Source organism: Etheostoma cragini, chromosome 21 (genome assembly GCF_013103735.1).
Source record: "Etheostoma cragini isolate CJK2018 chromosome 21, CSU_Ecrag_1.0, whole genome shotgun sequence".
Classification (NCBI taxonomy): domain Eukaryota; kingdom Metazoa; phylum Chordata; class Actinopteri; order Perciformes; family Percidae; genus Etheostoma; species Etheostoma cragini.
In genome coordinates this window covers 7,198,574-7,270,662 of record NC_048427.1, presented here as the reverse complement: position 1 = coordinate 7,270,662, position 72,089 = coordinate 7,198,574, and the positions used below count along the sequence as shown (strand labels likewise).

Sequence of the window (72,089 nt, the reverse complement as noted above, 5' to 3'; positions counted from 1 at the left end):
GTGTAATGTAAAAGGGGATGCTCGTAATGATGAACCTACAGAAAGATATCACCCAGCTCTGCAGTCTCCCCCAGCTAAACACGCTTGTGGCAACTTAGAAGATTTAAAAATACCAATGTGGTGACATGAATGTAAAACCACAATCTTTCCCCAACCATAACAACAATGTGTTTGTATCTGAAACTGATCATACTCAGGATGCCGGATTTGAACGTCATTTTTAGGAGACAGGGTTGATCGATAACTTACGATAACCTGATAATTCCCCGCTTGTTATTCTCAAAGCATGCTGGATAATAGCATTACACTAAAACTTCCTTTCCATCGGGGTCCATGGTTTGTTCATTTCAGTGTAGCACCCCTTAAAAGCCCATATTGTCTAGTAGCCTAGGTCGTGGAGCAGATGGCTGTCATGAAGATGAATGGACTGTACAGAACAGCATCAGATTTGTAGGTTTGGACGCAGAAAAAACAATGCTGCCTGATTTTGTGAGTTATATCTGAATGAGTTAGATGAAGTTTTTGTTTAAGACCCAAGTTTCAACTAAGTAAATAGTCTTGCATGTCTTCACTTGTTCTTTTCTTCACTTGAGATTGCATTTGCAACGTGTAAACAAACCCTTTTTCAAAGAATTACAAAACACATTGTTAATGCTGGACTTGCATCCCGCACGTCCTGCTGCCCCCTTACAGAAAAGCAGCACAATGTGATCTTTGAAAGTGTAGTCAGGGAGATGTATGCGATTTCATTTACAGTTTCCACCTGGTGTATGAATGAACAACCGACAGGCTCCGGAGACCAGCCCACATCCTCCTCAACCAACCAACCGCTGGCTTTGTTCCAGTCCAAATGTGTTCACAGAACACACTTTACTCTGCCGTGGACAGAGAGCTCATGCTGCTCGGTGGTATGTCCCAAAATATGGAGAGAGATAGTGTTGGAGTCATGCATTCCCAGGGGTCTATTTACTGCGATGTCCAGGAGCTGTGCTGGCATATTTTGCTCTACTTTGTTTCGCTGAAACACGAAAATGTGACTTAAATTATAGCTGCAAATGACAGCTTTTGGGCTTTCAGTTTTACCCCTCCCCAAAGAACTGTGTTATATTGATATGAAGGGGCGGGGGGGGGGGGGGGGGGGGGGGGGGGGGGGGGGTTGTTTGTGACCTGGTGACAGCATTGCAGACTGGACAGTGAAGTTTAGTCAACCAATAGGATTGCAAACGATGGAGGGAATCAGCAGGGCAATGAGGATGAGGACAGGGCTTTGCAAACAGGAGACAACTATTGCACTCCATTTGACAAAAAGACATGAGGGAATTGCGATCACCCCCATTGATTCTCATTACAGCGGGAGAGGCAGATAGAAAGAGAACAGACATACCTTGACAGGTTGTGGTGAAGCCTCCTGATGATTTCCTCCCCTTGTTTTTTCCTTTAGACTTTTTTTGAGCAGCACCAGCAGAAAGCTGGCTGCCGGCACCCCATGCTGCTCTGCTTTTAGGGGAGCGGAGAGCCAATCAATGTGTGCTCACAAAGGGGGAAGAGTGTTCAGAAAGCCAACTGTTCCCTCAGGCCATGGGCAATGAAGAAGTGGGAGAGACAGAGGGAGACAGTGCAGAGAGAGAAAGAGGCAAGGGGGTTGACAACATGTTTCCTTTGCTGCTATACACTGAGAGGAATAACATGATCACTGCAACACTGACATGCAGCAAATATAACACTGCCTCCAGTTAACCGAGGGGCACAAACATAATAATGCTTGTTTAAAAAACATCACATCACACAATAGAGATGCTGCTACAGTGATCATTCATTAACAACTAATCAGTATCATTACTATTGTTATTATTGTTTGATTAATCAATTAGTAGCCGGGCCTGCAGAATCCAAAAAAAGGATTTTTGAAAAATGCCAAGGTGGCATTGAAATATTACTATATTATATAAACTTTTGTTGATTAACAATAATATGAAATAGACAAAAAGAAGGCAAATCCTCACATTTCAGAAGCTGGAATCAATACAAAAAAATACATCAGAGAAAAGTAGCAGAATGGTTTCTGTTTAACATTTAATAAAACATTTGCTTGATTCTTCATTTAATCAATTAAAGCACATTTAGAAATGCACTTCCATAATGTTGGACTGCTGTGTGTGAAATCAGTTAAAATGTAAGTCTTCATCTATTGCACTGCACACTCCCAGTTTGTAGGGCTTATAAAAACCAGTTTGACTAAAAGAAAATCCGTTTCACGCTTTGACTAAAGTTGGGTTGGGATTAGTCATAAAACAATGTGGTTAGGGTTCGGTGAAGGTCATGGTTTTGGTATGGTAAGTACTTGTGAAAAATGGTTACTTAGTTAGACCTTCGTGGTCATGGTTAAAATAATAAAGATGTGGTTAGGGTTAAGGAAGGGTGATGGTTAAAAAGAAAAATAAGATCACTGTCGTATAGGAAACAGAAAACAATCAGGTCTCCCGTGTCAACGTCACATGTTTTGTTGATTTTTTATTATTTATTCATTAAAATTTAAACTCGCTGCACAATTCACCAAACGTTTTCGACTATCTCTCCTTGATCAGGATGTGGGCGGAGGCTGTTTCCAGTTTCCTTACATGCAGTCTATTGATCAGTTATGGTCTATAGATCACCAAGAAAACAAAAGAAACATCATCGTCCTTTTACAAAATATCATATTTACTCTTAGTACACAACATTGCAAGAGAAATATTTGGGACTGGCAGTAGCTCAGTCTGTAGGGAGTTGGGTTGGGAACCGGATTAGAACCGGTTGGTTCAAGTCCCCGTAAGGACCGAAGTACAGAGTCTGGACTGGCCCCGGACTGGTAAGGAGTGTGGACTGCCCCCCCCCCCAAGCACCTGTTCAGCAATTTCCGCCCACTCACTCAGCGATCTCTCCATCAGTGCATGTTAACGACCTGAGCATGTGTGTGTATATTTCAGGCCTGTGTGCAGTGTGTAATACCCACAGAGTGTGAATTGTAATTCGCCAACAGGATCAATAAAGAGTATAACAAATTATATATATATATGAAATATTTGAACCCATAAATGGTAAAAAAAGGTTGTTGTGTTTTTTTAACCCATACTCAAACACTTTCTTTAACTTTTCATGATTGATCAATGAATTGTTCACCTTGTACTAAACAATAACAATAAAGAAATAACGATTTAAAAAAAAAATTGTGTTCAGTTATTTGTTGTCTTTTCGACGCAGTGCTGAGCTGCTGAACCACCCTATCACTGGTGGTTATAGATGTTTTGTCGTGCACTGGGAATTATGTATAATTTGCGTCAAACAATCTCTGTGTGGCAGATTGAGCTCACAGTGGGCGTTCCACTTTATAAAATCACTTAGTGTAACAATTCCCACCTTGACATCCCTCTGTTCCCTCTCAGAGGAGATTGTGTAGAAATATTGCAGTGCTGCTTTTGTTTTCCTTTTATGTATTACCTGACAGGAGGTTAACTAGCTATTTCCAGCCCCATTATTCTCCTGTAACTCCAGGGCAGAGTGAAAAGTCAATTATAGTCAAAGCATACTGTGTTTGTCAGAATCCCAGGCTTGTGATCTCCTCTGCCAGTTCATTTTCCACTAAATGTGAGTGTTTAATTATTAGCAAGACATTATAGGGCTTAATGAGATAGCACAGTAAATTGCATTGCGGTTTTAATATGCGTTAATAAAAAAAGCATCTCACCAAGATGGCAGTTTAACAATATCAGAGCTAGTCCAACCAGCACTGTGACATTTAAGTAAGATGCTCTCCTCTTCTTTATCGTAGAGGATGGGTTACAGCTCAACTGGGAAATGTCATGTTTTTTAAGGTCATGTGAATCTCTTCAGTTATTTTCCATCAAAGCAGTTTAGCTTAGTGATTCCCTCTTGTGATAATTGACTTCCCCGACAGAAAGACACGATCTAAGTGTGTAATTCAAAAACACAACCTTGGATGCTCACGCTCATCAATCTATCATCTGTCTGTTTTCTCTCAAACATCCACCGTCAGTTAGTGATTCCTTGCTTTTCACAGAATAACTCACCAAACCCCCCCATGTGTGATCATGCTGCAGGTATATCTTGTAGAACTGAGCAATATTGATAGCAGGCCAAGAGCTGTGCCCCTTTATTGAAAATTCAACATGTTGCTTCATTGCATTCTGGTGTACTGAGATCTCTTCTATAATGGGTGTCTCTTGTTGGTGCAAATTGGTGAGTGCAGAAAAATGCTCTTGCTGTTTTTCCAAGGAACTGACACGCTGTTTTCCTCTGATGACACATTTCTCTGCAATCAATGTCTACTTTAGCTGCTTGTTGTCCACACCAGAGTTAGTCCAGTTATCCACAGGAACAAGAAACAGATACTAGTAAACGAGTAGGACTAGAACTAAACTGCGAGAGCTACGTTTGAGAAAGACTCCCACCTGCCTGACTCCTCCCCCACCCCCCTCACCCACCCCTGATTTCTCAGTACACTAATGATCTCATATTTACAAACATCAGTAATACATTTCACAGATATCTGTCTTGTGATGACACTAGCATTAATGTGACAATGTGAAGAACACAGGGAGAAAGCCCGAATACCTCTTCTATCAGTGTTGGGCCGTAATGTTGCAGTAATGTGATTACTGTTTTCAAAAACAGACACTAATCGACAAGGAGAATTTGGGGGTGGAGGTTAGAGGGTTAGTACGCGGAAGCACAGAAGGGAGGGGATGAGGAGGAGGGAGGGGTGAGCTAGTGTCGTTTTGTTTGAAAATACTTTGAACGTCTACAAAAAGTACTGTCACCCAACATTGCTTAGAGCACCTTTAAGTTAAGTGTTACATACATTACAGTAACACAAGTTACTTAAATTAGCTTGGATACGTGGTTTTTGTTATTTGCTCTTCTTCGTGTACTTATGTGTGTAAAACTGCAAGCCCGGATAGATAGAAAATGCTGTGTATATATTCTTTGTAAATCTTAACAATCAATCACTGAAAGATCATAACAGGCCTGCCTTATTGCACAAATCCAAACTGTCTTTGTAGTTATTTGTTTATTTTTGATTATTTTTTCGGGTCTTTTTCCCTTCTTTTTTTTAGAGTGACAGTGGATAGACAGGAAAGGAGGGAGAGATATGGGGGGGATGACATGCTGCAAAGGGCCGCCGGTCGGACTCAAACCCAGGCTGCTGCAAAGGCCTCAGCCTACATGTGGCTAGAGATCGCCCCCCCCCACCACCAATTTGCTTCTAAACATTTTTTGAACAAGAAAGTTCAAAATGAAGAAGGGATTTTGACACACAGAGTGGAAAGTGAGTGACATCAGACGCATGTACTGTAAATAAACTTAGAAAGGTGCAACAACGTGTTAAGCCCCACGGAGGGCAGCAGTAGTACCTGCTTGCAGAAACACACACACACACACACACACACACACACACACACACACACACACACACACACACACACGCACACACACACACGTCACCTCATGATAACTTCTACTTCTGCTGCTTTGCATCCCTCGTCCACCGGTCTGTTTGGCAGAGGTTGCTGGGCAACAGGCTGCGTAAACACAGCACCTGACATGTTGAAGGAGAGCAACCAGGCGCTCAGACACTTGTCTGCACAGCTCTGTTAACTCCACTGAAAACATGCACTTATCGTGCAGAATATAAAAGGACTCTTATGTGTACACACAACAGTTTAATGTGCACATTTCTGGGTTAACTCGATTTCTATGCATTTGTTTAGGTTTCATTAGAGATGCCATCTACTAATAAGCATTTAAGTCAGCAAAGTGGGGACAAAAGAACAGCTTCTCACAATAAATGCATGTTTTAGATACAGAGACTTTATCAGGAGAGCATCTAAATCATCATAATTTGATTACTCTTGCGGGGAACGTCAAAAATAAACAGGAAACGTTTTCACCACTGCAGAAGAATACTTAATAATCAGTAATTCTGTTTTAATATAATGTTTAATACCAATGCTTTCAGTGAGTGGTTCACTGCTGTATTTTCCTCCACTGTTTTTTTCAGGTCAAACGCTTTCAAAATCAAGTTCAAGGGCAGCTTTGTTACCATTTAAACAGTACAGGATGGAGCAGCAAAAGCAGTTGTAGCCCTTACATCGTTGCTACATACTGTGTTTTAGAGAGAGAGAAAAAGAACAAGAACAAAGGTAAGAATTATTTGCCAATAAAAGAGGCAGCCAAGAAAATACCATACAAATAATCACATAAAGAACACAGATAGAAACTGTGACGGCTGTGTTGTAGTGTCATGTTACAGTATCATGTAAATATTGTGGCGTTCCGCACTGAGTGAATATGAGCAGAAAAGAAGTTCCCCAACATCATACACACAGTATGCCAGTTAAAGACATGCTGCTGATGTTACTGCAAGCTGTTTTTGTTGTAGTTTTTTTTCCATGCATGTTTTTTCATGAGTTTGATGATCCCCTAACTTTTTATCTAGCACCCTACTTGAATTTTAAAGCAGACTTTTTACTTCTACTCCTTACAATTTAACGCAATTACATGTACTTTCTACTTCCTGCATTTTAAGACTAGCCTCGTTACTTCTATTTCAGTTGGGCTTTTTTTTCATTCCGGCTTGTCGTTGTTAAAAAAAACACACACACAAAAGAAATTATGCAGGTAAATTGCGCCATCCGGATAGAGTGAATTTGATTGTGGTTGGATGATGAGTAGAAACACATACCATTACGACACCCTGTTGGTTTCCATCACACCTGAACATGACACAAGGCAAGGCAAGGCAAGGCAGCTTTATTTGTATAGCACATTTCAGCAACAGGGCAATTCAAAGTGCTTTACACAAAATCATTAAAACAGATAAAACACAAGTACAAACAGTTAAAAGTCATAAGCATTAAAAATCAATAAGACACATGAATATACAGTTGAAAACAAAATAGAAACATTAGGACACATAAAACACCAGAATAAAAGTTACAGTGCAGCATAAGAAAGAAATGAGCATTAATTTAAAGAAAGGCAGCATCAAAAAGGAAGGTCTTCAGCCTTGATTTAAAAGAACTGAGAGTAGCAGCGGATCTAAAGAAAGGAGTGCACAAATCACGTCGCACTCCAGCAAGGAAGCAGCAGACGTATGTAGCCTTGTATGAAGATGCCCTTGGCAGAGACTCAAGAGAACTCGAGCAAACGTCCCAACCAAGCACCAGAAAGGAGGTTGGTTGCCAGGAAGACCAGCCAACCCTTCTACATCCCTGGCCGTACCTGGAAGAATTTTTCAAAATGATTTGATGCAAAAAAAACTCCTTTTGAATGCACTACAAGCTCTGCTCACCCAAGCACCACGGGCCAACTGTTTCCAAAACTACATTACATTACTTTTACTTTTATACATTAAGGAGTTTTGAAACCAGTACTTTTACACCTTAACTTGAGTAAAAAGCTTGAGTTGATAATTCAACTTCTCCAGACGTCTTTTTAAACTCTATCTCTACTGCTTGAGTAATACATGTTAATACTTTTGACACCTCTGTTCCTATCAGCCTCAGCTATTCCTTGTGTTTAGTGCTAATTAACAAATGTCAGCATGCTAACAAGCCAAACAAAAATTGTGAACATGGTAAACATTGCAGCCTACCTGCTGAATATCAACATGGTATTATTGTCATTGTGAGCATGTTTGCATGCTCAAATTAGCATTTAGCTCCGAGAGCTGAGCCAGTGACTAGTAGCTGTGTGTTTTGCCAGCAAGCGACAGCTAACAGCGTTACATCAGCTGCTCGGGGGAGAATAAACAGACTGTGGTCAAAGTTGCGTGAATATATAGCATGGCAAAACTCTTTGTTCTCTGCATTGACGTTTAACTGTACCTTACCACCAGGAGTGCCCAAAGTCACAATACATGTTTAAAGGTTGTCTATAGAGTTCACATCAGGTCTTTGGTAACATTAGGAGCTCTTCATAAGTTTCACCTTGGCTCCAGTGACGTTGCCGTGGTATGTGCCTTCAAGATGTTTCCTAAAGTTTTTACTGATTTCTGTACCAATGTGGGCAATTCAAGAAGAGACCTTCACATTGATCTGTTTCCTACAAAGGACATCAGTTCAGAAACAAGATGGATTTCATATATCTATTATTTGATGTAACTCCCCCCCTTTTAGATGATATAGATTTTCTGCCACTGATTTGAGGATTTAGATAGGACTGGAGATCCGCTGCCTCTAAAGGTTGCACCCAGTGGATTTTCTTTGCTCGGTAGGATCACAGACTAAAAGGTTGCACTGTAACATACTGTATAAACTTTAAGCTGACATTTATCTTTATGGAAGTCCTGAAATCCTGTTTTCCCAACACTAAAAAATAGCGCTAATGATTGGTTCCATCTTAGGTGAGTCAGTATTGCATAATAAAAACAATGTTCAGCAGGATTCGTCTTCTATGTTTTCCATTTCAGACCGATCAAATTGAATTGGTTAGCCCGCTTTCCCAATTCCACAACATATTCTACAGCCACAATGTGGATAGCATGCAGCGTTAGCACCATTAGTGTGCTAGACTGTCCAAAAATCATGCGTTTGGCAAGTGCTGATAAGGCCCCACCAAAATGACCAGGGGTCACAATTTCACCACTGAAGTTGAGGGCAGAGATAGGCGTTTGTGTCCATCAAAGTGTAACTTCAGGCTGTCTCTGCAGTGTTGTCAATTCCCAGGCAGGGGGATGCTTTATAATAATCTGAAAAACATGGGGTGAGAGATAGCTTTGGCAGTTTTGAAGGCTGAAACTCCTCTTTGCTTCTATTTGTGACACATTGTCAAAACATGCATGGGATCTGAATGCATTTCTATAATTTCACATCTCAATAGAGTGACAGCAGTAAATATTGTGTTATAACAGGGATTACCTGCAGATGAACTCATGTCATGAATATCTTCATTTAGAACAAGAATTTCCGATGCAGTGGTTGGTAGAGGCTGCATACTCGGAATCATCAGAGTATGGAAATACCGTGTGTATGAACGTTTCTAATATATTTTCTATTTAATTTTTAGTTTTTAATGTTATTTGAACACATTTTGAAGGAAGTAATTAAGTTCGTTAAAATTGTAGAACTAGTCCTTTAATGGAGTAATTTCACTGCCACTAAATGTACAGTAGTCCCAGAAATTTCTGCAGCGATTTGCCTTCCCAGGGTTAAGATGAGAGTGCTGCAGTAACTAATAGTTTTCTGTTTAAGAACTTAATCACTTCCTCGTAATGAGGGATTATACGTCCTCTGTAACAATTCCACCTCAAACATCATTCTCCACATCTCATGATTACTTTAACATTCAAAATTACATACAATGTACCAACGCTGCAAACAATTTCAACACTTCCGCAGACAAAGTTATTGATAACATGCACAATCCAAATAACATATCATCACATCGCTGCATGAAAGGATCACAGTGATTTTGCAGAAGTTGCACAAGTCATAAAGGATTAAATTGTATTAGAGCTCTGTGAGAGTGTGTGTGTTTTATAATTGAGTAGATCCTCTGTGTGTAGAATTGATTTGTAAATAACTTTTTGACAATTCCTTTCAAACTCAGTGGAATAAATCCCTTTCAGACCAACAAGCTGCTGGCACAGGCTTTTGTTTGTCCATGACTAAACAAACAGTGGCTGCAACATTGAATTAGCCTCTATTTGTGTGTGTGTGTGTGTGTGTGTGTGTGTGTGTGTGTGCGCAACAAAATGCAGAATGTCATGTGAAGAAGTTAGAATTCAGCTGGAAGGGATCTTTTTTTGTCACAGTGTCCTTTATCATGAAGTGAAGAAATACATCTCAATACTCTATGGAAATATTTGTGTTAAAGGGCCAGTTCACAAAAATGTAAACCTTATTTCCTTCCTTAACTGTAGTGGTCTAGCCACACAGATCATTTGGGTTTTATTTGTCCAAGCTCTAAAATGTCTTTCTACCTCAGCCCAAAAAAAATGAGCTAAATGGAACTCATTTCTACAGAGGAAATGATCCTGAAAAACTGGAATCTGCAGTGACTAAGATCTCAACACACTGCCAATGCACTGGACACGCAAATAAATTAAATATCTTTACAACTTTGACAAGTGCTGCATTATAAATAAAACACAGGTAAACTATAAGGTCACTCTGAGAGCTGAGACCTCCGCCAAGGCATGCCCTACGTCAAAATGTTAATGCAGTGTGAATTTTCCCTTTTGGGAGCAAATTTCTGTCATTATTCCGACACCACATGAATGCAACACAAACACCCTATCTAACAACCTTATCAAAAGTGGAAAATAATTAGTGTATTTGCCCAGTAAATCAGCTCCCAAATGTAATCGATTTTACCTTGGCCCAAGCAACACCCTTCCACCAAGTTTCATGAAAATCTGTCCCTTAGTTTTCCGTAATTCCATTAAAAACATACACACACACACACACACACACACACAGACACACACACACAAAACCTGGACAAACCAAATAAAAAACATACCCTCATTGGCGGAGCTAATATGGAAATTCATGTACTAATTAGATTAAAGACAGAAATATATTAAAACCTGTGCAAATGAACAAAACATATCCATATGGCTTGATATGACTATAAAATAGAAAATATTTTAGTTTTTTGTCATGCTTCAATGTATACACAAAATTTCATTTTTGTTTACATATTGCATAATCTATTTAATTTTCTGTTTGTTTCATGTCTTTTGTCTTTTGCAAGTGTTTCATGACAGAAAATAAAATAAAAACAGGAAGAATAAAACAAAACTTACTGAGAATAAAAAACGGAGACAACAGAACAGCAGTTAATTAAAGTGATATTAGCAGAAACATCATGATGAAGTGTCTAAATAATACGTGTCAACAGCAGAAAGCCAATCATGCTTGAGGTCCAGTAGGACACTTAACACTACACAAGGACATCCTAAGGGCACTGCGACAACCAAAGTGACGCACACATGCACGCACACACACACACACACACACACACACACAACAATGCTCTGAACCCTTAAGACCTTGTAGAAGCTAAACCATCCTCATTTCAGTGTTATGTCGGTGCCAACTGTCAGAGGTGCCTCTTGTTGTTCCATAATGATGATCAAGCGCTTCAATCCGTGAGGTTTTTCCCTTTTTTCCCTCTGCCGGGAGACCTGTCTGAGACCTGCCAAATGATAAAAGGGTTTTTATGATCCTACTTTTCTCTTCCTATATGTATTGTTTGACATATGTTGTCCCCTATATTTCACTGACCCCTCCTTGAACTCAGCACATCCATTTAATGCAGTGGATAAATGGCGGGGAGCGGGTCTCTGCTCTGGGACCTCTTGGCACTCGGCTCAGTGCTGAAAGAACACTTATCCCCACTCACCCACATCAAATTCATTTTCTGGCATTGACGCGGAGCAGCACCGTGGTCAGATCATTTTGAGTCAAGGTAAACTGCCAATAGTACACGCCATGAAACAAGGTGAAACATGAAATATGTTGGCACACAATGAGCAGTGTGTGTCTCCTTCGCAATCTACCACTCACTTCCTCTCATTTTCTCTCACTGTCACTTGAGCTTTAGTGGCGCCATAACCCCCCGAAAGGCAATTACCATGACAACAGCAGTCAGGATTTGCACCACAGTAATTAGTGTGGTTAAAAAAAGGAGGGAATTATGCATTTTTGTCTGAAAATTGATATGACACACATCAGAGTGTAAGGTACAGCCATGGGGATATAGGGATGAACCTGTGGGAGATATATGTACTGTATATATATATATATATATATATATATATATATATATATATATATATATATATATATATATATATATATATATATATATATATATATATATATATATATATATATATATATATATTTATGTATTTATATATGTGTACACACATACTGTACATATCAGAGCTCCACTAGCACACAAAGAGAATAGCGAAAGCTCTACCAGGTCAGTGTATTAAGATCTCCATTAATCACTATGATACAATGAAACCAATGAGTAGAGCAGCCACATCTCTGTGGAAGTGATGTCATGCCCGTGTCCGTAGTAAAAAATGATGGTGAAAAAGGGGCTGCTCCCAGTCTCAACAGGGTTGCAAAAAAAATCATAAAACATCATCTAATGAAGAGACTCTTTCCTCAAGTATGTGAACAGCGGTTGTGGCCCTTGATTCCTCAGTGGGGAGAAAAAGTGGGAGGGCCATTTGTTTTCCCTTTTTTCTCATTCTCGTTGAAATTCCCAGCGTAGTGCATTCTGAATCTCATTGCCCTGGATTACAGCTTGTTGGAGGTGTGTGCAGGCTCACCTCCAGCTTTGCTCAGCCACTGTAATAGATGTGTTTGTTGCTAAGTGGCGGTTGTAATGGGATGCTTGTTTGCCTTGCTCGGTGCACTTTCATCCTTCACTGTAGTGCTAATGCCACGCAGCAATTTGTCTCACGGCAGCAGAGCTTTTCTGGTAGGCGAATAAAACAAGACGCTGGGAGTCGGGCGGCATCTTACACTCTGTGTTCACATCTGGATGTATGTTGTACATGTGAGTATTTATAGTCAATTGCAACTAATGGGAGGGGGTGAAACAGCCATATCCCATTGTCGTTTCATGCTGCCTTTGTGCAGGTTGTTCAGCTGGAGAAAGGTCCCCCGTGGGCTGCAGTCCAGTACTGAACCACCATATACACTGCAGTCCTCCATAAATAGAGGAGAGTGAGAGATGAGCAGAGGTAAAAGGAAGGGTAAAGATAGCACCAGGTCTCGTCCCACACACTCAGATTGTCATTGGCCTCAATAAATTATCCAATCATGGATCAAATTCATTGCCTGACTCCAAAGAAAAGTCCCTGCAGTTTTCTCACAAACAGTTAATGCAGTAATTCCATGAGGCTCCTTAATGTTGTGCACAGTGCACATCGCTGTTGTGGATGCATCATTCATATGTTTGAGCATCTTGGCCTCTACACAGGATGACCCCAGGTCAGCCCGTGGTGTTATGAAATATTCAGTGTCTCGCAAAGCAGAGACAGGCTTCTTTAGTTTTTGGTATTATAAAGTAAAATCTCCGTGTTACAGCATTATATTAAAGTCTCTTTCTGGTTGCTAATTGTCAGAAGCTGCCACCATACTGGTACAGTGACTGCAGCAGAGTGAGAGAGAGAGAGTTTGTGTGTGTGTGTGTGTGTGTGTGTGTGTGTGTATGTGTGTGTGTGTGTGTGTGTGTGTGTGTGTGTGTGTGTGTGTGTGTGTGTGTGTGTGAGAGTGTGTGTGGAAGCACTCCACATTGCCTGTAAGTGACATTTAATTTAATAAGACATAATCATTGGATGGTGTGTTCTTGTGAGTCGCAGCAACAACCTGGATGTGTGGATTTGTGTAGAGGAATCTGGAGCATTACAGAATTTGTATCCTTGTTTGTTCCTCACATAATACATTGATGTATTTTTTGTATTTGCACATGATTATTATCATGACAAAATAAATAACGTTGGAGCTCACGTAATGTCAAGGAAGCATGCAGCGTGACAATCAAAACGTTCCTTTAGCTTAGATTGTAAGTGTAAGCACATCACCTTTTAGCATCTAGTTCTTTCTAAACTGCCAGTGACCAGGCTTAAGTAGACTCCGTGCTGTGTTTTGATAACTGGGCAGTGCGAGAGTCCTCACAGTAGACCCTGAGGAGGCTCTGATTTCATGTCATAATGGGACCCAGCTGTCAGAAACAGAAACCAGACTCTTTGTGGAGAAATGTATTTTCACCTTAGTTGCACATTATGGCACACCCATGAGTGCTAAATGTACAATTTGTCTAATACCAAATACATTGGATAATTGGCTTGAAAAGTTCATTTGAAGTAGGTTTCACCTGGGTCACACAAGAACAAATGTTACGTAATAATCAGTGACATTTTAGGAAAAACAATTCAAAATAACAATGTCAAGCTTTTTATTACCAATTGATGTAACACAACAGATATGAGTTTAAATATTTTCTACATTTGCAGATTTGACTGGGACCCAAGGAAATGTAAAGATTTACATGTCAAGAGAACAGGACACACACCAGCCTTGCAGACTCTCTTGATCGGTGGTCAACTTACGGGGGGAATTGGGGGTGCCCAAGCCCCCCTAGATGAGAATTGGACCCTCCCAAAAGGGATTAAAACAATAGTTTGGGGGGTTCTGAAAACAATTTAACAAAATCTTATGTTTGTATGTAATAAATTGTATGTAGGAAAAGAGACAGCAGGATGAGATGGGAGAAAGATGCTGCTGAGCTGGCCTGGCCCTGGGCTAGTCAGCCTTCTTTGAGATCTTTCGGCCTCCCTTAGTAGAATTTTATTTTTTACTTCAAATATAGGCTACCCAAGTAATAATTATAATTTTATATAAATTCCAGGAGTGAGTTTGAGGTTATTTGGCTAAAGATATATATTTCTCACTATCTGCCTTGCTAACACAACCACTAAGCTTCATGCAAACTTTTGCATAATGACGTAAGGAATATGCAAACAATTCAAAATAACAATGTCAAGTCCACTATCAAGTCCACCAGTCCACTATCAATAACAATAGAAATAGCTGTACTCCCTGAAGCTTACAGTATAATTGAAACATTGCTCTGGATAAGAACATACTGTACTGCAAGCCTGTGACACAACATCCTTGGGGTTCCATACAGGGTAACTTGTGACGGGACCTTAGGCCCACCTGGAAGCTTTTGGATCTGCATCACCTAAAGAAATTTGGTGTTCAAAACCCTGAACTGGTTTCCATCTTCAAAGGCTATGTGAATCTGGTGCTCGAGTATGCAGTCCCTGCCTGGCACTGTTCCTTGACTGTAGACCGGGCTAAAAGGATGGGAAGTTTGCAGAATCAGGCTTGTAAAGTGATACTTGGCCAGAGGTACTCAGGGTACCCAGAGACTGTCTGCACTCTCAGATTGTAAATACAGTACTTTGGCAGAGAGAGAGACATTCAACTGGGTCCTAACTTGGCCAGAAAGCTGCTTAAGTCCAAGTTCAGTAACTGGCCAGTGCTCAGACAAGATACTCAAACTGAACATCCCAAAATGTCCAAGTGAGAAATATAGGATATCTCTGATTATTATTAAAACTGTTTGGCGTAAGAATGCCATATTATACTGATCACTCTAAACAAGATAACCATGGAGCCAACGTCTGTCCTTGTGAAAGGCACAGGATGTTTCTGAAGGTAGAGCAGGCAGAGGAGACTCCCAGACCGAATTAGATAAACTGACAACATCGACTTTGTTATGACTTTGTATTAACATCCACTTTGTATAAATAAGTGGCTGTAGAGAGCTTCCAGTTAGGCATTTTCTATACTATTCTGTAGTGTGGAAACTGCCTCCTTGAGTTCACAAGTAAAATTAAACGTTGATATAACTTTAGTGGTTCCTGTCTATTCTTGATGATGAAATTATTCTAACATGTTAGCTAAGAGATTTTAGTTTTTAGCTTGGATATTTTTAATGTAGATCTATTTGTAATTCTTAGTTAATTTTAAATGTTGTGGTCTAATATTGATGTTTCAATGTCAAATAATTAATTCTGACAATTGTCTTTACAAAACTGTGATACTGCTGAAAGGTCAATAAACTATAAACTTGCCATTGGGACAAATGGTCTGGTGCATAAGAAACAAGAATACTACAAGAATATCAAGGAAGAAGACACAACAAACACACTGGCCAAAGTCCCATTTTAGCAAGCAGTTGCCAATTTACAGGACACATCCAGCAGACATGTAGCAGCATTATAATTCATGTTCATGCCCACCGTATTATCCAGTTTTCGTTCTCCTTTTAGGTTTGCTTTGGTCTCCAACAACTCCTGAGAAAATGTCTTTTTAACTGGATGATCCACTATGACAACCAGCTAACTTTGGCCAACGTCTGGCATTTGGCATTTGGCATTGGGGAGGTAGCGTGCAGTAGGTTTATCAAAGCTTTCTAGTGAAAACAAATGCTTATTGCTTCTGGAACAAGGCTCATAAGACCAGTGAGAATGGACTCTACAATCAATGCGCTGTTAAACCAAAAATATGTAATTAGTGGAGCTGTAAGGGCAAACACCAGGGAGGAGTTTACTCCTGGATGCTTCCTTGGCTTATTAACAGGGATCTGTTGCGTGGCAGTGAAACAGGCCTCCCTGCCTGCGCACTCCACAGGGCATTCACATGAGGCATGCTCAATATCTGAGGTTCACTTGGCGCCGCACGCAAATGACAACTAATCTCCAAATGGTGCTGGGGCCGACGCAGACGAGGCAGGTCACAGACCACAGTGGTAATTCATTTTGGCAGTGGTGGGTTGTAAATGGGTTGGGATGTGCCATCCCTCAGGGCTCACATGTGTGGTCACATACTCCAAGACTATGCCACAGTCCGCAGCCCAGGGCTACTGGAACAACACGATGCTGCAGCTGACCATCACAAGAGGGGTTAAGCCCACAGACAGGCTCATTCTGTAACTTCAGTATAAGTGGTTTGGTTGTAGCTCGGCACAGAGCTGAATAGAATAGCAGGAGAGCAATGCGTTTCCTTGGGTGACCTCAGTAATAGTAAAACATTTGGAAGTACAGCTTGACTTGGTTTGCATAATAATACAGAGAGTTTCTGAAGAATTGGAGTTCATTTTTTCTTTAAAGTTGTGAATTCATCATCATGATGTAAGTACAGGAGGAACTCCTAGTTGTGCACTCAAGGGCACAAGCCAGGATCCAGCGAGAGGGAAGGGTAATCTGCCAGCACACTGAGTGCTGACCCACAACCAAGGACGGATGGGATACAATTTCAATCGACAGGCTCAGTCATTGGTAGGTACGGACCTGAAGCGGTTCAGGTCATATTTCTCTGGCCATCATTAATTGGTATTTTGACTACAGTCCTCTCTCTTCTGGTAGACCACCAGTCCACCCACATGAAGTCCTTGAAGTGTGACATTGCAATTACACTCACAGTGACACAAAGGAGAAAATCCCAGTCTGCTAATAGAGATCTGGCCGGCCTCTTCCCCTCTCTGCACTGAAAGGAAAAAGGGATTTTCAATAACATGGCCATTTGTAGCTGCTACCACATGGCAGAGTGAAGCAGAGAGCAGAAGGAGAACTACTTTTTTACTATTGATGGATGTATAAATGCTAATGGTTTGGCAATCAATACAGCATTACAGTGGTCCTGGTAAATAGAATTATGATCTAGACAAACTGTATAAATGATCACATGATTGATGTGTTAAAGTACTACAGCAGCACATAATGGCCCGACCATATATTCAGCACAAGGAAAAGGTCAGTGAAATGGAAAGGAAATAATCAGACTGGGTCAATAATCCGGGTGTAACATTATATTTGTCAATGGGGATGCCGAGGCTGTTTTAGCATTATTCATTAATTGGCAAAGTGTCTCATTTGCATCAGATAAAAGCCACTGTAATTAAAACAAACTTCTTCTGTGATCAGCAAAATGAATGCAGAGCAGTTTGTTTAGTGTTGCCATTATTCAAACATGATGCCTACACATACACAATAGACATACAGTGCAGCCACACCTGCACATACAGTGTGGCTGGATATTGTTACATTTTGCTTAACAGAAACTTCCCCATGAAAATTAATCAACACATTTTACATGATATATTCTATTAAATTGTTTTACTAAGTACTGTATATTGGTATCTGTAGTGCATGTCGCTCGTATGTGTGTGTGCGTGTGTGTGTCTCTGTAAAAATCTGACTTTGCCTCGGAGGCAAAACTTGAATTGCATGACTAATAATATATAATGACTGAAAAGATTCTCTCTTATGCAAACTCAGAAGAATTAATTATGTTCTAATTAGGGGAAGTACTGCAGTTCACATACGGAAAGAAAGTTGCTCATACAATATCTGTGCTGTCCAGATAGTAAATTATTTGTTATTATCATCATAATATGTCTCCAACGGCAAAATACGCTGTGCAGCGAGATGCCCGGCCTGCAGTCTGCCAGTGCTTCCAGTGGGTTGATTTGAATTGTTTTACATTATTATCATTATTTTACAAGGGTTTAGGAGTCAAGTGGCCAACCCAACAAGCCCGCCAAATTGAATGACACTTTCTTTAAAAAAAAAAAAAAACACTGATGCACACCAATATGATTTCTATATCTATTTTATGTCTATTTAGCAAATGTAGCTAATGATCAATTAAACTGTAATTATTGATAGGCTTGTACATTTGAAGAAAAGGCTTCACACTCAAGTCTCAAGACTCCACGCGTCATGTGGAAGTTAAAAGCTAAACCTGACCCTACACCGCAAAGGGACGGGAACAAAAGGTGAGCAACACATCAATAACATAAAAAACACCTCAATGACCCAAGCACTGAACCCCAAGATTGAGTGGGATAAAGTGTCGGAGCAGCCGACTACTCATGGCCATTAACAAGTATAATGTAGGATTTAGGCTTCCACGATAGTTGCAGGGTTTAATACATCACTGTTCTGTAAATATTACTTTCTTTTAGTTATTTCATGAAAATGATTTGAAGATCTCTGATAGATTTGATCACAGATTCTGTGCAAGGGGCAGTGAATGAGGGTTGAAGTGCACTTGGGGAAAGCGCCTAACACATCAATGCTATAGTTTAGCACACAAACACACACACACACACACACACACACACACACACACACACACACACACACACAGAATTTTGAAAGAATTCAGCAAAAAAAAAAGAAAAGGAAATAATGGCGTGCATTCATCACCTATTGTTATATGAATTTTAGGAGTTGGGTGCGTCTAGATAAATAAATACTTTCTGGTGCTAATTGTCCAGTTAGGTGCCCCTAAACCATTGCAGAAGAAGAAGAGGGCACAACAGGATGACGTAATTAAGAGCGCCGCAGTCATAACTCAAATGCTAGGAAATGACGTAGAAAATGTGATGGCATTTATGTTTAATTCATGTAAAGCTTCACGCTCCTCATCGCTCTACACAGATCTAATGTTTTTGGTCCATCAACATCACCAACACCTCATGATTTATACAACAAGTCTGTTTCCGTTGCATGTTTTTTTTATTGATACACCTACTTTTAAATACACAAACTGAAAATTGACCTACTAACAGGTAGATGGATATCCACTTTTATTAAGAATTTAGGGACAGTGATATTATTCTATTTTATGGCTTGTTTTGTAAGGAGGTTATTATCTTATTTAAAAGACTTGAATCCACTTGGGTATGTTATACAATTCTGTATATTTTCTTTATTGTCACGTTGGACCTATGGGACCCCAATAGGTCACACATTGACAATCTCTCAACACACTCTCCTCCCCCACAATGTTCCTTTCCTTTTTCCTGCGACGAGTCATTCCCTCCTGCATCTTGTAAGCTTTTTTTTCTTCTTCTAAGGAGGGGTACAAGGGGGACCCCATTTCTCTCCACCTCCTTATCCCTAAATCCAAGCTGGTTTCCATGAGAAACCGGGAAGAATGTGTTTCATTAACATTCTTTGTGGAATGCATATGCACTTCTTGTTCATCAAATCTAAAGCAGTCCACCGCCTTCCTAATCGAAAGCAGCCCATGACGCCTTTTAAGTGGGGCTCAAGTGTCTTCTAAAGAAGCAGCATGTCCATATGAATGCCACAAATGACCACATGTTTCAGGGTGTGATCTCCTCGCTAGAAAGAAAGGATACAAATCATTTTGGCAAGATTATGGGAGAGAAACGATGTGAACATGTGCCGCCATATCAACTCTGTAGAAGTGATTAAGTGACTGTGTCTCCAAATGGAACCTCTGTTGTAATTTTCGTCATGTAATTTATGGTGTTGTTTTCCCTCACTGTCAAACCTTGGTCCCTTTTCCATTTTTTAACCCTTCTCATTGCCGGAGCAGAGCCAGGGGGCCCTTTACTCGTTGAGAACGCCGAGTGCAGAGGTTGTGAGGACCTCTACACTGAAGTGACCTCTGGGGTCGGAGCCCACACACACACACACACACACACACACATACACGGGTCTCATACAGCTGTTATCCAAACACTTGATGTTTGGAGTAGTGACATGAAAGTCAAGAAACATGGATGCCTAAATGACAGGAGAAGGATGAAGCCATTTTAGGGGTAGATTTATTTTTTTCCCCAAATCCAATGGGCTCATGGGAAATCTCTGCATTGTCATTGATGTAGTGATGTCTTGTTACTAGGAATTTATCTTTTTTAATCTGTGATATGTTTCCCTTTGAATTATTTTTTTGAGTTCCTTTAAAGGAGTCGTTCACCCAAATTGCCAAAAATGTATATCATCTGTAGTTTTGGTTACAGTGTCATGTCAATGTTTTGAGATATCTGTCTCTGGAACTTTCAGAGTCAATACAATGGAGGTGGATACAGTTTGAATCATTACTAAAAAAAATGTTGACTATGCTTTGCATGGATTTTTACAGTTACAAGTTTTTTTGTGTGACTTTTTAATGGTAGAAATAGTTTGTCATGTCGGGAATTATCTGCTCATCTGCATTCTTGCTGATAATTACATGACAAGACTGATAGCACTCTCGTGTCTGTATGATAAATATGGAGAGTTAATTAGCTTAGTTTGGCATTAAGACTAGAAGCAGGGTGAAGCAGCTAGCCGGATACAAAAATCAATCTATATATTTTATTTGTCACATATAAGATTGAATCATGTGTAGAATTCCAGTGAAATCCCATAGTAATCCCATCAGTTCTTTAACTTGTGCATGATTTATCATTAAACAGAATATCTAAAGCTCCAAAGCTAATTATTGACCTTAAGAGGTGCTGGTAGGTGGATTTCTGGACGGATCCATACCAGCTGATTATCTGTTTCCAGTCTTTATGCTTAGCTAAATGACTGCTGGCTGTATCTTGAGAGTGGTGTCAATCCTCTCAATCTAACTTTTCCTAAAATGTTAAACTATTCCTTTAAGCCACACACATAAAATCCCACTCACCACTACTAGTTTTGGCTGACAACAGCAATCTGACAAATAGATATCTTAAAACCTGAACACAAAACTATCCTCATGGCCAGATACAAACACAGGTAAGTAGAAATATCTGTCTTTTTGTAATTTGGGTGAAGTGGCCATTTAAGCTCTTTCCCCTTTGCAACAGCCACATCACATCCTTTACCTCTTCATGACAAGGCTTGTGACTCAACCATACACACAGTCAGTATTTGAGGAGATGCTGTGACTCAACTGGCTGCTGACACACTCAATAGAAGGCACATGGCTGCAGGAAACACAAAGCAGATCAAAACGAGCTCTGGTAGATCTGTGTGGTCTCTTTGTGGTGCGGCGGACGCGGACGTGGAGAGGCAGCAGGGAGCGAAGGGGGAGGCCGCTGTGTTTCACCTCCTAGAAAATCAGACAGAAAGTCATTGATTTTCCCATGACATACCCAACCCCCCAAAACACACCCCTTCAGAGTCAGACGGCTGGCGTGGTGAACATGCACACCATCTCACATACAAACACGCTCCTCCAACCCGGAGCCCTACCCCCCACCTCGGCCCGGCGACCACCCCCTCTTCCCCAATCTCTCCCTGGCTGTCTCTCCCTCTCTTGCTCTCTCTCTCTCTCTCCCTGTCTCATTTATGCCTTTGCAGAGCAGCTGCCGCCCAGAGAACTGAGGGAGCAGCATTCACATCTGAGCACATTAGTCACCAGATGTCACCTTTTGCTGCCAGCCCATCGAACATCCAGGCAGACAATGCCCCATGCATTCTGAACATCTGACTTACGACGTCTCATACAAAGGGGGCTGGGTGGCGCTCTGGACATCAACAGCCACGGCTGGTGGAGCTCAAAGCAACGGCGACAGTGACACCTACAGCTTGTCCACACACACTTGAAGTGGAAGGCTACGCATGAGGCACTTATATCAAAGACTGACTTAAAATTTACAAGCTAATTAGGGATGAAATCTCTCTCCAGACAGCAAGTAGATTGTATATCAAAAACTTAAAAAAATGTATCGTCATACCAAACACTCAAAAATGTGCTGAGAAGAGTGTTTACCTGTTATTTTCTTTATCCTAAATATGTCTGAGCTGCTCAGAGATCTGAGTCAATTGTTGAGATGATTTCTGACAACCCTGATGTTGCCTCCGACACCTGCAACAGATCTGCTGCTGTCACCTCGAGGGTATCAAGTATGCGTTCAGTCTGAGAGACTGTGCGCTTGGCGTGCTCTGCACTATTCAGACAGGAGAACAGACTTAAGGACATAAGGAGTAGGCCAGGTAGAATGTCTCACTCAGAGAAGTAAACAGAGGGAGGAGCACACAGAACTGCAAAATTAAACAAAAACCAGAGGCATAAAATGTAGAAATTGTGTGATTCCATTAACGTGCACATGTACTTCTTTAAGCCCCAGGTGGACGTGAAGGTTTTCTATTTCAAAATATACAACTCATCCAATTAGGTTCACTCACACTCTTAAATAATTCATGGTAGTCTGAGAGCTGCTGTGTCACGCTTACATGACTTAAGTGATGATCGTTATTCTTCTTCTTCTTTGCACTTTACAGTTAAAGCTTGTTTCACAACTGGGGTTTCCAACATGGGGGTCGGACCCTTTCAAGGATAAACCCGAGGGGTTCTGAGATGATTAAAAGAGTACTTTGCTAATTTAGCATTGCACTCTTATGACACGGTCAGACTAATGATGAACAGTCTAAAAATCAATGTAGCAGAACTAAAGGTCTTGTCTTTTTTTCCTCATGCAGTCTTCTTCTCTGTCAAACCATGGTGCCTACTACAACAGTTTGGTTGGAGTGTGTTATGCTAACAGCGGCTAATGGAGCCTTGAGACGCCACCCTCAAGTAGTGAGGAGGAGCAGGTTACAGAGGTCTGGTAACATCACCTCTGTCTAACACACATCCAAATATCTTTTCCATTTTCAAACTCGCCATCTTCAGCCCTAATCAATGCTGACTCAAGTGGCCTCACTTAAGGCAATCTATCAGATTTTACCCAGCTCAATTTGAAGCCTTAAATTTCTTTTCACATGTGCAGTTGTTTGCCCCAAGACCTGTGAACTATCTTTAATGGGCAAAAATCGACCCACTTCTTCTTTAAAGCCACAGTATAGTACGTAGTTACTGTCTCCCCTATGAGGAATACTAAGTAATGGCGCATTTGCTGTTAGCCAAGGAGGACACAGAGGATTAAAAAAACATGATGGACTCTTCAGGAGAGATAATTATCTTCACTTGATTTTCTGTGTGCTAAAAGTCGCTGGATGACACCGTGTTGTGAACATAGCCATACTGAGACATACAGAGAAATACAGAGTTTTGTGGAACTGATAGTCTTAATTAGCTTTGTATCAACTCATTTGGCAATGGCTTGAATGTAACAGATGTTCATTAATATAAAACAGTTACGCACTAAAGCATTAATTACAATTAATTATTATATTATTACCACAATCTTTCCCTTATAGCCTCAACCATACCATCGCTGCCATGCACAGATATTACAGCAAGTATTTATTTTTTTAAACGTTGAATTTGGATGTAAAGAAAACCTTGATAGTGATAGCAATACGGGTACTTGTGAAATTGTGATATATTGAAGTTTGTGGCTGGTGATATGTTATGGTTTTCCTGTTCAATGAGCTCACCTTCAATTCCTCTTGTTCTGGAACATCGCTAAACTGTTGGCTTTTTTACGATTATTTCCTAAATCCAAACGATTACGTTTTTTGGAAACATTGATTTGTTTCAAGGTTTCATAAGCCAAAGAGGTTGATAACCACATATGATTATATGACACAAAAGACACGTATTACATTACTATTTCTGCTTATGATTTCACACTGCAGTCATACAGTATATCTACAAATCGTTGCCCTGGATCAGAGAAAACAACAATTTAAGTGCTCTTTTACTCCCATTGTTTATCCTTGTTACACCTTATCAGCAGAGTGATGCTTCCTCCTCCAACCTCTTCGCCTCTCTCTCCTTCCTTTTCTCCATATATTAAACGATGGGTGGCACTTTCCCCTCAAAGCGCTATCTGATACGTCGAGTCACCTCCAGACACATTAGCATATTTATCATCAGCTTCCCAGACTTCAAAGACAGCGCTTGCTTCTCAGAGAGATGGGGAAGCGCCACCAGGAAGCTGGTGCAGATTGCAAAGCACTAGGTGTTCCCCAGGGATCAAATATCCATTTAGGTAACAGGAGGGGGGAGGCTATAAGCAAAATTCAATTCATTTATTTGCAGTGGTGATGATGTCTTTAGCAATGACTTTAAATATTTGCTCAGTGCTAACCACAGCTTTCACCACAGTTGTGTGATATTAGCTAATGCTGGAGGGAGCACTGAGGCTGATGATTTTCCAAGGTTCAAATGGATGTGTAAAGAAGGATGGTGGCAAGACTATTTACATGCCACGCAACATAACATACATAAAAAACAGAATTTAAGTAATTTACATGAAATATCAAATCACAATGAAAATGAATGCCCTGGGGATCTGTTAACAACATCAGTCTTACCTGCACTTTGTCCGCCCATGAAAGCACCTTGGGTCAGGCTGCACTTGTCTTCACTGAGTGCCCACTTGATGGACAGCTGGTCCCAGTGTGTGGCCAACGAAACAGCCACTCAGGTTAAAGAGGGGTCAGTGAGCAATGGGTTTCCCATTGCATTACTGTCCTGCATTGCTGTATATGATAAGATTCAAGTCAAAGGACTTAACTTGAGTATGTGCACATTGATTAGGGGAAGCAATACAGTTAAAGTTCCACACAGATTTGAAAGCCTGTTGAAGATGGAGGATCACACCTATTCATGAGAACATGTAACAGAGTTGCCTAGGAAGCAAAAAAGAGAATTAAAACAACAACACGACAGGCAAACCAACAAGACCAAAGTTAATATTGGAGTGGGTATAACAGCTGCGTGTAAACAATGGAGTTGCTAAGAGCTAATTTCTGGTTTGGTAACCGTAGGAGTTAAAATGCGATCGGAATGGGAAGGGCTAGAAAGTAATATTCAGTTGGTTGTCCTATACAATTTTACGACTAGACGGGAGAGATTCTCACACAATGTAGCTTTAAAAAGGTATTGAGTACCGATACCCGCCCTACGCCTCACCTTCTCTGATATAGAGGGGTTGTCAGCACAGAGTACCAGGATCATGAAATCTGGGTGGTGCTGACACATTTAGCCATTTATTAGTTGTCCAGTCGACATTCAAAGGATGCTATTTTTGTCTACATGTCACATAGCTTCCACAAATATTCCTTTTAATGTGTCCTGACACACCCTGTGAACCCCCACTTTGTGAAATGCTTCCTCTTTTCTCAAACATTCTCTCTTGATTCTTAAACATAGTACATGCTCTGTTAATAATGTGATTTGAATCATTAATACGCTACATTGCAGGCTCCCATTATAATTGGAAAATTAGTTACTGCACAGTGTCTAACTGCTTCTTACAACACTAATGCCATCCCTCTCTATGTGTCATCTAAACCCTATGCTAATGAGGCCCGGGCACACAACATGCAGGAGGTTGAATATCAATTTAATCAGGCCCTCCCTGCAGGGGCTTTCAGAGAGAAATGACAGCCAAAGTGCATTAGTAATTCTACTGCTGTCACTTCTCATAGCTGCTTACCTTGCAAACAAACTGCTATAATGGCACCTGCCTGCTGGGCAATTTAGACACTGTAGAGGCAACAGAACATGAAATGGACTGAAGACCGCTGACCTAAATAAGAAAGGGCCAACTCTAAACATGGAATGGCTGGCTTATCGTTGGTGTGCAAAATATGTGTGATATGTGTACGGACAATTAAAATACTTTACTGTAAGTGTCTCCACCTCCAAGACAGAATTTTATAGAAATGTGAGAAAAGAAGCAACAGTTACATCAATCCAAAACCAGCATAAAAAATGCCTCTCCATTTGAAATGTCTACCAATTTGCTTGTCATTAAAAGTGTCTTATCCTTACATCCTCACATTCCTGATTTATATCTACATAACAGGCACAAATAAATACTTTAATACGCAAATGAACAGATAAAAGGAAGAGTTCATTAACTCCACTCATACAATTGAATTGCATTGACATAATCCCCTTTTATTCCTCAAGGGGATGGGGGAGGGAGAAAGCATGATGGGATTCGTTGTAGTGTGTGTGCGCATATGTGTGTGTGCATGTGTTGGGGGTGGTATGGCTCAGTGTCAGCCTCTGTACGTCAACAAGGGGGAAAATATGTCATTTCTCACTGCACCCAGTGTAGCAGCCCATGCTTTTATTCACTATGTGTCATCATAACACTCCAATGCTACAGAGTGTGTCAGCTTTGAGGCTGGATTAGGAACATGATGGCTGGTGAGCTAGCGCCACCTGTTGTTAATATGTATTTTGTATTGTTGGATTCTGAAACGAAATCTATCACGCTGCTTTCAATTTGTCGTACAATTTATCTCCTGGACTGCGGTGCAAGTCTTCTCCTCCTGCAGACTGCAAGCTCAATATGCTGCGACCAGATGCCTTTTAGCAGCCAAGCCCCTTCACATCAATATGTCAGGTCAATAGTGTTAGGTGGTATTGAATGTGTCAGAGAAAAGAACTTTGAGGAGATGGGCTGGTGGTGGTTTGTGTGTGTGTGTGTGTGTGTGTGTGTGTGTGTGTTTGTGTGTGTGTGTGTGTGTGTGTGTGTGTGTGTGAGTGTGGGTGTGTTTGTAGAAAAAAGACTGCAGAGTGAAACAAAACAAAAAACAAGGCTGGGACCAGCTGGGCAGGAAAAAGTAAGAATTTGTCAAGAGTATAGATGGGTCAAGTGGTATCATTAGATCTGGAGTCATCTCACTGTAGAGGGAAAACACACTGTGTAGTAAGATTTATTTTGTTGTTGTTCTCTAGTCTTAAACACGGCCAGGCATTCTGTCACCGGCATTACCTAAACCCATACTGACAAGCAGCCTGGCGTGATTAGGCCTAGTATTGTTTTGGGCACATATTAAATCCTCAAAGGATGACAAAGCAAGACTGAACCTTTCTCATCCAGTCAAGGCGACTGCTCATTTAACTATGGCAGATACTGAGGAAAATGGGGGCGTTTGTTTAACCACCACAGCTGGTTTCATTTCTCCCTTAAGTATGCATGAATATTTAAGGTGCTGCATGCAGTCAATGAGACTACCTGATGGTCTGTTTAACCAAGGCTGGCTGCTTTTTCAGTAGACTCCCTCTCGTCTTTAACTGCTACAGCGCCCCAGTGAGAGTCCCCTTGAAAACAATTGATTCATAGTCATCTATCTCATAGCCGAGGGCTGGGTAATCACAGCCTGAGAATCGAAACTACCACAATCCTGTTCCACCAGGGAGAGGAGTCTGTAATAAAATAACCATCATCTCTGCTTTAATTGTCTTTTTGGCCAATGGCATACATATTCAGGAGGTGGGTTGTTGTTATTGTTCTCTGGTGGAATTAGGAACATTATTTAATTAGAGTGTGTATTATCAAGCTTCTGATAAATTAAGACAAAAATGTGCAGGCTCGATATTGTCAACAGCCTGAGATGGCTTTTCAGCAATATGTTGAATATGCTTCTTTAAAATGATCACCCAAATAATATTTACACATAGTGTCTTCCTTACTTGTGGTATTTACCGTAGACAAGGAAATAGTTTTGGTTTTCTGTGCGGAGATTGTGAGATATCTGTCTCTGAATATTCTGCCACCGCCCACAATAGAGCTGAAGGGCTTTTAAAACGTAATGTGTCTTTCCAAAAACAATGTCTTGGTTACGCTGGTTTTTAAAAGCTGAAAAACACAAATCTTTTGTAACTTAGGTTAACTGACCCTTTACATAAAAAACAGGATTATAGGCGATGTGCATTAATACACACGGATATGCTCAACACACTTTCACAAAGCTCTGATCTCTCAGATTGTGCAGTATGCTAATGTTTTGCCATCAACTCAGCCTAGCGGAGAATGACAGAAACATTTGATGCAGCGTGGCTTTTTAGTGGAGTCCCTGCAGAAAGCTATTTTTACAGGATGTTATGTATGCATTTTTCAGAAAGGTTGGAGGGAAGCAAACACAACTAGAATGAAACACAAGCCATAGTCTGCTGACTGAAGCCAACCGCAATGTTGGCTGCAAAGAAAGCTGCATTCATCTCATATTTGTGCAAAGCCAAAATAACATGTTCAACAAATCTTTGAAGTCTTCACATAATGCTGTGTCAGAATAACATGTAATGACAGAAACATTTCAACTTTTTTTCCCCCTCACAAGCATGACTGATTTGGTTTTAAGATGCGACTGTTTATTCACACGAATAAACTGAAAATACATGTTCATTTATTGGGTACATTATTCAACCAATTATACAATAAACTGTGAATCATTATGCATCTTTGACTCCTTAATCTGCTACCATATTTTAAAACTATTACAGTGGCATGCTGGTATCCCACATGGGATTAAGCAGTAACAGACACCTTTACAAAACATACGTCAATATTCAGAGTGCATCATTTTTCTCCATGCAGAGAAGGTTTACGCTTCAAGCTGTGCAGCACACACATAATTTAAATAAATTATTAGAAATCCCATGATACACAAACAAAACAAATCACACACACGATAGTGTTGCAATTTCTGTATTGAATGGACAGTCCCTGCTTGGGTGTTAGCATAATTAAGTCCCGTCCAACTTTTCAGACCCTCTTATAGCGCCTATCTATAAAAACAACTGGCAACAAATTAAGCAAATTCAGGCCAACAGGGGAAAAGCATCATGCGCATATTTAAGACGTTTTCACAGCGTGTTTTGTTTTAAACGTTAACAACTAGAAAATGTTCAAACGTCAGTTCAAGACATTGCTAGCTAGCTAAAACTGACAAACTCCACTAAAGTTACTGTATTTCAACTTAAAATACAAAATCTGCTTGTATGTACTTTTGCATCCAATCAAGGACCCATGGTATTACTTTATAAGTCTACCTCAAAGTGTGACAGGCGTTGCAACAGTTTGTATGTTTATCCTATTTCTTAGTAATATTATTTAGGCTAGGCCTACTCTATTATCATTCTTATCAAGTAACTAATTGCACAGTACAAACTGTCCATCACTTCTCACAGGGCTCCCTCATATCTCCCATTACTGCTTAAATTAGTGCACTGCATGCCCAATAAATGCCACACTTGTTACTAAATGCCTTCACACATTCATCATCACTCCAAAAACCTTCAGCAACCTTCAAACTACTATAACATTAGCGCTATGCCATGTCACACATACATTGAAATACCTGTAAATCCATCCTCTTCTAATGCTGGCATTGATCTTTGGTGGATTAAAGAAGCACAGGCAGTGAGTGCTTTAAGAAATGTGACTGTTTTCTTGGCTTTCTGCTGTCTTTTCCCTGAACAGGCCCAGACCCAACCCTGCCATCTGCTGGCTCCATCCAGGTGAACAAAAACTCATACCAGCAGATGACCCAAAGCACCCTGCATTCCCACTGTAAGAAAAAGACACCAGACATCATCCAGCAGCTTTGCTCTTTTGATCTTTTTTTCCCTCCAATTTTTGATTTTAAAAACATGAGACTTGTATGGCCAATATCAAGTGCTCTTAAATAAGCTTGGCATAAAAAAGGTTCATTTATGGAGGGAAGAGAGAGAGGAGGAGGGAAAAACAGAGTGTGTGTGGAGGAGAGAAAGAAGTGTGGGGAGGGTCGTTGGAGGGGGTTTCAATGCTTCTGAGAGGTGCCTCATTTTCCAGCACCATCTGTTCTTGGTTCTGCAAGCTGGAAGCCTTGTTTGTGTCAAACACCTCCCACACGCTCCAAGCAGCCAGACATCAACAGCAAGGACTTCATCACCTGTTTCAAACAACTGCACAACGTGACCCGCTGCATCCGTTAACTACTAATCACACTGTGTTTGATGATGTGGTTAACCCGCTGGTTGAGAGGTTCCTTCCCTCAGGCTCCTTACAAAAGTTCCAACCAGCCCTAAGCCACTGCTCATCTATATTTCTAAAAAGGACAGCAATGAAAAGGTTGGAGGAAGAGAGGAGGAGGACCTGACTGCACCTGGAGGCTGGAGTCGACCCTGCTTCCCCCCAGGAGGTAAGAGAGATAGAAGGAAGACAGAGGCACATGAACAAGGCCATGCTCCTCCATTTCAATCAGCTGCTGCCGTCTCACATGGCAGCAGAGCATCCGGAGCGCCGTCATGAATCCTAATTGCTCCCTTTTCACCATATTGCAGGGTGTTTCTATGCAAATCTGTCCAGAGAGGTATCTAGTTTATGCAAGGCCAACTGTATGAACTGAAATGTGAGCGGGAATCTCATTCAGACAAAAGCCTTGGTGGGGAGATGCTGGTATTATAATTCATTTGGATAAATTATTAATTTTGCACATGTTTCTCCTGAGTGCAGGACAGAGCCCAGTTTGACACACGTTGTTAATGTTTTGACATGCATGTATTCCACTGCATCGATGGGCACTGGCCTCAAGTTAAAATATATGGCTTTAATAAGAGTGACGAAGATGCAAAATAATGAGATGTCAAGGAGAAGAGCGCAGGGGTGTCCGCGGAGAGACAGAGAGAAATGATAACATTATTCTTCAGCATGTGGACTTATGTGGCTGTTACAAAAACATTTGTATGTCTTTATGAATACCCAGTGATGCACATTTGCACCTCCTATACTGCATGTGTTAAGGATTTGTAAAATTGTAACTGTGTCAATCTTTAAATTTGTTTACAGTCAACATGAGTGGCCAATAGGGACAGTGTGCTGACATGAAAAATATTTTGTGTTTATTTCTACAGCAGCCCAACATGCACTCAGGGATCAATAAAAATCATGGTAATTTTATAACAGTCATGGACTTTCACCAGAGTATTATTTAAGTTAGTTCAATAATTGTAATGTGTGACAACCGATGGCCCGACTAACGTGGGAATTGTTAAGTCAGCCACATATTGAACAAACAGTTTTTTCTGTTGTTCTGGGTTGAGTTGGTCTTCTGGATCTACTCCAGTATGACCCTAAAGCTGAAGTTGTTCTTGTAGGTTTTACCCTTTCTCCACTTATGTTTACACTTCTCTATTTATATTAATGGTCTTCAGCATTTTTGCACTACTTGTTATAATCATTTATATGCAGATGATACAGTGATTTACTCCTCCAATCCGGACATCTTTGAGCATTTACTACAGGCTGACCTTGATGCTGCTCAAAAATGGTTTTCACATAACAAACTTTTACTTAATAAAAATAAGACATATTCCATGTTGTTTGGCACTAAATTTAATTATCTTCACCCAGTTAATATTTGTTAAATTTGTTTCTTGGATGGGAGAAGAAAGTAGGGGAATTTAAATATCTTGGTCCCTTGCTTGACTCTCAGCTTTCTTTTAAGCCTCATATTGATTCAGTTATTAAGAAAATAAACTGTAGCCTAAGGACACTATGTCGTTCTATACACTTAAGAAAATTCTTATTTTACAGCTTCTTTTACCAATATTAGATTACGCGGATGTTATTCATCAGAATACTTCTGCAACTAATCTTATCCTCTCAACGTAGCCTATAACAGTCTCTGTTGATTTCTTCTGAGGTGTCCTTATAGAACCCATCATTGCCCGATGTATAAGTTGCTTCATTGGTTAACAACTAAATCTAGAATGCCTTCTCACTGGCTGCAGTTTTATTTTTAAATTAATTGTCTTTGACCATCCTCCTCCTTAGCCATCCTGACTCATAGATCAACATAGAGTCTGAGATATACTGAGAATCCCCTCCTTGTTCCCGGAACCTCCAAAGAAATTGGAAGGCGTGCCTTTAAATTTAAAGCACCAGCTGATTGGAATACCATGCCCATTTCACTTAGATCAATTACTACAATTAACCTGCTCCTGCTTCTAACTTGACATAACACGATTCCTGTTGATTTTTTTTCTCTCTCTCTCTCATGGTTTCTTACTTTTCTCCTCCTTAATGTGTTGGCACCTGTTTGTGTAACTACTATAAATGGGTGGATGTGGGGAATCAGTTGATGTTTGAGCAGTCAGGCTTGTGAGTGCTGTGTTTATGTGAATGCATGTTCTGTTTTGTATTTGCTATTTAATTGTTTAAAGGACCCCCTCGAAAATACTTGAGCAGGTTAATTTGTCTAACTAAGCCTCATATTAGCTTTGGCTGAACTTAAGAATTCATTTTTGCTCGGTAGGTGGACGCAGTGTGTCCTCCATCTCTTCCAGTACAACTGTGAAAGGGATCTTTTCATGGACAGTGTGGAGGAGAGGAACAATTGCAAAAATAAAACATTTTAAAATATAAAAAGACTAAAAAACGTCATTTTTTAAGCAAAAATGACAAAACATATGTTGAGTACTATAGAGTAGCACTGCAGTGCTATCTGAATTTTGAAATAATCCAGAATCTTCATTTATTGTCTGTACAGTTGCATCCATTAAAAAAGGTTATTGACTAACACCACAAGCAGGATGTACTGATTTATGACCAACCATATCTCATAGATCAAACATTACTGCTCTTGTGAGACCAATGGCATACAACTCCATTTGCATTGTGCTAATCAATATAAGTTGTGAGAAGAATACAATGAAGCCCATCTCCATCCCCACCCTCACAACATACATACCCATACACACAAATGCACACTGACACAGGGCTGTTATTACAAACACGTCAGTCACAAATGACCATAATCTATACTGTGCTCCCAATGGCTCTCCTGGGAAGCTCCCCCTCATTTCATTTTTCATCTCATCCTCTTTCACTTTATACCCAGTAATCCAAATATGAGCTAGACACGGAGCCGTGCTGTTTTGACAAGTTAAATGACTAAAGGCAATGATGTGCTTCCCAGTTGCCAGTCTGTAAGCAGCACACGTAGCCAGCCACCGCCTGGCTGTGTGCTTGTGGACGTGGACGCGCACGCTTTTCCCACATGCACAGTGGTCCCTATTCCTGCAGCCACCCGACCCTCTGCAGCATCTTTTTGAGGTGAAATTGAAATGGATTGTGTAGCTCAATATTTTATTGACATCAACTTCACAGAATGTTGCTACAGTGACACCGGGGATAATTATTTCACCACAGATTTCTTCCTCTACGCATTGCTCTCTGCCTCTTTCTCTCTGCCTTCCTCCAAGCCCTTCCATTCCTGTAGAGAATTAGTTCTGCATAAATTACCCCATGGAATATTGAATCAGTCTCCAGCCACCAAAGGCGAGTCTGTGTGGCTGATTACTGAGCAGTGCACACAACATGCACTGCAGACAAACACACACACAGAGCAAGAGGGAGAGGGGCCTCTAAGCGAGGAGCTGACACCATTGCAGAATACATGGTAAGAGGAGGAGAAGGAGAAGGAGGGGGGAGGAAAGGGTATGGATATGGGGAGCGAAAGCTGTATTAGCTACTCTAGCTACACACTATCTGCTCATTACTTAGTCATTAGCAGGGGCAAGGTATTAAAGGAGGGAGGGATCAATCAATTGTTATGGGTCAATGTTTTGCAGCCCCATTATGAACCTTGGGCGGCTCTGTAAATTAAGCACAGTAATTACTCATGTTAATTACACAAAGATGGTGGTCACATTGATCTACAAATACGTTTTGCATAATGTAAATGGAATGATGAGTAAACACTGGGTTGCACTTGAGTATTGAAGCGGATGCCCCGGACTGATCTGATGAAAGAAGGCGAGAGGAGCAGTCTTCTCCCGGGTCTGAGGGAATTCTAATCATTTATTTACACTGTAGTATAGGGCTAAAACCCTTAGTTAATCGATGAGCCTGTTAAAAGAAAAATGATTTTGATTAGTAATGTATCATTTCAGCTTCTCAAATGTGAGGATTAGCCACTTTTCTCTGTTTAATTTTACTGTAAATTGAATTATTTTAGATTTGAAACTGCAGGTCAAACCAAACAAGCCTTTCCTGTATTTCCTACATTTTCTGCCTTCATAGATTCAATTATTAGTCAATTAATTTAAATAATAAGATTTGGTATACATTGGCAATTATCTGGTCATTACATACCCTGAGGCCTTCAGTACATGAAAATGAGCAAAGGTGAATTGTGCATAAATAATCTGAGAACACTTCTCAGAATTTTAATCTCATTGAGTTATTATTTAGCATTAGAGAAGGGAGAGTGAGAAAACAGTCCTGAGTGAGACCTGAATATCTCAGTGAGATATTCAATTCCTCCACAGGGAGTACAGTGTGTGTGTGTTTGTGTGTGTGCGTGATTGATTGGGATTGGATGATTGGCCCACTGTATTTGATAAATTGTTTATGCACAGAGATGTTTAAGAGGCACTCTGAGGGTGGAACACTGAGATGCCTTACAAGCTGAAAAATATTAATAGCAATAGTCCCTCAACTGATTATGAACATGATTTCTCATGCTACTTTATTTACACAGAGTGATACATATGTATATCACAAGATGACCCCCAGATGTAAAGATTTAAAAAGACCAAGCTCTCCGGGGATATACAGTATTACCTCGATACACAAATTCAGAAAACCCAGACTGTGTTAAACACTATATTAGAGGTTTGATTAGAAGCCCTTCATGATGCAAGTGGCTGCAGAATTAGAAAATGGAAAATCTGATTCAGCCATGCAATTTTTACTGTTGGTGGTTATCAGTTGACAGAACAATTAATCAGCACAAGCACATTGGGAAAGGAAATCCTCATCAGGAAGTCATCAGGAAGTCATCAGTCGTCATCTGCGCTTCAACGTCAATGCATCAAACAACACAGGTTGTTTAAGAGGTTCATTGTCTCTTAGTCTCTGCACCAACTCTGTCTCTGCATTTCCAGCTGTTGGAATGTTGTGCCATCTAGAGGCCGGACAAAAGTGATGTCTTTTTAATGAAACAAAATACCTTAGGAAGCAAACCTTATTATACTATTCATGCCACTTCATCACTGAATAAATGCAGAAATAAGCACATAAAGGGACAGAACTTGATGTATTGTAACATATGTAGCCAACGTGTTGTTATTGACCTTTGTTGTTATATTTGAAAATATTTTGGCCTACTAGAGTGCATTTGTTCCCTGATCCTTACCTCAGGCATAAACATAAACCTCACAATAAACTTTAACTAACTCAAAGTCAAAGATCCAGTTGTATCCTGACATCTGGTCTTAAAAGTATCATACAATGCAAATAGATTGAAGCCACCTGTCCCTCAGCAACACTGAACCACTGTTACTATGGTAACTACACTGTGTTTGAATGTGAGTAGGAATAATGCAAATTGGCAACCGTCAGAATCGTATGCTTGAAGCAGGATAAGGCTGAAAATAAATTCACATTTGATTCACAAATACATGAATAACTCCGCATAACATATTTTAGATTATTTCAAGGATGTTGCGTTATAAATGAAACCCTTTTTGAAAATGTTGCACATTTTAGCCGTTAGGTGTCAGCACTCACTTGAGACTAATAGTGCTCGTGCTCCCGTGGTTTGTCTTACTTGCAGTTGTTGTGCATAGGCTTGTGCTGCATTTAGGTACTTCTTGTAAACTCGAATTAGTCACAAAAACTGGGTTTACCGGCAGATTTAGCATACGCTGGGTTTTACACAAATAAACATAATCAAAAAATAGACGATACCATAAAGCTTAACTTTAAACTACAATGTTTACTTATTTTTATTACCATTTAGGTGTCAAGTCGCTAACATTACTTTACTCATTATCCCTGTAGGCAGCGCTTACTGTAGCTCGCATGCTCATCACATAGCATGTTGCTTGCTGCTAGCATCTACACAACATTGGAAAGCGATGTGACAGCGTGCTGGTTACAAGTGAAGTCTGATTCGGTGGAATGATCAAAAAATAGCAGTCGTGTTCTTATTTGTTTAGGAGAAGCAGCCAAAATGGTGAAGGAGCAATTCAGAGAGACAGATGTGGCCCAGAAAATGTGAGTAACGTGATATTAGCGTTAGACTGATGAACACTACGCTCCTAGCTAACTAGTTAGCATGCCGGTTAGCCAGTGTTAGTTTGCAATGTGGCTATATTGACAAGTTTGTCTCGGCACTGCATACCCCTCGTTTGCTGAAAAATGTGTCACAACATGAATACTTTTTATCTAGTTTGGTCAACCAGTGGTGCTGACAAATCAGTAAGGCAAACATTGGCCTGCTGTCATTTTGAAATATCAACCCTTTGATTTTCTTTATTTACTCATCATTCGTGTTTAACCTTACAGAAGCCACATCTGCTTCGGGATCAAATCTGCTGAACAGATACGTCAGCAGGCCCACATTCAGGTGGTCAGTAAGAATCTGTACAGCCAAGACACCAAACACACTCCACTATCCTATGGAGTGTTGGACCACCGTATGGTATGACATGGACACAAACCTTATTTTACTCTTGTTGGCAGTGATACGTGAAAACACTTGGCAAGGAAACACAATATGTAAACAATATATGCACATACAAAAATGTTGTCAGCCATTTCAGATTTAACTTCTGCAATTCACCCTCATACTACAGGCTTATCCCTCTGTTCTCATGTTTCCTGCAGGGCACCAGTGAGAAAGACAGACCATGTTTGACATGTGGGAAGAATCTGGCAGATTGCTTGGGTCATTACGGCTATTTGGATCTGGAGCTGCCATGTTTTCACGTCGGCTATTTCAAAGCCACAATCGGAATCTTACAGGCAAGTGTACAGTCTAATGAATCATGCTGCAAAATTAGATGGTATATATTGTTTAAATGGTCATTTGAGGACGCACATTGTGTAAAACAATATCGACGATTAGCATAATCCAAAGGGAGAGCAACATTTTGTCAAACGGCTCATGTCCCATACCGTGGAAGAAGAAGCAGATATATTACTAAAGTTGAATTGAACGATACCTGCACCTGGAACGCAGCATGCAGAAATATATTTGTTCCTCTAGGTGTCACCAGAGTATCAAAATTAGAACAGTTAGAATATATCGTTTTTTGACAGGAGTATGTACGTTTATCTCTAAAACAAGTATTTGTTGTTGTATTAGTTTTTGGTATTGTACATTTTTTAAGTTAGTTTTTTATAGTAGTAAACAATCCAGCCATAATGTCACCAATGCTTAATAATTTCAGCATTTGTGTTTGGCAATGTTTTGTTTTGTCTCACCTCTCTCATTGGGTTGTGGTATTTTGTCATGTCTCCAGATGATTTGCAAGACATGCTCCAGCATAATGCTGTCGAAAGAGGACAAACTGCAGTTCATGGATTTAATAAAAAGGCCCAACCTGGCCTATCTCCAGAAACGAGGGTTGAAGAAGAAGATCTCTGATAAATGCCGCAAAAAGACAATCTGTCTAAATTGTTCTGCTTTTAATGGTGAAAAGAGACAATTTAATTTGTGATATTTGCATTTTGACACTGACTTTTTGTGCGATCCACCCTGATGTCGTATTGGAAAAAAGCTGAGTCATATGTCTCTTTTACTCTTCAGGACCAGTGAAAAAGTGTGGCCTGCTTAAGATCATCCATGAGAAGTATAAAACAAACAAGAAGGTGGTGGATGTTTTTGTGTCAGATTTCCTGCAGTCCTTTGATACTGCCATTGAGCACAACAAAGTGGTGGAACCTCTGCTGACCAGAGCACAGGTGAACTTTATATACTTTTTCACACTGCAGTTAGTATCATTTAGTGTTACCATGCTGTGGTATGGCAACTGATGAGCCTGTGTAGGATAAAAAGGTACACCAGAAGTAGGGCAAGGTAACAAGGTTTTTTTAATATTTTGGACTACTGATGAAATAAATGTTACAAGTTGGCTTAGAACAATGGGGCAGATTAATAGTCTTATTCATTTATTGCTCAACAGCATATTTACTCATGTAAATCAGGAAACATTGTGAATTCTAAACACCAAAAGCTGATTCATTGATAAAGTTTGGCATATTTTATTCAATGAAAAAATGGTTTTGTTGAATTTCATAGGTATATTTCCCCAAAAAAGGAATGGAAATAAGTAATGCATAAGTATCATTGCCAAAAATGGCCAAGTGAGTCTTAACCTTATGTGGAAGCCCTGTACAAGCCCTTATCATTTCCTCTCTAGGAAAACCTGAACCCTTTGGTGGTGCTAAACATGTTCAAGAGGATTCCCCAAGAAGACATTCCCCTGCTGCTGATGAACCCTGAGGCGGGGAAACCTGCGGACCTTATTCTCACACGCCTCCTGGTGCCTCCTCTCTGCATAAGACCATCTGTGGTCAGCGACCTAAAGTCAGGTACCAATGAGGACGACCTCACCATGAAGCTCACAGAGATAATCTTCCTGAACGATGTCATCAAAAAGGTTGGTGCTGTATCTTATTACCGACATCGGCTTCTTTTTTAAAAGAGCTATGGCAGACAAATCTTAGTTAATGATATCAGCCTTTAGCAGCCTTTTTCAGATTCTAGCTGCCTCCTGCTACATTAAAGCATACAGCTTCTCAACAATAAAGACAGAGGGAGAAATCTGTGTCTAGTACTGTCCTAAATTATCAAATCCATCCCCTACACCTTCAGTCCTGCCTATTTACAGTTCTTTGATTCTAAATTGACTTGCTCAACAAATTGTAACAAACCAAACATTGCTCAGTGTTGTTGTATGATAATTGCATAGGCCTTGATCTGATCTTGTTTTCAAAAGTCTTCATTTTCATGGTGACGGCCCGGATTAACAAACTCCTTTATAATTTAGCACCGAATGACAGGGGCGAAGACCCAGATGATCATGGAGGACTGGGACTTCCTTCAGCTGCAGTGTGCTCTTTACATCAACAGCGAGCTTTCTGGCATCCCCCTCAACATGGCACCTAAGAAATGGACCAGAGGCTTTGTGCAGAGACTTAAGGGGAAACAAGGTATAGTGTATATTCCAATATCTGGAATATCTGTTTTTTGTATAATATATTCAAATGTTTATTTTTTTATTTTTTTGTCATTTAGACACAGTGTACATAATTAACTCTGTGACATAACTAACTGTGCAGTAAATGTCAATAGCAAGTAAATAAAAGGAGAACCCCCTCCCCATTTTACAGTAATTTTGGCACATAGCAGGTATACAATTTATACTCTGTTTGTTCGACTCAGTGATGAAAACAAAGTACGCCTTTTGAATTACAGGCTAAGATTTATTTACTTTAAAAATTCAGGTCGGTTCAGAGGAAACCTCTCAGGAAAAAGAGTGGACTTCTCTGGCAGAACTGTCATTTCTCCCGACCCAAACCTGAGGATCGATGAGGTGGCTGTCCCCGTGCATGTGGCCAAAATCCTGACGTACCCAGAGAGGGTAAGCCCCACAACACCCAACAACCACTTTCCTGCCAGAAAGTAAGTTATCTAAATTTGATACTTTGTAATAGGTGAACAAAGCTAATCTGGAGCTACTGAGGAAACGGGTCCGCAATGGTCCTGAGGTTCATCCCGGAGCCAACTTTATTCAGAATCGTCACACTCAGATAAAAAGGTGAGGCGGGCTGCTTCATATGCAAATTAAAACCAATGCTTTCCTGATGTGGTTCACCAACTGAAAATGTATCATTTGAATCTGTCAGGTTCTTAAAATATGGAAACCGTGAGAAGATAGCTCAGGAGCTCAGGTTTGGTGATGTGGTGGAGAGGCACTTGATGGACGGAGACATTGTCCTCTTCAATCGACAACCTTCCCTGCACAAACTCAGCATCATGGCCCACATTGTAAGCTCAATTTTGGATTCATATAATTCATTCCTTTACTCCTATAAACACCTGAGGACAAAATTTGAAGCATTACTCATCTAGTAAGTACGCTTGCACGATAAATCGTTATAAAATCGCCATCTCGATTCACCCTGTTCATAATTTAATTTTTAAATTACTTGGATTTAAAAAATAATAATTTTTAAATGAATTTGATTCTCATTTAATTTTATGACCCAACTGCATCACACACACTACTACTTTCTTCTGTGAGTTTTAAACATAGACTGTAAAAAATAGGTTTTAAAGCGCTCCCAAGCGCTGCAATGCTCTCTTCTCTTCATTCATATGTTTCCAGGCTTGTGGTGATGCGTAGTGTGCTATAGGTCCCAAAAAAATATCAATGTTTAGTACTGCCAATTTGTTTTGTTTTGTTATGGTTCATGTGTGCAATCAACATTACACTTTGTGAGAAAAAAATCATGACAGAGAATCTTGAAATTAATTCTAAGCTAAAAAAATCGTGATTCATATTTTGTCCTGAATCGTGCAGGCCTACTAGCAAAGTTTTAGTTTGGTTGCTTCTTTATTTATGACACTGGCTTTTACTGTTCCCAATCTGACAGGCCAGAGTCAAACCTCACAGGACGTTTCGGTTCAACGAGTGTGTGTGCACCCCTTACAATGCCGACTTTGACGGTGATGAAATGAACCTTCATCTTCCTCAGACTGAAGAAGCCAAAGCTGAGGCCCTCGTTCTGATGGGGGTATATTATAACAACATGCGGTCCTTTCAGAAGACACACCTATCTGTGTAGACATTCAGCAATGAAAAGATGTCTCTGGGAACTGTATTGTCCACAGGAAATTGACTGCACTTAGACACAAATTACTATTATTTTTTTTTTTCAGACAAAAGCAAATCTTGTCACTCCAAGAAATGGCGAACCTCTGATTGCTGCTATTCAGGACTTTCTGACAGGTCAGTGAAGTCACGCGTGGCTGATAGTCTCAGGGCAGTGTATCTCTATGATGTGATGTTGCTGGTGCTTTTAGGCGGAGAATTGTTTATCACTGAATTAAGGGAGAACTGGTCAATGATAGTTAAAGAAAATGTTCCTTTATTTTATTTTTTTTGATATGTGAATCATCCTGGTATTGAATAACCAATTTTAACTGATGGGGGAGCATGTCAGCCATATTTAAAAATCAACTCTATTTAATTTCCTTTAATTCCTTTTCCTTTTATTAACTTTATAGCTTATTTCTACCTCTTAGGTGCCTACCTCTTGACGCTGAAGGACACTTTCTTTGACAGATCAAAAACCTGTCAGATAGTGGCATCAATCCTTGTGGGCACAGATGAAAAAATCAGAATCTGTCTCCCCCGCCCGGCTATCATAAAGGTACTGAACTCTAGTGCGATTGTTACATAACTCGGTGTTTGTGGCCTGAACTAATATTTTGTGTTTGTCCATCAGCCCATGGCTCTGTGGACGGGCAAGCAGATCTTCAGCCTTATTCTGAAGCCGAGTAAGGAATGTCCCGTCAAGGCGAACCTGCGGACCAAGGGCAAACAGTACTGTGGCAAGGGAGAGGATCTCTGTCACAACGACTCATGTGAGTTTCTTCAGTAAAAAATGTCCACAGAACACACCAAATGAAAAGTCATGAAGTTTACTATAACCTTTATTCAGTTAGGTAATCTGAAAATATTGATTGATTGAGCGAGACACTAGAAAGACCCAAAGTACAGCAGCAAAAATGTAAAAAAAGAGAAAGTAAAAAATCATAGCAGAATCCTGCTTGTGTCTGTTCATTGTCACATTTGTGTGAAGGAAAAAGATAAGTTATAATGTGTTCCTGTTATAATGGTTCCAGTGGAAGTCGATAAATGATATTATTAGGTTCATGCCTGTCCCTAGGAGACTGTAATAAAAATGCTAATATGTCATTTTCCCCTTGCCTACGAGGGTCAACCTACTTTTCTATTAGCTCAACAATTTAAATCAATGAAAATTGATAATTGTTAATGATTTTTTCCCAAAAGCTGAATGTCTTTCAGCTTTCACAGACCCTCTTCAGCTGCGGTCAATGCTGTGTTTTATTCACCTTTGTGTTGTGTTTCTATTCTGGGCCCAAATGACGTCAATTCTTGTCACATTTTCTTGTCACATGATCAGACGTGGTGATTCACAACAGTGAGCTGATGTGTGGTAGCTTGGACAAGGGCACTTTGGGGTCTGGCTCCAAGAACAACATCTTCTACATCCTGCTAAGAGACTGGGGACAGCTGGAGGCTGCCAACGCTATGTCCCGCCTCGCAAGACTTGCTCCAGTGTATCTCTGTAGGTGGTCACCCGGGTTATCACAACGTTTATCTTACGTTGTTTTTTGGAAATTGAGATATATCAGTCAATCTCTGCAGAAATACACCTCAAAATGATTTTAGCATGAGTTCATCTCTGTTGCAGTTTGATACATATTAGGCCATTTGAATAGTTTGTCAATCACAAAAAGAATTCTGCATACTAGATATTCTATTGAGAAATTGTTTTATATGTATTGTTGATTTTTATGACTCCCAACTTTCAGCCAACCGTGGCTTTTCTATTGGGATTGGTGATGTGACACCTGGCCAGGGTCTGCTGAAGGCCAAGCAGGACTTGCTGGATGACGGTTACAAAAAGTGTGATGAATATATCGAAGCTCTATCCACGGGAAAGCTGCAGCAGCAGCCAGGCTGCACAGCAGAGGAGACTTTGGAGGTACACACACACACACACACACACACACACACACATATATGCTGTATATATATGTGTGTGTGTGTGTCATTTATTGAGCCATGTACACACCAAATCAGTATTAAAATATTTCTTTTAATACTTTTGATTGCAGCTCACAATTTCTTACCGCATGGCACTGACCTGTTTACACTACCAGTGAGTCATCAGTGGACAGACTTCCTGTAGAGGAATAACTGGTTTATGATCAGGAAAGGGACTTAGATATGAACTGAAGTTGGTGAGCTTTCTATTTCCTTTCAACAGAAGCTGCTAAAAGAACAGGCTTGCTGATAATAAAAATGGCCCCAAAACAGAATGTTTTTGACATTACATTGTTCCATAAAAAGAACTGAAGAGATAATTTTTCAACTAAAAAACGTTGCACGCTCAGTGAATTTCTTTCATGATCAAATTTAAGTAATCCCTACCAAAAGTGTTGTGTATGGTATGTTTTCATGTAAAATAAATGTCAGCCGATAGTAGGCCAGCACGATTCGGAGAAAAACATGCTTTTAGCTTAGAATTGATATCACAATTCTCTGCCACAATTTTTGGACCATGACAAAACTAAACAAATTGGCAGTACCAAACATAGATTTTCTTGGGCACCTATAGCACATTACACATCACCACAAGCCTGTGAACATAAAGGCTTCAATGAACGTCTCATAAGTAAACCAGCGTAATAATGTTGAAACATACCCATTGAAATATGTTAAAACAAGCCTATATGTAATCTAGATGTCTAAAAAACATAAAACCCAGTTTTAATACATTCCAAAATGTCTTTTTGACTGCAAGTCATCAAAACCTTTACTAGGCCGATGTTTGAAAAGAAAAATGGAAAACAAAATTCACAAGCCTCTGCTTCATTTTCCTTTTGAATGCATTGCTGCATTGGTATGTTTCTTGGCCATGAAGCGAGAATAACTTCACCGTAATACTGTATGTCTATATATTTCAGATATTTGTTGGGATTTTTTTCTACAAGAAATCAGATTGCTAGTTTACTAATTAGTTACAAATGTGGTACCTTAATTCTCCCATGTCGTAAATAGTTTTAGACTACTGTTTTTGAGAGTTACATCTATTTCCACAGATCTAAATTGCACATCTATAGTGCCGATTTTTATCAATACAAGCACTGATGCTTTCACAAGAGAAAAATATTAGCGTATTGAAGAGACTTTCAGCATGTGTCACTCATTCGGTGTGGATTGAATCATTTGTAGAATCTGTTTGAGAAGGCTCTGAACATGGTTAACAACACCGTTTTCGACTGAGTTTTTTGACATTGGCTAACTTAATGTTTGCATGTCAGCCACCAAGGTTGTTTTATTTTGTGTGTCTTTCTCAATAGGCTCTCATTTTGAGAGAGCTGTCCGTCATCAGAGACCGAGCTGGCAGTGCCTGCCTCAGGGAGCTTGACAAGAGCAACAGCCCTCTGATCATGGCTCTTTGCGGCTCCAAAGGTAAGCTCTCTGAAAGGGAAACTTAACCAATAATGAAATCTTACTTTGGCTCCATATATTTCTAATTTCAAGATTTATTTGTGAATGCTGAGGCAGTTGAGGAAACTGGGAATACCACTGCTGAAGCTCTAACAATTCTTATTTTTAAAACTGATTATCCTACTATTAACCTGTTAAGACCTTGTTACTCTAACAATATCTTCCAAAACACGCTTGTCTGCATCTTAAACAACAAACAAAATCAACTTGCTCTTCTGCTCTAGTGGAATCATTATTAAGCATTATCTTTGCATTTGTTCTTTGTGTTTATTTTTATTAATTTGTGTTTGTGTACCTCCTCTGTACACATACAGGATCTTTCATTAATATCTCTCAGATGATTGCCTGTGTGGGCCAGCAGGCCATAAGTGGCTCTAGAGTACCTGATGGTTTTGAGAACCGCTCCCTACCTCACTTTGAAAAGCACTCAAAAGTAAGATCCAATTTATTAATTTTAATTATTGTGTGTGTTTTTTTTTTTTAATGAATAACCTTTTATTATTGATCTTTCAAAGACACACATCCAGGTCTCACACTAGCCCATCAGTTTTGAAGTTTCCCCAGCCTCTGATTGACTAAATCAAAAAACATCAGTGCATTCAATTACTCAAATTAGTGTCTCAATTTTTCTCCTTTTGTTGATCACATACTGTAATAACATGGTAACCTGTAAAAGAAAAGGCACATTTCACACTAGAACACTCAGGCTTGTTAATGGCTTTACATTGATTTTTCTACAGCTGCCTGCTGCTAAAGGCTTTGTGGCCGACAGCTTCTATTCTGGCCTGACGCCCACAGAGTTTTTCTTTCACACCATGGCTGGCCGGGAGGGTCTGGTGGACACTGCTGTGAAAACGGCAGAGACTGGATATATGCAGGTAATGCCTGATGATTATTCCCCCCCCCAGGTCACTCCTGTTGCCATGCTGATGAATAGTACGCATGAATCACTGTGTGCGCCTGCAGTATCACTTATGGTGTTGATTGTTTTTCCGGTAGACTTTGGTGTGCATTCATGCAGGTTTTTGACTTTATTTATTATAAAATAAGAGCTTTATGGGGATTTACAACTAAATGTTCAGCTGTTTGGCCCGTAACTTTACTGTTTTGGTTACTCTCACCGCTCTTATGCTTTTCCATCTCACTAAAACTTGTCTAAAAACAAAAATGCCAGAAATGCCCAGCACAAATTCCCAAAGCCCAGGAGGAATTCCTTATATTGCTAATTGTCTAACTAACAGTCCAACACCCAAATACGTTCAATTTGAAATGATACAAACAGTAAAAAGCAGCGAATCATTAGATTTTGAATGATTGGCATTTTTGCATGAAAAATGACCTACATGATTTATTGATTATAAAAAATGAAAACTTTTTTTTTTCCTTCAGGTAATCAAAGTATGTCTTCACATATGCAAATTAAATTTATATATAAAAATAATTTTTATCTTATGAGTTAATTAAGTGAAGACAGAGGGGGCTTTTTTTTTTTTTTTTTTTTTGTCACTGATCATTTTCTGCCCGTACTTGGACAGAGACGTTTGGTGAAGTCCCTGGAGGATTTGTGCTCACAATACGACCTGACAGTACGCAGCTCCACTGGCGATGTTATCCAATTTATTTATGGCGGTGATGGTCTGGATCCAGCTGCCATGGAGGGAAAGGATGAGCCGCTGGAGTTTAAGAGAGTCCTAGACAACATGCGGGTGAGCGGACAGTTTTTGCACCGGCATGACGTTTTCTTTCTTTCGGCCTTCTTTTTTTAGTTTTCTTGCTCTTGAACACATTCACACAGGGCGCCTTGGTAGCTCACTTGGTAAAGCAGGTGCCCATATATAGAGGTCGATGTAGCGGCCGCAGGTTTGAGTCTGACCTGCGGCCCTTTTCTCTCTCTCCCTCCCTTTCACGTCTTCATCTGTCCTGTATAAATGAAGGCCTAAAAAAGCCCCAAAAATAATCTTTAAAACACATCCACATAGATGCATTCCTGCCTCCTTGCACACCTATACACCAACACATGTACAAACATACAGAATAGTTTGTGCAGTCACATATGACTCTAATGATAGTCTTTCATTTTTGTTTTGTTTGGTCTCACATATCTGTATCTCAACTTTGATAAACAACGAATGTGCACTACACACTACTCCGAGTTTTGTATGCTAAAGTTCAGTCTGTTGTTTTTCACAAAAAAATCTTTTTTATGCAGGCTTAGTGTTATTCCGGAAATCATTTGGTCAGCTGAAAGCACAAATGAACAGGGAAAAATGGTTATTGTGTTGCTGGGTCTGTGGCATGATATGTGTTTCAAGAACCAACATATATATTGTCATTTACTATATCTCGGGCTGACCTTAATGCTTCAAAACTATGCCGTTGCCATGGTAATGAACGTCCAAATCGGTGCACCAACTATGCCTTAATCTGATTTTTTTTATTACTCTCAAATAGTGTCTTCACTGTTGCCCGGGCAAATTCACGATACAAAACAGACACAGGAAAGGCCAAAGGACGGATGTGTTATCAGCCCTGTTCAACATTCATTAAGAAAGCTAAGCTTCTGTCTCAAAGCATTGGTTCAGTGAAGTCTTTTATTAAATGTTGGTTCTCTGGGAGAACTAACACCAGTGTGAATATTCTCCAACTGCGATAAGCCTACTGCCAGTCATAGAGGCAGTTCATTAGTATGTGAAAACACACAGGTGCTTAAATTACAGCAAATTGTTGTTGTTTTTTTATTGAAAAACCTTTCTGTGTTTACAACCCCTGGCGTGAATACAATTGCATGATGTTTACATTTTTTTGTTGTTGCTGGAAATAATCAAGTTGGACGATTAATTTGGTCGGTAGTTTAGAATTGATTTACCTGTCAACAGCAGATTAACCTCCAGAGGGGTGAACCACCAAACTAGTTTGACAGAGGCAGGGTTTCTTTGCCTTAGCTGGCTCGACAAAGCCTGACCATCTAATCAGAGATAACTGGTACCATGACGGTGGTTCTCAACGTGCTCTGTTAACCCAGGCTATCTATTTCCGTCTCTCTGCACGTTCACATAAAGGGGCGACTACCACACAAAATGCAGCCTGCCTCCACCTGTAAAAAAGAAAAAAAAAAAAAAACGCTCACAGATTAAATATTGACTGCAGAGTGACACTATTTCCAATGGAGTTGAAAAGTGAACAAGACAACCTTATGTTTTTGAGTTGAAGAATTATTTTCTTTCTTTCTTTCTTTTATAAGTGTAACCAAGAACAGACAGTTGGACGATCGGAGGAGCATTTGGCGTTAATTTGTGTCAATTTGATTTGTTGAGTCAGAGGGCGGTCAGTCAGACTCAATGACCAATCTGATTGTTATCAATACTAGTTATCGACTAGCGAATCAGTGCACCTATGTTAAAACACCTAATGGAAATAACGGGAGGGACGAACGCCGCTCAAAATCTGATGAAGATTTTTCAAACAGACCTTTGTCAATCAAATAAACACAAATTCTGCAACTGAATGGCCTATTTCTTGCTTAAAATGTTTTCAGAAACATGTTTTGGTGAACTATTTTCATAAAATATGAGATTGTATTCTGAACAAGTTGCCATTTTGGTCGGCTTTAAAATTCGGGAGAAGCCAGACCCACGTGACACGTTTGTCATTCACGGTTTTAATTTTTTTAGCAACAATACAGATTACCTGCTGTCATGGAGATGTCTTGCGCACTCGCAGATTGTACGCTCAAGTCGGCGTCGCTTCGCTGTGTTCCCGAGGCACTTTTTCACCGAGCTGCCGAATGATCGGTCCGACTGCCTTCACTGCCGAAGGTCGGCCGTCTGGTTGGTGTGTCACAGCCATAACTGTTAGCAAGGGAGCTATCAGGAACTGTGAAGTGCTTCCACTGATCTCCTTCTGATTTCTCTCCCCCCCCAGGCGGTCTTTGTGTCTCCAGATGAGCCGGCACTCAGTCAAAACGAGCTGGTCCTCACTGCTGATGTCATCATGAAGAGAGCTGACTTCTTGTGCTGCAGAGAGACCTTCTTGGAGGTAACCTCATCACAGTGCAGTGCCTTTTATAGTTTCTTCTTTATTTAATATATTTGTTTTTGTTAATATTACTTTTATTACTTTGATATTAGTTTGACAGTGCTTTGAACTTTGTTATGTTTATGTTCAGATTTATGTTCACTTTTGCAGGGTTTGAGATTAATTACACCCATTAACGTATGATTCCATATGTTTTTAAAAGGAATGTTGTTTCCCTCTCTCTTGTTGATTACACAATTTATTGTCCATGTCATGCAGAAGTACTTCACCCTGCTGCTTAAAACAACACTCATAGTAAATAAAACTCGCTGATTGGATATGGAAACACAAGAAATAAACACTCACATTCCCGCCTGTATTTTAGAATAAATAGGTTTTTTTTGTGCAAGGGTAGGAAACTTTGAAAACGAAAGTGCTGCGGCTCTCAACACATGTTTTATTCAAGTTTATGTGTGGGTGTGTGCATTACTTTTTAGTTTACTTGAAGGTGCAGTAACAGTCTGGTAAATGGTGCAGAGAGACCACACACATAATATACACGTGTTTTTGACAACATGCTATAATGTAGAATAGCATGGAAATGACATATGAAAGGTTATTAGACTTTCTGTAGAAAAAAGGATGAAGTTATTAGATTTAAATAATTAATGACATTAAGTCAAAGCCAGTTACATGCAGTTAAGTGGTGTGCTGGCAGTAATTGATGTGAACCTTTCCCCCCTTTTGTGAAGGAGTTAACTGACACAGGCTCAGGGACGTACCTGGAGGTATAGTGACCGAGCATGCTGAGTTGTGGTTTAACTGAATCGAGAATGGTGTGTCAGCGAGAGCTGCTTGGAACAGATTGCTCATTTATTTAATAACCCAAATGACGCTCTTTTGAAAAGCCCTCCTCATTGTGCATTGCTTAGATTCATGTGGTCACTGACATTTGACTGCTGTTTTCAAAGCACTGCTGATTGGTTTTAACGAGATTGTGAAAGAGAATGTGATTCACGAGGAGGTTGCATTATTCACGCCTTTACTGTACTATCTAACAACTGCGTGACAGTGTATCCTGTGTCAGCTAATGGCGTTTTTCCATCACATGGTACCTGCTCAGCTTGACTCGGCCGCGGTGCCCCTCCTCCTTTTTCCATTGCAGATTAGTACCGCCTCATGCGTGAGGTGAGCGTGGCTGGTTGTCGTAGCAGGAAACTGCCATGACCTAACGCGACGCACACACTGAACGTGGAAGGTGTGTTGCCACAGCCAAAAGACAAATTTAGTTTCAAAAGAAGCTGGAGGCATAAAAAAAACCAACCGCTGGCTAAACTACTTAAACTCGGTGGGTTTATTCAAGACATCCCGGTCTGTTACTAGCAATGACGACGCAGTGACTGGTGACTATTCTCTCCGACCAATCAGGAGTCTGCAGGTTTTAACGTCACTTTTTGGTATTGCCTCAGCTTGCATGGATCCTCTACTGTGGTGGTACTAAAAAAAAGTACCAGGGATTTTTTTTTTTGTAATGGAAAACCAAAAAAGTAGAGTAGAGATGAACAGGTACCATGCAGTGGAAAAAAACGCCAATACATGTGTGGTCACAGACTTGATTATCTGTTCTGATGAGTGTGAATGAGCCTTTTGACTTGACCTTTGAAACAGTTGTATTCACTTCCCTCAACTGTAGGAGATAAAGAACTTTATTAAGAGCATCTCAGAAAGGATCAAGAAGACCAGAGACAAGTACGGCATCAACGACAATGGCACCAGCGAGGTAGGCTCCACCCGCTGTTGATTGATGTGCTGGATGCAACGAAATCTCCGCTATATCTGGAACTTAGTTGCTTCTCTCACTCTATTTTTCTATTGCAGCCAAAAGTTCTTTATCAGCTGGACCGCATAACCCCCACCCAGCTGGAGAAGTTCCTTGAAACCTGCAGAGACAAGTATATGAGGTACAAGTCTTCTAAGTGCATGAACGGGCTCATTGTTTTTGTTTGTTACCCATTATCCACAAAACCCTTTAAAAAGGTATAGATACATTTTATATTCCCACCAAAACCAATCTGTTAAACTGTTTCGGTATATTAAAGATGTTTTTTTTTAGTTGCATATGTTGCTACTTTGTTTTTATCAAGTGATTGGCTTGTTATTTTATCACACTGTCATGCACACTCATGTACGTCACCTGAGGGCCATTGAGCTAATTATGAAGATGATGTTTGTACACTAACTGCCACTATTAGTTGATTCCGCTGAGAAGCTCTGTTATCATGTGTTCACTCGCAAAGAGCTCAGATGGAGCCAGGCTCAGCAGTAGGAGCCCTGTGTGCCCAGAGCATCGGAGAGCCCGGTACTCAGATGACCCTGAAAACCTTCCACTTTGCTGGTGTAGCGTCCATGAACATCACTCTGGGAGTGCCTCGCATCAAAGAGATCATCAATGCCTCAAAGAACATCAGGTGTGATGAATAAATATAGAGATGTTTTCTCTGTGTTACCTGTGTCATGTGAGCTGGGGGGGGGGGAACAATGGAAGCAATTACAAAATGTTCTCTTTTTGACCTAAGCCACACAGTTTAAACACCAAATTAGGGGATTTAACAGAATGAACACTGCCGGACCACAGAAATAGTCTCAGAATGAGCCTTAATTTCTTTTCAAGAATCCATTGAAATGCCTCTCCTCTCTTTCCAGCACCCCTATAATCACTGCCCATTTGGACATGGAAGACGACGCTGACTTTGCCCGGCTGGTAAAGGGAAGGATCGAGAAAACTCTTCTAGGAGAGGTATTCCAATCTGCAGCATATTTCTGCCCCTTTTTTATGAATAAACCACTGAGTTCAGACCAAAAGATTTGCAACAAGACACGAGACAAAACCATTTTAGAATCTCTCAGGGAAAAGTTGCAGCAGTCTGAACGGGCCCGTCTCAGCTGTTCAGGACGCATAGGCTGGTTTTTAAACGAAAGAGACGTCTTCTGTTTCAACTGTCAATAGAGATGTTGGCTGGTAAAGTCAGCTATAAACTATAGAAATAAAATTATCCATAGTCCATTTTAGTTTTACGTCAGAAACAGCTGGTCGAAATGGCAGAGTTTTGGACGGATCCTTAATAGCCATGTTTCCATTTAATTGTCAAGTGATTTTTTTAAATGTTGCAAAACAGAAAATGTGAATTAGAAGGGTTTCGATCAGCTGGACTACAAACCAGACTACGCAAAGTGTAGTTTCATCACAAGGTGACGTTAGGTATGGCTGGAGATTGCAAACCGGCTTGCTTAATCAAAGAGTTAAGAAGCTCCATTCTTTGGCTAAATGGAGAGACATAGCATTGTACAAGTTGGCCCCCTGTGCAGAAGACAAGGTTGTGGCAGAAGACATTTGGTGTCAGCAAGACAATCGTTGCCTGAGGCATAGCGCACCGCAACTCCACTACGCACCTTGTGCCACAAGTGAACGGCGCACTGGATGGGACCCATATCCTGATCCACCCGCCCCCCCCATCCAACTATAGTTATGTGATTTACATGTTCACTCTGTCACAACTTATTTGGCAAAGCTGTTTCTATCTCTCACTTTACGCATTAACTCTTTTTTGAAAATGGCAAAAAACACCTCAAACAAGCATAAAAACATTTTTTTTCAAAGTTTTTTTCAAAGTTTTCCAAGTCCATCAACATTTTCTAATGCGTTACTTGATGGAAACATGACTAATGACCTCCCGAAAGCACTGTAGCGTTATATGGTCAAGCGACCTAAAGAATCAATGAAGAGCGGGAGCGCCCAGCGGCGTTAGAACAAATCAGAGAAATAAAATGTGTTTTTCCCCAATTTTTCACTAGAAATGCATAATTAAATTAAATCCATGGAAATGACTGAAGGACAATAGGTTCTGAAAAGTCTTTGTGTGACAGTTGAAGTGCTGTATTAAAGCCGAGGTCTCTTGTTCTGTCTCTGTCCTATACAGATTTCTGAGTACATAGAAGAGGTTTTTCTACCAGACGACTGTTTCATCCTGGTGAAATTGTCATTGGAGAGAATAAGGTTGCTGCGTCTGGAGGTACCACACACACATTTGTTATTTTTAGTGACAAAATATTTCTGTATATCCCCTTTCACACATAGACATTGATTAAAGATGAATTAGTTTGTTACAACTTGGGTCTTACATTTGTAGTTTTCATCATTTCATTGTCATAATAACATGGTGTAATTTCTGAGATATAGGAACATAGATCTCTGGGGGGGGGTTGGGGACGACACACATTTAAGTAGTAATTATTTAACTCTTGTTGCTATGGTTACAAAAGAATCCATTGGGTACTTTCCATAACATTTTCTCAATACAAATCAAACCAGCTATTAGACAAACTGAAACAAAACCATGCCAATCTCTAGGTATGGTGACGGGTATGGAGAGAGAAGTTTATCAGGATGCAGGAGTATTCTGGATCAATATTATAACTAGCCTTTAAAATAAAAAAATCTGCCTGCCTCTATGGGAATTTAACAAAGGGATGTGTATACTTAAGCCCCTTGTATTTTAAGGAAGATCTATTATATATTAACAATACTTTATTCATTCACAAAGAAAATTGGCATCCTTAAGGGTTGGATTTTTCCAAATAGTTTTTAATTAAGGCATTAAGATCAACTTCCAAAAGATGATTTATTTATTTATTTTTTGTTCCTCTTTTTAGTCAACTACAGCATGGGTTCCTAAACTTATGAGAAGCAATATCTATCGGTGATTTTGTGTAGAGAATAAAAAAGGTAGCTTTGCCTCTGAGCTGTTTTTTTTGTGACTTATAGGTAAATGCAGAAACGGTGCGTTACTCCATTTGCATGTCTAAACTACGCGTGAAACCAGGGGACATCGCTGTGCACGGCGAGGCGGTGGTGTGTGTGTCTCCACGAGAAAACAACAAAAGCTCCATGTACTATGTGCTGCAGTCATTAAAAGAAGAACTTCCTAAGGTGAAAATCTGGTTGTTTATTTGATAATTAGAGTAAACTGTTTGTTTGCAAAGTACTGATCGGTAACACTCGTAAGATGGAAGAGTATGAATGTGTTGTGCTGGTTGTTGTTGTTTTTTTAAACTGTTCTCTTGTCTCACTTGGAAAGGTGGTTGTTCAAGGCATACCTGAAGTCTCCCGAGCTGTCATTCACATTGACGAACAGAGCAGCAAGACCATGTACAAACTCCTGGTGGAGGGGGACAACCTGAGATCTGTCATGGCAACGCACGGAGTGAATGGAAGCAGGACAACGTCAAACAACACCTATGAGGTATCTGTGAAGGGAGATTAAACGCCAGAGATTCAGTCTATACAGTGCCTTACTTTTTATTTTGTTACACCACAATGGACATTTTAAAATACATGCACTCAGAATCAGAATTGGCTTTATTTGCCACTTATGAGGACACATACGAGGAATTATGCTTTGGATTGTACTGCTCACAATGCGCTTACTCATACACAACACAACAAAACAAACAATATATACACTATAAACAGAAACACTATAGACAGGTTGAGACAATGGTGCAATGAAGAGTGCAAAGTATACAGGAATAAATGATAAATATAATTACTATGGAGCATAATGCAAAGGATTCTGGAATAAATGTTATTATAGAAGTATTATATTACAATATGAACAGAATGAACAGCTCTGAAATAGAGAATGATGAATAAATAGTACGTGGACCAGTAAACAGACTGATTAAAGACAGTGTTGCTGGGTTATGGTCACAGGAATTGAACCTGACACTGTTCATCAGAAGTCAGCTGTTCAGCAGAGTGATGTTGGTTTTGAGCGTGTTAAGCTCAAGGTTGTTCTGACCGCACCAGAGAGCCAGCTGATCAACCTCCTGTCTGTAGGCTGACTCATCACCGTACCGGAGGCCGATGACCGTCAGTGTCACCGGACTTTAGGAGTTTATCAGATGGGTCTCATGAGGTGCAGTTATTGGTGTAGAGGGAGAAGAGCAGTGGGGAGAGCACACCCTTGGGGGGCGCAAGTGCTAATAGTCCGTGTGCTAAATGTGATGTTCCTCAGCCTCACCTTCTGACTCCTGTTAGTCAGGACGTTTGTGATCCACTGACAGGTGGAGGCCGGCACAGTGAGCTGGGCGAGTTTGGTGTTGAGAATATCAGGGATGATGGTGTTGCAAATGCCATGCAAATGGCCCTGGAGAGTTGAGGTGTTGCAGGAAATAATGCAGTCCCAAGTTGACTGCATCATCCACAGACCTGTTAGCCCTGTAGGCAAACTGCAGGGGGTCCAGCAAGGGGACTGTGATGTCCTTCAGGTGGGCCTACACCAGTCTTTCAAAGGACTTCATGACTACAGATGTCAGGGTGACAGGATTGTCATTCAGTCCAGAGATGGAGTTTTTTTTGGGGGGACTGGGATGATTGTGGAGTATTTGAAGCAGGAGGGATTTTCTGAAGTGTGGGTTGGTGAGTTGGTGTGGGGCAGAGTGTGACTGTGCGCTTTTCGAATCTACAGTGAAAGTCATTCAGCTCGTCAGCCAGTCCTTCAGAACCAGCAGTGTTTGGGGATGGTCTCCTGTAGTTTGAGAGTGTCTCCAGGCCTCTCCACACTGACCGAGGGGCGCTGTTTGTGAACAGTGTGTTATAAACAATGATTTGGATTGTACTGGGTGGGAAGCTTGTTCTTGGTATGCATGAGAAAAAAAGATACATTTTAAAATGCTTACATCTCTACTACTAAAAAATTCAATCTTACCATTCCGAAGCTGAGGATTTGATTCATACATTGACTGCAGGGGACTCGTTTAAAAGCTTCTGTGTTGTTTCTTTTTAGGTTGAGAAGACTTTGGGTATTGAGGCAGCTAGATCCACCATCATCAATGAGATCCAGTACACCATGGTGAACCATGGAATGAGCATTGACCGGCGTCATGTCATGCTTCTAGCAGATCTCATGTCCTACAAGGTAGGACCAGTTGAAATCTTGGGAGAGCGCAATATATATACATACACTGTGTATATATAATTTGTGTGTAGTTAGAAGTTATTTCATTTGCGTGTGTTCTGTCCATAAAGGGGGAGATACTGGGAATCACCAGGTTTGGTTTAGCCAAAATGAAGGAGAGTGTCCTCATGCTGGCCTCCTTTGAGAAAACAGCGGATCATCTCTTTGATGCTGCCTACTTCGGACAAAAGGACTCAGTCTGTGGTAAACTGACGCTTATATATATATACTCCATGGTGAAATTGAACGTCACTCTTTGTCCAAATTCTTAACGTGTCATGTGCTTCTGTTTCAGGTGTGTCTGAGTGCATCATAATGGGGATACCTATGAATATTGGAACAGGACTGTTTAAACTCCTACACAAGGCTGACAGGCAGCCCTCTCCGGTCAAAAGGCCTCTCCTCTTTGACAGTGCAGACTTCCATATACCTCTAATCACATAGCAGCGAGGAAAGGAGCAGCAGTTGTCTTTTTTCCCCCCTCCGAGCTTCTTGAGATTATCTTCAGCAAATACAGAAGTGCCTGCCAAAGTTCAAGATGATTTCCATTTCTGGGGAGCTAATTGAAAATGGGATATTTTCGTTTTTTTTGGGAGGTGCAACTTTGTTGTTGATGCCACAGACTGTGAGGACGCTGCGTTTTACTTTACAGTTTGTTAGCATGTAAGATATGGTGGAGTTTATTATTATTTCAGTTCAGTTTGGATAAACTGTGAGGAGAATACAGAAAAGTTGATGCTTTTGTTGATGCTTTTTTACAATCAGGTGACAATAATCACATGAAATGATAAAAAAATAAAATTGTTTTACAATGAGAAAGTAGTGTTTATACTTTTTTTAATTTTTTTTTATTAAGCCTATAGAGGAAACAAATTGATAAGCAAAATAAAGAAAAACAGTCATCAATTAATAAATATCTAAACATTTAGAACATTTCAGCAGCCACGGGCTAACATCAGTGACGGTAATAGCCGTAATGAGCAACATTTTGTCAGAAATGCTTCATTTCATAATTCTGTTTCCATTGGTGGCTGTAGTGAATATTATTATTCCAACATTAAACTATGGTTTATATTGAGGTACATTATGTTACAATTCTTTAGGTAATGAAACGTACCAATTCATTTTTTTTTTTTTTTTTTTAGATATCAGGGAGAGGGGATGCAGTTTTCTTTCTAGGTCACAAAGAAAATGTGAATAACCCTAGGCTTTATTAAAAGTTAAAAACAAGGTTCAGGGCCCCTTCTCCACTCAAATCATTTTCATACAGTCCCTAAATTAAAAGATCCCATTTAAATTGATGCTGACAATAAAATAAACATTATAATAATAAATATTATAATAAGGCTGTGGAGATTAATTTATGCATCCAGGTAGTTGTAGATTCAACAAAGCTTTATTGTAAAAAAAAAAAAGTTTCAGTGTTCATCCAACCACCTTCATCAGTTGTTTAGTGTCCACAGGAAGTAACTCTGGTCTTAATACACAAGGCAGTCACATGAACTTATGGCATGAAGTCACATGACTGCTAAGACATAGTCCATTTGTGTTGGCAGACAAAATGGTGTCCCAGCCTCTTTAGTTGATGCCCCTCCCCCTTCTTAAGAGGTGGAGCAGGATGGTGTATCTGTAAGGGCCGTGACACACCAACCCGATAATCATCTGTCAACAGTCTTGAGAGGTCAGTGACTCAAGTCTGTTTGGTGTGTTCCGTGCCGTTGGCCTTCATTTTGGCCGGCCTGACATGCACGGTCGGAAGGCGGGAACTGTCGGCAGTCGGACTCAAATGACCAATCTGATTGGTAGAGTGCCAACCTGGAAATGACGAGCGGGATGAGCATGATTAGAGTCTCTCTCTCTCGAAAATCTTTTAAACTGCCCGTTGTCAATCTGAAATAAAGACCGATTTAGCAACTACATGGCCTTATTCTCACTTAAAATGTTTTCAGAAACACGTTTCAGTGAACTATTTCAGTAAAATATGAGTATTCTTACAGTCCGGCTTTGAATTGCTGGAGAAACCAGACCCACGTATTGGGTTTGTTCAATCAGCTGCCAGTTTTCATTTGTGGGTGACAATACAGATTAGCTCAGTATTACATCTCGTCGCTTTGGCACTTCTTTGACCAAATTGGGGAGACTGATCAGTCCGCCTTTTCTGCCACGGGTCGGTCATCTGGTTGGTGTGTTGGGGGCTTAAAGGGCCTGGGAATGGTTTTAAGAAACATGTTGTAGGCTGAATGCAAATGTCGTCTCAACCCGCCTCCCCTATTTAAAGAGGGTCGCTCCACTTTAACAAATACGGCCTCTTTGAGGGTTCTTTAAAACCAACTATCCTCTTTGTAAAGGACATAGCCATCTTGATCTTGAAAACTGTGTTGTTCTTTGTGTAGATGAGTACAGACTGCTGAGTTTTCTCCTGAGGAGTTTTTCCATCTGTGTTGAAACATGCATTGACTGAAAGGCTGTTTTCTCTCCCCAGTGTACAGATCTTTACACTCCTCCTTGCATTTGATCACATACAGAAGGTTGCTCTTTTGATTTTTTGGAAGGTTGTGTCCTTGGGGTGGACCAGACGCTGTCTCAGTGTGATCTTAGGTTTAAAATATACAGAGATGTTGTAATTCGACAACAGTCTCCTGAACTTCTCAGACAGCCCAGCCACATATGGGATAACAACATGGCTTCTTCTGAGCTTATGATTTGTTTCTCTTGTTGGTTTAGAAACTCAGGGGTTCTTGTGTGTTTTAACAAACGCCCACTCAGGATAGCGACACTGTTTCAATGCGAGTTTTACATGGTTTGGTTCTTTATCCCTGGCCTCTAGATTTGTTGGCACAGTCTCTGCCCGATGTTGCAAAGTGGGGATAACTCCCAGTTTATGCTCTAGAGGGTGGTGAGAGCGGGATGAGCATGAGTAGACTCTCTCTCTCTCTCTCTCTGTTGGTAATTGTAGTAATCTCTGAGGTAATTGGGATGCATTTGAACAATGATATACCATTGTATGACACCATGGTTTCATCCACCTCCAATGAGAGTCCGCGGACCTTATCCACAAAGTCCTTGGAAATCAGTATGTGATGATTAGTGTGTCCAACCAGTGGTGCTAATATAGTGGCCAAGTATTTAACAATATTGTACGTAGCTGAGTTAATACTGCTGACAGGGTCTGCGGGGATAGTTTTCCTCATGTAGTTTTGGTAAACCATACAGACAAGGTGTGGTATCTCTGTGATACAGACTGCTATATAGACTGCAATCTACCACTCCTTGTTTCTCAAGTGTTTGTAAGAAACTGATAACCTGTTTCTTATGTTTATTAGTGGGATCTTTCTTTAAGGTCTCATATGTGTTTCCTTGCTGTGCAGTACCAGAGCCTTTTTCTCATGTTGACTGAGATTAGGTGGTGGGGGTTTAGCATTCAAAGGAGAATGATGCCCCCAGATGAACACTAAAACATCTTGTGTTTAAATTTTTTAATCCAGTGTTTTTAAATTAAAGCTTTGTTGAAACATATTCTAGTAAGATAAATTACTCATGTAAAATGTAATATACCAACAGGATTAGGAACTCATTCTCATCAAATTGCATTCTTGCTATGAGAAAGAGCACAATCTAATGCCACTGACAGTTATCCATTGAAAACAGTTGTGCAACACAAGCCAAAAAACAAAGAAAACTGGCATTGTCATAAAGTGATCTGCATGAAAAACAATGAAAAAAAGAAAGGAATTTTTTAGACATTATGTAATTTTCAAGCAACATCTATTCAAACAACAATCTGCACAGAACAGTGTTCAGAAGCATAGCTTGTAACATTTTGTTACAAAACGTATAACAGAACATCGTACAACTTTAAAGGTACACCAAAATGATGACATTCACTTAAATCGATAGATATTAACATTACAAAAATATTCCAAAGCTCTGTGTGTGTGTGTGTGTAATCCCACATTTCCCTTGAGTGCTTTTGATTTGTTTTTCCTGTGTAAGAGGGCTGTATTCAATTAAATGTGTCATCTAAAGGACTATTTTGGTACATGTGGGAATTAATCACATTTAGTTTTTCTAATTAACTATAAAATGTCACGTTTTGTATGTCATAAGGTCTACAAATCTACAATGTTGTTTTTTTATCATCTGAAATCCCGTGAATTTTATGACGAGGTGATCTCTGATTTCCAGAAGATTTTGAAATCAGTAAAAATGTCTAAGAAGAACCTATTAAAATAACGTTTTGCAATTGAACCGGAACCAAACTGAGTTTCACGCTGACTTGATCCAATTTAGCAGTGCAATGAAAGCTGAGGCATCATTCTTTGCTACTAAAAGGCATACGGCTCTGTAAAGTTAAGTGTCCTTAGTGTCTTCCAACAGTTCTCAGAGTACCACACCACCACAGTGGTAACAGTTAGTGCTTATTTGGCATGGCACTGAACGTGCTTCCACCCGACACTAAGTGTCCTGCAGGTTTCAGAGACATCTCCACTTAAATGATTTCTCCATTCAACAAATTGGTGTGTCAGTGTCTGACTGCTGTTCCTGTCGGTTTCTAACAGTCTTCTTTATAGCAAAACTGCCTCTTTTAAGCCTTCCTTAATTTCTTTCAGCTGTTCTCCAGACCAGAATGAAAAAACACTTTTGCCTCTATCACTGCAGAGATTTGTTTCCAAGACTTTGTGGGTCTTTGAACCACAAATGTGAGAACTGAAATCCCATATGAGGCACCTGCAGCTGGTTTATCGAGGGTCGAATTCATTGGCTAAACAGCTCAATTTGGAGCGGTTTCTCATTTAACTTAAGAGGAGTTGTTTGCATGGAGCTCTGTTTGGATGGTAAAGATTTTTTCTCCTTTTATTTGCAACGAGCTCTCTCCATGCAATGAACTTGAAGGTCCTTTCTCTGCCGAGTCCCGCTTTGAGCTGTCACCTTCGTCTGATTCCAGGAAGGCTTCTCTGCTTTTGGGTTTGATGAACTGCACGTTCAGTTTGGACGCCACCACAGCGCCGCCTTGCTGGTTAGGCTTTGGGATGCAGTGAGAGAGGGTGGAGACGCAGCTCTTCTTGAAGTTCTCGTTCATGAAGGCGTAGACGATGGGATTGTTGAAGCTGTTAGAGAACCCGATGGCCTGAACAATGGCTATGATCATGTTTAGTGTGACTCCGTCATATTTGTTCTCCAGGTCATCTGGACAATAACACACAGAGTTTAAACCTCAAACTAATACGCTGCACAGACTTTAAAAACAATTTGCTCTCAAGCTATGCCAAGAAATAGTTCCAGTTTACATTTACATTCATACTTACAGTACTCAAACAGCATGTGCACTGTGTGAAATGGTGCCCAGCAAATGGTAAATAGCAGAACGATGGTGATCATCATTTTAACGGCTCTTTTTTTCTTTCTGTAAAAGGTCACAGTAGATATGTTGACTTCTTACAGCAGGGAATGAATAGGCACATCTAAGACCACAAGTCATTGCACTGTTTCATTCAAATGTGCCCTTGAGCAGTGAGTCACCCAGGAAGATATCAGGACACTGGCAGTCATGCACCTGAATGGACTACAGATATGTAGATTACACCCATTCTCCTCGTCCAACTTAACCCCATCCAGAAACGGTACATATGCAACTACTTTTAATTTCAGATCTCCCACTTCACGGACAAATTCAAAGTGTTTGTGCAATGGTTGTTTTATGCCTACCTTGAGATCTTATTGATCTCCCGGTGGTTCATGGTGTTGAGGACGGAGGAGTCGCCCACCCTCTTGCGGAGCCACAACTCAATGCCAATACGTGTGTAGAGGCAAAGCATGGCTGTCAATGGGAGCAGGAAAAGAGCCACCATGATGAAGGTGGTGTACACCTGCCTGTGAGTCAGAGAACGCCATCTCTCCTGACAACAGATGTGATAGTGATCATACAAGAAGTCGTACTTCACCTTTGAGAAAGAGGGGGAAAAAACTATTAAGCGGGATTCATAGTTCTGCATAGGATCAACACAGAGCTTTGGCCATAGCCTTCCTAAGGGGCCTGATGTTTATCCTCATGTGTTGGTGTGTGCTTCAATCTCTTTAAGAAAATAGTACGGTCGGTGCGTGCGTGCATGCATGTTGGGAGTGTGTGGTAGAGCGAGTGAGAGATTGACGACAATTAGCTTTGGAGCAAGTAGCAACTCTAGTGTCATGGTGAGTGAAACAAAGTTTCAAGGTTTCTGTCACAGTCGCAAATCTGTAGCAGGAGAAGTTGACCCTCTTCTTGATTTTATGTTTATGGAGAAGGAGAAACAGGAATAACTTACCTCTAGCTGCTGCACAAATAGCATTGGTGAACCCACTATCACAGATGCAATACAAACCAGCCCTGCAGAATACAAATCAAATAAGTAAATTATTTACAGATAAAATCTGCAGATAAAACTTAGTTTAAATACAGTTTGGTAGATGCCGCTGATATTCATGGAGAGAAACCTGTGTGTGACTAATGCCAAACTGCACCATTAAATTCCTCTTCATATTTCACAAGCTGCCAATCATGCTGAGCGTCTGTAAGGTTCCTCTGCATTTCCGCACAGCATGCTACTGATGTAAAATGTATTCCCATGATTGGACTTAAAAGTGCTCTAAGGTGTTGGGTGACGTTACTTCTTTTTGACATTTGAAGTATTTTCATACAAAACAAGTCCAGCTCGCCCCTCCCTCCCTCCTCATCCCGTCCCCTCCCCCTCCCTTCTGTGCTTCCGCACACTAACCCTGCCACCCCCACCCTCAAATCCTTTTTGTCGGTTATTGGCTGGAACACTGGGACACTGTTTGTATATGCTTTATGGTGTACAGTTTATTTTTGCTGCCGTTTGTGGAGCCTGGGCTGTCTATAGAGTGCGTGTTTTTCTTACAGTGTGTTCTGGGGACAGGCAGCTCGCGAAGAGTGAGCAGATGTTTGCTGTGTGTGACAAAAAAATGTTGTAGCCTAAAACATGCGTGACATCGCTTAGAGCACATTTAATTTCAATGCTTTTGTTCATTATTGACCTGAAATATCAGCACATACTAACCTTGTGTGATATCTGACTATTCATACATAAAGAGGTTTTGACTCCTGAGGAAACACTGAGTGTTGTGAAGTTTCCTAAGAACAATTTGATATTGTTCTTTTAACTTGAGCCTGAATCATATCTGAGACACATTATTGAATTGCGATAAATTGGCCCTTCTTTTTTCTTTACTATCCAAAATGATAATAAAGTAAAACCTATATTTCTCTTTGCATATTTGTCAAAGTAAATTGTATACCTTCTGTATGATAAGCCAATATCAGCCATTAATATTAATTTGCTGATATATCAGTCGGGCTCTACCTTTTAAGGCTCGTGATATACTATTTGCTTTTTCTCAATGTGCATGTGGCATAAGTGACATTGTTCATACCTTCACCAAATCATCCTGAAGTTATCAAAAGGAATATGCTCCTTTAGAGTTTCTAATTTTGCAGAATATAACATGACATACATGTTTCAATAGTTGAAGCTGTAACTACATTTTTTTGGTGAAATCACAGCAGAGAGAGAGAAAGCTGCAGCAGGGATTTCAATTTATGTCACTTGTTGTAATTATTGCTTTGATTTGATTTCACAGAAAGAAACCGTTAATCGCATCTGCACAACACTCAGAAGAAACACAGAACATGTGAGGCAGCTATCATGCACATGTGAACTTGCTCAAAGCAATTAAACCAGCGGCTTTACCCGATGGTTATTTAATTTTTATACATCAGTGCAGATGTTGTTTATTACTTAATATGTGTTTACTTTAACACACAAACACATCAGCCAATTAAAGAATAAGGAGCTACTCTTGCAAACAACATACCAAGCATCTTATGTGCTCTCTTGGACGAGTACTGCCTCCTCATTTTCAGCGGGAAGACAATGCCCTGGTATCTCTCAATGGCTATACAGGTCATCGTGAGAATACTTGTCACGATGGCTGTGGTCTGCACAAAGGGGACCGTCTTGCAAACCAGAACTCCTGCAAGAAGAACAGAGGGTTGAATCAATGAGGTACTGAGAAACAGCAGAATGCATTTCTATGAAACGGAGCCAAGCCCTCACCCTTTTTTCTTTTGTTTTTATCTTCTTATGTTTTTTTTTCTTCTTATTTACATGATAAAACGCCCATCTCTGATTACCCTCAAACACATATTTCACAGCTAATAAAGCACAGAGGTCAAACCCAGGAATAAATTAGCACTGTAACAGATTCACTGTGAACTAATTGTGACCACATTATAATAGGATCCCATGCTTTGAGCTCGCCTGCTATTGCTATGATACACATTTCAATAAAGACTCCTTGTTGGCATCTTGGTCACAATGTTCTGAACTGTTAGATATGATGAAATCTACTTGCAATGATATTCCATCTGTGAAGCTGAGGTAAACTATGTGTCGATACAGCTCTATTAGAAGCTGAAGAAGAGTTCTTGTATATAGTCACGCGCCCATTAAAAGCCTCTAAATGTCCTGCAATGCCGTAATTTACAACAGCAACGATGCATTTGACTGTAATGTGACAGCAACTTAAATTAGAGAATCAGAAAGTCGTATCAACACCTCAGTGTTGTTTTTATTTTGCAGAAGTATTGCATAACCTTGAATTAAGTGTATATTTGCAAAGTATTCTGCAAAGTATGAGCATCAGAAACTTAGCTTATGGCAACACTTCTTCATTCAGGTGTTGCCAAGTTTCTCTTGGCTGGATGCTAAGCTAGAAAGTGGAATGTGCAAACACAAAACAAAACAGCCTTTAATATTCCAATGCCTCAAAAGTGCCTGTGGCACTCATCAATACATGTATTCATCTGTGTAGAAGCCCTTTAATATGTGCTATTTCTTTGAAAATATCTCCCACAACACTGCCTCTCATCACCTCAAGTAACAGCACAGTTGTGTGACTCAAACACATAAATGGTCTGTTTTTGGACAGAGCCTACTAAATCCTAAAAAGATCCTAAAAGCCTCAACCTGTAACTTCCAGGTAGCCTCCTGCTGCAGCTTCATTTCTTGAAAGGGATCTAGATTCTGTGTGTTTTCTGACAACCTGACAACCTGTGTTAGAGCGAGTCCACTGCTGTAGTAATACTTGGCTACTTTAAGTCGCAGTTAAACGATTGTGCTTCATAACTTAGTCTGAGTAAATGACGGACTTCTTTCTGTTTTATAGCGTGCATTATTAGTATGTAGCCTATAGTTTGAAAATCCCGATGCATTTAGCAGTTAATGCATTTTAGATATTGTACAATGCAACATCTACATTTCATGTTCTTATTTTCCACTATTAATTAAGTTGAAGTCGGATTTTACAAAAGCAAATAACAAGATAGAGGTTTGAATGCACCCTACTTACTTGCCTTAATTTCTAAAAACAAAATTTCAAATCAGAGATAGTACTTCTTATTAGTGACATGGTGTTAAAAGGTAGACTATTAAATAAGCCTATACGTTTTTAAAAACTCACCGCCGAACCATTCAGACGAGATGTTCTGCAGCAAAGTGAAAGGAATGCAGAAGAAAGTGATGAGCAGGTCGCTGACCGCCAAATAGCAAATAAAAATATCTGTCGCCGTATGGATCGCGCGCTTCTTTACAACTATGTAGATGACCAAACTATTTCCAGCCAGAGCCAGGACGAAAATAAGAATATACACTATGACGAAGGTGGTCTTGGCGCTGTACGGTAACTCGGGGATGTAGATGAGCGGCTGGATTTTGTAAGTGTTGATGAACTCCTGGCGGCTCAGGTTGTAGTACTGGAGCATCTCCTGTAACACTTCAGGAGTTATCTTGGCGGACCCTTGCCCTGAGTAATCTGGAGAAACTGCTGCCATGCCGACACGCGTCCTCAAACCCGACACCACTTGCTTTCAAGCAGATTAGAAGATCGTTCACACTTCAGAGCTGAAAGCTTCTCTTTAACCCACAAGTCCGTCCAGCTGGCGCGCGCTGCCTCCACCATCCATCAGCTGATACGCTGCTGCAGCTGCAGCCCAGCGGGCACCTTGACGTCAATTTGACATCAACAAATAGTCAAGATTTTGACAGCCATGTATGACTATACATGAATATGCATAATTTCACTTAGAGGCCCAACAAAGGTATCAAAGCTGATATGTTTTTTTTTCTGGTCCCTACATCTCAGGGCACTATCATTAACATTAAATCGACGTTGATTTAATGTTAGGAAGTAAGACGTGAAATAGATGTAACATTTATGTCAAAACAATGTTTGTTCAAATGTCTGAAAAAAATATATTTATCATAGCCTACTCATTGTAAATCAACGCGACTCATTTTTTTGCATGTTTTATTTATGTAAATTCTAGCAAGTTTACATTTAGTCCACGTTTAAAATAACAGCAGACACTATAATTGCATATACTGTACATTTAATCTGATCTCATCATGATGATTTTTTAAATAATCATCATGGACTACAAGATGACTACAAAATGACGACACCCTGCCTATATCGCACGGAAAATTAGCAGATCTGCCTAACAGCTTTCACACCCAATATCTGCTTGAGTGCGAGTGATCTTCGAAACTTTCACTAAACATTGTTTACTTCCAAATCCTTGGTAAGTAATCAGTTTGCTATTGATGTTATTATGTTATTACACAATCTTATATCAGAGCTGCCAACTTTTCCGAAAACCTTGGAGTGAGATTTGGGTCTATGGTGACCAGGTCAAAGTCACAGAGATAGAGAAGCACAATAGTAACCCAACGTTTCCCAGTACCTGCCTCTCCCCTGGTACTGGCACAAACATCTGGACCAGTCACAGCTGGCCTGGCAACCCAATGGCATATTTTGTTTCCAGATTTTGTGTTGTGATATATAATTTTTAGTATTACACAGTGAATGTTTCTGCTAGAACTATTTCTACCCATTTCGACATCAATTTATGCTGGAAACAATTGTTGGGGAAGTTAATCTCTTTAAATGTGCATGTGGCACTTATTCATGTGAATCATACGTTAATTCACTTAATTTCATAAAAATGTTAACAACTTTGTGCATGTCAAAATCTAACTGGACAGGCAAATACACAAATATCTTGACAGATAGCAAGGTTAGTCATGAGCGAGACCAACTGTGGTCGTCTTGACTATGCTCTGATGCAGAGTGGAGAACTCCCCCGGTTGATAGGGCAGAGGTTGATTGTGGTAGATGAGAGGCAGCTGGAACCCTTACATTCATGTGCAATCTCATGATTGTATATGAATGTATGCTTCATTTGAGGACATGCAGTATTAAGTAAACATACTCCTACATGTCAAATTTATCTTGGACAATGTGTAATGTACGCAACACATTTTTAGTGATGTGTACATTTTGGTAATAAACAACATTGATGAGTACAGATTTTAACATGTACAGTGGGGCTCGAGAGTTTGGGCACCCCAGGTAAATTGTTTTATTAATGTTCACGAAGAAGCCAAGAAAAAATGGAAAAATCTCCAAAAGGCATCAAAAGATGACAAAAAGTTAGATTTTATTTACATCATTTACACTTTCAAAATAACAGAAAACAAAATAATGGCGTCTGCGAAAGTTTGGGCACCCTGCAGAGTTAATACCTTGTACCCCCCCACACATTGACAGTGGATGTAAACCATGTCCTGTTTAGACTTCTAATATTATACCCCCCCCCCACCCCCCCCACCCCCGCTACTTTGCAGGCGCACAAGTTACTAGTGGGTGGACACATGTCTTTGGTTTGGGAGAGCTGGGTTCGTTTCCCATTGTGTTACATCATCCAATGTGTCCCTAGTTGCTCCAGAGGTGTGTGACCTCTTACGTAGCAATTGTAAGTCCCGTTGATAAAAGTGTCAGCTAAATGACATGTAAAGTAATAATGTAACGTGCAGCGAAAAGAAAGAATGAAGGACATTTTTTTCATTATTACAAAGTCAAATTGTGAATACAGGTTGTAATAGAGACAGCACAAATATTTCTTAACAAATAATTCCCCACTGGTTGCCAGCCAACCTCGCCGTGACAACAAGACTCCAGGGAGTAACGCCTCTGTGCTGTTTTTACATTTGTGTTTGTGCATGCATTAGGCAAATGATATATAACTGGTTGTAGTTTTTTTCTATCTTACAGTAGTTCTTGCTGATTAGCTGCTGATTCATGTATATAATTTTCATTAGGAATGAAACACAACGTACCACCAGCAGTCCGATTATTTTCCTCATGTATGGATGCTCAACCACAGGGGTCGATGTAACATTTAATGTGATATTAAGAGAAGATCCTGCTCATCGGCAGCCTATTGTTAAAGTTCAGAGGCCAAAACGTGCAGATAATTTCCTAGTGGATGTGGAAAAGTTCTTGCCCCATATCTATGTGTATTTGCATTTGTATTTGGTTATTGTGGATGGCATACACAATAACCAGTTTTGATCATAATTATAGCTAATAATAATATATATTATTATAATTGTTAATAATTAGATACATTGTGTACGTATCAATCACAAACTATGTTGTTACCTCAAAAAAGTCAGGTCTTCCTTCTGAACTGAAGTATCTACTGAGTTTTTAGATACAGTACAAGCAAGACAGCAGTATCCTTAGCAGATTTATCATCAGATTCTGTGCACATTTACGTTAATGTTCAAATTTAAATGCCACATAGATGCTGAAGCAAACCGGTAAATTAAAACATATTGTGGTGAGGCATAAAATGTCTAACTCACAACAATAATGTGGACTTTAATTAATTTCATTTTGAACTTTTCAACACAGAAAACTACATTAAACATGACTTGATTATGTTCTTTATTCTTAATTAAGTAGCATATAATAGTTCAATTCTAGCAGCTTGAAAATGGACCGGAATGCCAATCACTTGCTGTGCACAGATGGCATTGTTTCTTGTTTAATTCACGTTTCTTAGCAACAAAGGCAACACAGCGCATTGAGGACCAAAGGTTTGAGCTGCATGATGCTTTCAGAGGTAAAGTGGTTCTTCAAAATTATTTTCTATCTAAAATTATTTCTTCTTGGTATACCACAAAACGTTTCTTGGTCAAATGCAAAATGCAAAGTTATTTTCTGGAGTAAATCAAATGTGGTTGCTCTCTGTCTTGCTCCTTGTTAGATTTTAGTTTTTAACATTTGTAGTCACAACATTGCAATCAATAGAGCCTGTCGATATGTTGCATCACTTCAGTTTTTCTTAAACTACTTCAGATTTAAACACACTGCCATTCCAAGATATGTCGATGGCACAGAGTCCAGACTCCCGTAGAACGACAGGAGACAGTAGCCACTGTCAAACGAATCAGGTGCCATTTACCCCTGAATTCACCAAGATGCTGACGAAAAGCAGTCCGCGCTTTGGTGCCTTAAGTCATCACTCATTCTTCTCCCGGCACAACCCTCATCCACACAGGGTGAAACATATTCAAGGTCAGCGTGCAACAGAATTTCCTTTATGTAATTGATAAGTTTTACAGCAAGTTCATTTGAAAGTTGATTCATGCCTTGGCATATGCTTCCCTAAAATTACAGTAAATAAATGTTTTCTTATGCACCTATGCAGTACAGTTGTCAATAGGTATTTTTTAAAGTTAGCAGATCACTCTTTTCCAATCTTAAAATCAGATGGATGGCATTTTATTGGAGCTGTGTTTAGCACTTAGTGGGAGCTTTCAGTTTGGTGTCATAGCACTCTTGGATGGAGCAATTCATATTTTATCAACTTAGACCATCTATTACTATACGTCATATATTACTGCTCTATAATGTGGTTTAATTGTGTTTTTTATGGCATTCCTTCTGACACCTACAAGTAATCTTTGTTTCCCTTTAGATATTGTTATTAAAGCTGTACTAATCCATAACTTATTGAACCAGATGGTTGGTTTTACAAAACCATCTGAAAAGCTGTTGCTCTTCTTTCAATTTCCAGTTTTAATATAACTAATGTTATTGTAGGATCTACAGTAACCTCTTTAATATGCCCTATTGTTGTTTCGAATGAACAGTTGCCTCTCTGTCTCATCACCACAAATGCCTGTACAAAGTTTCACAGCAATCCATCTAATAGTTGAGATATTTGAGTAACAAATAATGTCAACCCGCTGGTGACGCTAGTGAAAACATCAACGTTAGTATTGTCTCAGAACTGAATGACTGTATACATTTTGCACTAATCTCTTAGGGAGATGTTTCGATAATTAATTGGTGGCACTAGAGAAAAAGTCTGGCGATCAAACTTAGTAGGATTTGACCTCTGGGGTCCAGCAGATAGACATTGCCATCCAGCCGCGCTGCTAGAGTGGCGAAAAATTCGGATACACTACCTGCCCAGCACCAACTAGCTGACAGACAAAGTTAGTAAGTAGCTGGTCAAGAGAGATGAGCATTTAGCAGCGGATGAGACCTATTTCTCTCTGGAGATAAGGTAGTAATGTGTTTACAGTTAGTTGCACTTCCCACAAGAATGTTTTTGTTGTTGTCATTTTTAGATTTTCAATGAGAAAACTCTTACCACCTGCAAGTTCCAATGGAACTAATTGAAGTACGGTCTCTACCTACCACCTTTTTTAACAAGCTGTCTACTTGACATATCTAATTACATTTAATGCAGTAATTTATCTTGTCTTAATAACACAGTGCATTCCTGCCTAATATTTCCCTTTCAAGTCACATAGAGTACACTGCAAATCAAATATGCCATAAGCAGCTGTATGGCCACATGCAATAGTAATATGGTGAGCTACATGAAAGAGAAAACTGCAGAAAAATTGGTTTCATCCCTGAGGTTCTTATGACGTTGTCACCTTTAATCTCAGCAGGATATTTGCCAGCTCAATTTTATCAAGGCATGTCCTTTGATTGTGTCATGCTTCTGAAGCACTCTACTTCGTGTGTTTGTGTATGTGTGTGTGTTATTTCCCTTTCTAATAGGACTCAATGGTAGGCCTGTGTGCATGGTGAGGGATGATTGGTTTGTGACCTCTTCCTTATTTCCTCATCCACTTCTCAAGAGCCACGTCCTCAAGAAGGCAACTGATCCATCTTTTGCTTTTCCGTTTGCTCAGAATCTTTATGGAGTCAGTAGTAACAAAAACAAATCAGGTATGTTTACAGTCACACACAGCGCCACATGATGAAAACTCTGCCATCAAAGAATTCAATTAAGCTTCAGAATAACAGGAGTAATTTATTTTCACATATATATTTTATATTTCACAGCCCAATTTTCAGAGGCCTGGAGAGATGAACTTAAAGATCTCGCTGCAAAAGTCAGTTTGTCTTCTCTAACAGAAAAGGGCAAAAAAGAGGTACTTGTAAAGCTGTAATCTGAAGTCTTTCTTCTTTATGTTCATTTGTATAGGGACACGTTTGCCATACACCATAGCATTTATAGCCTAAGATAATTTGCAATGCACGCCCTAGATGGACCTAATTCTTATTTTTAATTACAATAAAGCACCATAAAACAGGAGCCCCAGCTTGTTCATGACTACATGACTGCTCCGTCTTTGAAAACTTTTCCAATGAAGTTTAGAATGGAGTCAAACAGGATCAATTTAAAGTTCAGTAGGTAATGAATCCCCCAGGTTGATCACCCCAACAGAAAAAAACAGTTTTTTATATTGAGGATTAACGTAAGGGCATCCTACAATTCCTGTTGGATGCTTCACGCGATACAGAACTCAAACCTCTAAGAGGAACTGCTAGATCACTGAGTACCTGAGGAGCCTGGCTTTGTGGGCATTTATATGACACCACAATACTGCACTAAGGGCAACCTGTTGGTTAATTTACATTTTAGCATACATTTAGCATATTTTTTAACCAGTTGCACATTTTGTTTTCCCATCCTGTAGATATTTAAATATTTGTTCTCATGTTTTTTTCTTATATTTTATTCCTATTACTATTATTATTATTATAACTTTATGTATACTGTATGTATGTAGACTTATGTACGTGTGCTGCTGTAACATCATAATTTCACTTTTTTTTATCAATAAATATCTATCTATATACAAGTCTAATATTAGCAAACTCTATAAAATTATCCAAATTTAACATATTTATTTTCTTAAGAACATGACAATGATGAGATCTCTAATTGGCTTCCTGTTCAACATGTTACTTGCTGGATTGTATGTCATCATCAGAGGCTTTGTTATTGTAGGTGCTGCTTGTGACCAAAAGGTAACACAATAACTTAGATGTAAAAAAAAACAGCAATGCGCAAATGAAACTATTTTACAGCATGAAATAGAAGATAAGAGAGACATGACTTCTGAAGCTATGCTTCTATTGACTGTAAATGATCCAACAGCTAGGGGGAAACAGACAGGGTTGTTCTACCAGGTACATATGACTGTATCATCTGCATACATCTGAAGACCTGCTTCCGGACCACAAAATTGCAGCAAGTCATTTATACAAGCTAAAAATAATTGAACCAAGAACAGAGCCCTATGGGACTCCTCTCTTAGTCTTTAAAAAAGATTACTTCCCAATATTAATAACACATTGCTCACGGTTGGATGGATAAGATTTAAATCTAAGTAAAGTTTTACGTAAAGTTACAGTAAATTTAGAAAGTTTATGAAGCATGTCCAGGGTTACTCAATTGCACTGTACACTTACACCTTTGGCAACTGTTTAGGTTGCATTATAATTCTAATCAATAAAGATTGCACATTATCCAGAGCCTTACAGGTAGTAGTGGTAGACACAACTAGGTCAAAAACAATTATAAACCTGAGTATTTACAAACTGCATGCATTTGTCCCATATTTATACTGGTACATATTTTTAAGTATCCTTTTTGTACTGAGGAGCATGATTTTGTCAATGTATTCCAGGACCAGCCTGAAGAAGAATT

The 72,089-nt window shown here is 39.9% G+C and overlaps 3 protein-coding genes across 5 annotated transcripts in view; 2 read left to right on the top strand and 1 right to left on the bottom strand.

Annotated features, from left to right (window-relative positions):
* The first annotated feature begins 35,683 nt into the window (after positions 1–35,683).
* polr3a (polymerase (RNA) III (DNA directed) polypeptide A) lies at positions 35,684–55,979 on the top strand. Of its 2 annotated transcripts, XM_034860631.1 has the most exons (32): positions 35,684–36,072; positions 36,364–36,499; positions 36,685–36,822; positions 37,323–37,494; positions 37,610–37,764; positions 38,223–38,462; positions 38,853–39,015; positions 39,310–39,446; positions 39,520–39,623; positions 39,712–39,853; positions 40,462–40,602; positions 40,748–40,817; positions 41,114–41,241; positions 41,317–41,455; positions 42,019–42,183; positions 42,431–42,603; positions 43,985–44,096; positions 44,450–44,568; positions 44,876–45,013; positions 45,671–45,841; positions 48,057–48,170; positions 48,902–48,937; positions 49,843–49,929; positions 50,028–50,110; positions 50,447–50,617; positions 50,853–50,946; positions 52,127–52,219; positions 52,972–53,136; positions 53,285–53,449; positions 54,995–55,126; positions 55,237–55,369; positions 55,461–55,979. In XM_034860631.1, exons 1-32 carry the CDS (start codon positions 36,029–36,031, stop codon positions 55,607–55,609), a joined length of 4,209 nt encoding a protein of 1,402 aa, XP_034716522.1. In that variant the 5' UTR covers positions 35,684–36,028; the 3' UTR covers positions 55,610–55,979. The 2 variants fall into 2 exon arrangements, with proteins under 2 accessions (XP_034716522.1, XP_034716523.1); XM_034860632.1 differs by lacking the exon at positions 48,902–48,937.
* A 3,975-nt stretch (positions 55,980–59,954) lies between these two features.
* Positions 59,955–65,122, bottom strand: LOC117937113 (pyroglutamylated RF-amide peptide receptor). The gene is given in 6 exon segments (XM_034860813.1): positions 59,955–60,352; positions 60,472–60,569; positions 60,872–61,107; positions 61,468–61,529; positions 63,035–63,193; positions 64,682–65,122. Coding segments are annotated over 6 exon segments (1,323 nt in total). The 5' UTR covers positions 65,052–65,122.
* Positions 65,123–66,258: 1,136 nt separating this feature from the next.
* The window catches only part of tbata (thymus, brain and testes associated), an 8,958-nt gene continuing 3,127 nt past the window's right edge, over positions 66,259–72,089 (top strand). The window contains exons 1-5 of one of the 2 annotated variants that reach the window (XM_034860489.1): positions 66,259–66,296; positions 68,426–68,644; positions 70,148–70,318; positions 70,436–70,524; positions 72,070–72,089. The exon at positions 72,070–72,089 is cut by the window's right edge and continues 130 nt beyond it. In XM_034860489.1, coding sequence (XP_034716380.1) covers positions 68,452–68,644; positions 70,148–70,318; positions 70,436–70,524; positions 72,070–72,089 — 473 coding nt within the window. In that variant the 5' untranslated portion in view covers positions 66,259–66,296; positions 68,426–68,451. Of the gene's footprint in view, positions 66,297–67,915; positions 68,190–68,425; positions 68,645–70,147; positions 70,319–70,435; positions 70,525–72,069 lie in introns of those variants that run through there. The other variant, XM_034860488.1, reaches the window with a different exon arrangement.

Bases quoted from the DNA above. Each gene is read 5' to 3' on its own strand.
- polr3a (XM_034860631.1), top strand. From the start codon at position 36,029: ATGGTGAAGGAGCAATTCAGAGAGACAGATGTGGCCCAGAAAAT. The intron at 42,604-43,984 runs GTACACACACAC...CTTTCTCAATAG, and splicing joins CAGCAGAGGAGACTTTGGAG to GCTCTCATTTTGAGAGAGCT. The intron at 48,938-49,842 runs GTATAGTGACCG...CCTCAACTGTAG, and splicing joins GCTCAGGGACGTACCTGGAG to GAGATAAAGAACTTTATTAA.